The sequence below is a fragment of the Melitaea cinxia genome, chromosome 26 (genome assembly GCF_905220565.1).
Source record: "Melitaea cinxia chromosome 26, ilMelCinx1.1, whole genome shotgun sequence".
Taxonomy (NCBI): domain Eukaryota; kingdom Metazoa; phylum Arthropoda; class Insecta; order Lepidoptera; family Nymphalidae; genus Melitaea; species Melitaea cinxia.
In genome coordinates, this window is record NC_059419.1 from 1,538,911 (window position 1) to 1,596,672 (window position 57,762).

General features: G+C 35.5%; 5 protein-coding genes across 41 annotated transcripts; 1 reads left to right on the forward strand and 4 right to left on the reverse strand.

Annotated features, from left to right (window-relative positions):
* Positions 1-1,898: 1,898 nt before the first annotated feature.
* LOC123666394 (facilitated trehalose transporter Tret1-like) lies at positions 1,899-26,273 on the forward strand. The gene is made up of 4 exons (XM_045600488.1): positions 1,899-1,920; positions 2,412-2,584; positions 7,328-8,508; positions 26,190-26,273. The coding sequence occupies exons 1-3, from the start codon at positions 1,899-1,901 to the stop codon at positions 8,438-8,440; spliced, it is 1,308 nt and encodes a 435-aa protein (XP_045456444.1). The 3' UTR covers positions 8,441-8,508; positions 26,190-26,273.
* LOC123666395 (facilitated trehalose transporter Tret1-2 homolog) lies at positions 8,615-25,922 on the reverse strand. The gene is made up of 3 exons (XM_045600489.1): positions 25,827-25,922; positions 10,984-11,148; positions 8,615-10,124 (listed from the first exon to the last, which is right to left on the reverse strand). The coding sequence occupies exons 1-3, from the start codon at positions 25,920-25,922 to the stop codon at positions 8,778-8,780; spliced, it is 1,608 nt and encodes a 535-aa protein (XP_045456445.1). The 3' UTR covers positions 8,615-8,777.
* An 846-nt stretch (positions 26,274-27,119) lies between the features above and the next one.
* On the reverse strand, positions 27,120-33,147 carry LOC123666396 (sugar transporter ERD6-like 14). The gene is made up of 3 exons (XM_045600490.1): positions 32,941-33,147; positions 29,268-29,403; positions 27,120-28,547 (listed from the first exon to the last, which is right to left on the reverse strand). The coding sequence occupies exons 1-3, from the start codon at positions 33,145-33,147 to the stop codon at positions 27,208-27,210; spliced, it is 1,683 nt and encodes a 560-aa protein (XP_045456446.1). The 3' UTR covers positions 27,120-27,207.
* A 6,502-nt stretch (positions 33,148-39,649) lies between these two features.
* LOC123666535 (major heat shock 70 kDa protein Ab-like) lies at positions 39,650-41,954 on the reverse strand. Of its 4 annotated transcripts, none has more exons than XM_045600646.1 (2): positions 39,938-41,767; positions 39,650-39,877 (listed from the first exon to the last, which is right to left on the reverse strand). In XM_045600646.1, exons 1-2 carry the CDS (start codon positions 41,765-41,767, stop codon positions 39,845-39,847), a joined length of 1,863 nt encoding a protein of 620 aa, XP_045456602.1. In that variant the 3' UTR covers positions 39,650-39,844. The 4 variants fall into 4 exon arrangements, with proteins under 4 accessions (XP_045456602.1, XP_045456601.1, XP_045456600.1 ...); XM_045600645.1 differs by having other exon boundaries at positions 39,650-39,882; positions 39,934-41,767; XM_045600644.1 differs by having other exon boundaries at positions 39,650-39,872; positions 39,903-41,767.
* Positions 41,955-51,439: 9,485 nt separating this feature from the next.
* On the reverse strand, positions 51,440-53,753 carry LOC123666530 (major heat shock 70 kDa protein Ba-like). Of its 34 annotated transcripts, none has more exons than XM_045600639.1 (3): positions 51,920-53,753; positions 51,699-51,787; positions 51,440-51,620 (listed from the first exon to the last, which is right to left on the reverse strand). In XM_045600639.1, exons 1-3 carry the CDS (start codon positions 53,739-53,741, stop codon positions 51,588-51,590), a joined length of 1,944 nt encoding a protein of 647 aa, XP_045456595.1. In that variant the 5' UTR covers positions 53,742-53,753; the 3' UTR covers positions 51,440-51,587. The 34 variants fall into 34 exon arrangements, with proteins under 34 accessions (XP_045456595.1, XP_045456596.1, XP_045456591.1 ...); XM_045600640.1 differs by having other exon boundaries at positions 51,440-51,615; positions 51,718-51,808; XM_045600635.1 differs by having other exon boundaries at positions 51,708-51,808.
* Positions 53,754-57,762: the final 4,009 nt, after the last annotated feature.

Consider the following 57,762-nt stretch of genomic DNA (forward strand, 5'->3'; position numbering starts at 1 on the left):
TGACTTCGAATTATATATTAATATCTTCGAATTATTATTGCACAATTACGGATAGACTGAGTTCTAGAATATACGATTATAATGATTATTATGAAGATATTATGTATACTTATACGTAAAAATTGGCATTTCTTTGTTAGCCGTAGTGATCAACATGCCTTAAATTACGTTATACTCAGGAATGGCCACATATTACGGTTCATAAATGCTGGCTGAGAAAAAAAAGTTGTTCCTTTATTGGAATGTCTATTTTATATATACTAAGATTCGGGCTCAGGGTCTACCTTTACAGAAGTTTAAATAATTGCGTTTGCTCGCAAACGGAAAACAACCGACTTCAATTACATCGACCAGTAATAAACCAACGTACACGAAAAGATAGTCAAGTAAACACGAGTTATTAAGGATTACCCAAAAAAGTCATCAGATCTCAATTAAATTTAAGTAAGACTGTGGTAAAATACATTAAAAAAATACAATCAAATTGAGAACCTCCTCCTTTTTTGAAAGTCGGTTAAAAGACCACGAAGCGAACTTTGTGTATAAAAGCTTATTACGATATCATTGAATACCTTAACGATGAAAAGGCGTGAGATTGAATTAGGCTTGACCAGGTTATGTCTATATCCCGCCCTGTCATTAGATATACATATGTTGTTCCAAATATTGTGAGCAAGTGGTATGCGGTGATTTCGGCACACACGATTGGCTCAGTGCCGGATTTATATTTTTTATGAGTGTAGGTCACTTTATTTGTGCCGCCCCATGTACATACCTTTCTAAAATAATAATTTTCCATTTGTAAGAAAGGGGCCTCCTTTACTACAAGTGGAAAATTATTATTTAAATAAACGAATGAATTAGTCATTAAGAAAGAGAGCGTAAAAAAGAAACAAGATATACATCAAGATCTGCCGCCCCTAGGCCGCGGCCTATACGGCCTATTTATAAATCCAGGACTGGATTGGCTGTCTCTGTTTGTCCTGGTCATTTCATGGTCGTACTGTAAATTTTACTTTTTTGTGTAACGACCTTAAAGGAAACAAGTACTAATAGTTTTTTCCTCTGGCTTTTTTACTCTCGGCCTACACTAAGTCCATTAGGTTAAGAAATTTCTTGTAATATTTAACTAAAGCCGGTGACATAATAGACAGATAAAAAAAAAAAACATCTAACCTAACCTACCCAATGTTAATATTGCAGCAATTTTGAAAATGTTAATTGATTTACTACCATTACCTACTATTTTTTTTAACCGACTTCCAAAAAAGGAGGAGGTTCTCAATTCGACTGTATATATTTTTTTTTATGTATGTTACATCAGAACTTTTGACTGGGTAGAGCGATTTCGACAAATTTTCTTTTAATCGAAAGGTGGTGTGTGCCAATTGGTCCCATTTAAATTTATTTGAGATCTAACAACTACTTTTCAAGCTATATCTAATAATGCGTTTTTACTTGACGCTTTTTTCGTCGACCTACGTTGTATTATACCGCATAACTTTCTACTGGATGTACCGATTTTGATAATTCTTTTTTTGTTGGAAAGAAGATATCCCTAGTTTAGTACCATGGTAAGGAAACCAGGATCTGATGATAGGATCCCAGAGAAATCGAGCGAAACTCTTGAAAATCTGCAATAACTTTTTACTGGGTGTATCGATTTTGATAATTTTTAATTTAATCGAAAGCTGGTGTTTATAATGTGGTCACATATAAATTTTATCGAGATCTGATAACTACTTTTTGAGTAATCTTTGATAAAGCGTAGTTACTTGACTATTTTTTCGTCGATCTCCGTTGTATTAGTCGTCGATGTAATTGAAGTCGGTTTTGTTTTCGTTTGCGAGCAATCACAATTATTTAAATATAGAAGTTTTTTGACATTCATTAAGTACATGTGCTTAGTCGCCTTATGGCGTAATAAATATTGTAATTTCATTCCATTCATTCATTCATTTAGATTTTAGACATATTTAACGACCAAAAATCTTTTTGTCCTGCTACCGTACACGAGTGCATCCAATAGCGTATTAGGTCCGGGAATACACAAAACACCGTCTAACACTGTGGCATGTATGGTCAATAAAAATGTTCGTTACTGCACCAACGTGATGTCAGAATAATAAAAAATATTTGCGAACTGGAAAGCAGATATTTGAAGGACGCTTAATAATTGAAATCGTAATATATTATGATAGATGGCAATATATGTCTAGCGACGTAACTCTAACAACTATTGCAATAAAAGTCTGCATTAATTAATTATATTATATTTATATTTTAATATCTCAATACTAAGCATAGGTCTTTTTCTCCATGTAGGAAAAGGATGAGAGCTTAATCCACCACGCTGCTCCGCGACTATACTACATATATACGTTTACTATCAAACTACTTGTCAATTCCAGCATCAATCCTCGGCCTTGCCCTCATCACGGGCATCGTTATAGCGCCAGTCTGTCTTCAGAAGCTTGGGCGACGTCTGACCAACCAGCTTAGCACGCTCCCAGCTTTAACCGGCTGGGCCTTGCTTATATTCGCCAAGGATCCTACAACACTACTTGTTAGTAGATTTTTGCAGGTAAGCAGAGAAAATGTTACAGTATATATATTATAGTTGTTACTCTCTTATTTCGATGATAGCCAAAGAACAAGCGAAGTTAGGTGTCACAAATAATATTTACATAAAAAATACACACATATATAACACTTCCTGTTCTAAGAACCTGTAGTGCTGCCTGTATGTATATTTAACTGAGGTAGAGCATAGCAGGAATTTCCTGCTCAAAATATGGAGCAGCCCGACTGGGGTAGTACCTCGACCTTACAGAAGATCACAGCAAAATAATACTGTTTTCAAGCAATATTGTGTTCCTGTTGGTGAGTAAGGTGACCAGAGCTCCTAGGGGGATTGGGGATTGGGTCGGCAACGCGCTTGCGATGCTTCTGGTGTTGCAGGTGTCTATAAGCTACGGTAATCGCTTACCATCAGGTGAGCCATACGCTTGTTTGCCGACCTCGTTAAAATGTAAGCTCTATAGATGGTGAAAAGGCAAATAATGTATCTTTAGAAATCAACTCCTATTTGGGGTTAAAACGGGCGATCGTAGGTTGACTCACTGATCACGAAATCACCGAAACTATACCACAGTAGATTCCTTATAAGACGTAAACTACCGTTAAAAATTGATTTTAAGAAAATCGACCCCTAAGGGGGTAAAACGAGGGTTGGAAGTTTGTATGAAAGCCCTATGTTTTAGAAGTAAGAGACTTGAAATTTAAAATGTATGCTTTATAGATGGTGAGAAGTTGTCCAAATAATGTATCTTTAGAAATCAACTCCCTTTTAGGGTTAAAACGGGGGATGGTAGGTTGACTCACTCATCACGAAATCTCCGAAACTATAACAGCTTCAAACTTGAAATTTGACAGGTACGTTCCTTAAAGGGCGTAAACATTTGCTAAGAACGGACTTCATGAAACTCGACCACTAAGGGGATAAAACGGGGGTTGGAAGTTTGTATGAAAGTCCTATGTTTTTGAAGCAAGAGACTTGAAATTTAAAATGTATGCTCTATAGATGGTGAGGAAGTGTCCAAATAATACATCGTAATCTATATATATATATATATATATATATATATATATATATATATATATATATATATATATATATATATATATATATATATATATATATAAAAGAGAAAGATCACTGACTCATTCATCACGAGAACTCAAAAACCGCTGAACGGTCCATCCACCTAAGATGGACAAAGGTGAAATTTGGCAGGGAGGTAGATTATAGTTAGTAGACGTCCGCTAAGAACGGATTTTGCGATATTCCACCGCTAAGGGGGTTTAATTGAGGTTGATGATAGTTTGTATGAAACATATACAGCAGCTATAAGTTCGCCTGATAGGTTATTTATCCTGCAGCCTGAAAATAAAACTAAAAATGTGGTGTATAGAGAGGTTTTATAAAAATAACTATAAAATTATACTAATTGTGCCTTTGAAAAGGTTACTCAGAGTGATAAACATTTCAAGTGACTGAAATAAAAAAATAATTTGCGTTAAGCATCTTAATAGTAATGCATATCTTCATAACCATGCGGACGTAGTCGCGGGCAACAGTTAGTGTATTATAAAACAAAGTCCCCAAAAGCATATGTGATCGATTCCCTCAAAATCTACTAAACGGATTTTCATGCGGTTTCACCAATGGAGAGAGGGAGGAAGAGGAAGGTTTACGGAACGGCTAAGCCGATTTTGATGAGAGTTTCACCGGAAGTTTGCCGGGAAAACTTTGTGAAAACTCAACGCGGGCGAAGCCGCGGGCACAGCTAGTCTAATGTGTAAAATTCTCGTGTCGGTGTGTTTGTAGTTAAACTCCTCCGAAACAGCTTGACCGATTCGCATGAAATTTTGTGTGCATATTAGGTAGGTCTGAGAATCGAACAACATCGATTTTTCATTCCTTTCAGTTATAAGGGGAGGGGGGGGGTTGAGGGGATTAATAAAATATGAAATTTTGTGTCCATATCGGGTAGGTCTGAGAATCGGCCAACGTTTATTTTTTCATATCCCTAAGTTATAAGGGGGAGGGCGGGTCAAGGGGTTAATAACATATATGGCAAAACAACGTTTGCGGGTCAGCTAGTCTTGAAATATAAAATAAAAAAAAAACCAAAAAATTTTTGATATGATATTCAAAAATGTTTAGAATTCCTAATGTGTGGGGTAACACAAAAATAAAATCGTAGATATTAAAAAAAAAAAAACAAGAAATAGCACTTATTCACGCAGTACTCGCCGATATTACATATCATCGTCATCATCATCAGTTCAGCCCATTGCTGCCCACTGCTAGACATAGGCCTCCCTTTATATTACATATTGTAGCATATATTTTTAATAGCACAGTTATGCATTAGCGTTGCTATTTACTTTTTCTAGGCGACTGATTTAATTTTTGGAATACCCTCGTATCGTATTACGTTGCGGTTCACCTTAGGGGGTAGTTGTGTCGCGACGCGCTGGGTTTGCTGTATATAAGCCTCAGGGCGAGGTTTTGCGGCCTCTTTTTTCTTTTTTTGGGTTGGATTCTCTCGCCGTCTTGGGATCTGAGTGCAATTTATTGTGGGTGAGTCATTGTAGTTCTTTTGGTAGAAGCTTTGCTTTAGTGTAGGTTGATTTTGAGAGTTTTGAAAAAAGATTAAGTTTCTGTAGGATTTTTTTTACTCTCTCTCTTGTGTCTCGTGTTGGGAATTGTGGGTGACTCTCTAACCCAACGATCAATTTTACTTTTTACTTAATACACTGTGCCCGGCGGTTTCACCCGCGTTAATCTGGAAATATAAATCAAAATAATTTTTCAATGCGAACCAGTATTTTCCTATACTACCTTCTACTTCTTTCGTTTACCTTTCTTACGTAGCTTCCTTTTTAAACCTAACCTATTATAATCCAGCGTGGTGGATTAAGCTCTGATCCTTCTCTTACGCGGGGAAAGAGACCTATGCCTGGTAGTGGGACATTACGGGCTGAAGTGTTTTGTGTGTATTATAATCCAATTGTTCTAATTGTGCATAAGACAGGTTTAATGCTAAAATAATTATTCGACAAGAATCTAACCTTAGGATATACTAGAGGGGACATGTTCTAAAAGATTTTAATAATTCAAAAAGTGCCTACTCGTCATATCCCGGCAACGTTTGAATAGTAACATACGACCAACTTTCGATTAAAAAACGATATCAGTCGAATTGAAAACATCCTCTTTTGATCATTAATACGTAACAATCACTAAATTATACATACGATATTAATAAACTAAAAATTTATCTGTTTGGTATTTTTATTAATTTTACCGCACCAAGTACGAGTACATTTCATTGATTTATTTGAGCCGAACGCCTGACATTTTCAATTGACATTACGACTTCTTTAAATTAGTTTGCGTGCTTAAATCCTCAATAACAAATGGGTTCCTTCAATTAACAAGTAGTCGGGAATGGTTTTATGAGCCAGGTGGTGGTTTAGACGCAATACAGTCAACGGGCAACAGACAACACAGTCATGTACAGACTTCCAGAATATGCCAATTATCTTTCAGGTACAGATCCTGTTATGATCATACATTTAATTACATAATTTACAATCTATGACTATCCGCCAACCGCATTAGAGCAGCGTGGATCCAATCCTCCAATCCTCGTACATGGAGAAAAAGACCTATGTTTTTTTGTACGTACACACACACACACACACACACTATAAAGATTATATGTATTGTGTCTTTTATACATTACACGTTTGATTGCGCGTAAACAGTTATTCAAGAATACAATAAACAATACTACAATTGATCATAATATCAATAATACGATGTCGCCGTGAAAATCCTTGAAGTACAATATACTAGGTCATAAGATAAGTTTCGTAACTCAGTCATATTTATTATCGATACTATCCATAATTATGCAATTTTAATAAATGTTATACCACTTATTACCTAAAATAATATTTAACTAACTATTTAAACGAGCAAGTCTTTTCACTTGCAATTTTCTATTACTGCTTACAAATAATTAAAATACATTAGGTATTATGAACTAGCAATCAGTTTTATTACGAAAAAAATGAATTTACTTGACCTCGTTCGACAGTTTTGTCTGAAGAATTTGAATAATAATCAGTCGCCCAAAGGTCGAAAATCGACCATAATTAAAAATTTAAATTAAATAAAACCAAAAATTATGAAAATAATGAACCTTTTTTCAAACTTTTCAATTTGATTACAGACTTTGACAATCAACAAAAGAGCATAATACGCGTGTGTGTGTCAAGTACATGGGAGTGTGTGTAATGTTTTTTTTTTCTTTATTGATTTAATATATTTTACGCATAATTTTAAAAAAATATTAGCATTCTGCACTCCTTCTCTATATAAACCAAAAGTGTGCTAAATTTCACTCCTCCGACCGCGCTATTTTCGTAAAAATTGGTTGGTACAAAGTTTTTGCTTCACGTATTAATATATAGATACCTAAAATATGGCATTAAATATTTCATATAATAAAAATAACGAAACGTTTTTACTATCGATTAAAAAACGTAGATATTTTTATGACTAATGTTTAATCTGAAACTGATTTTTTATCTCAATATTTATTATATATTCTATACAGTATAATAAACTTTTAAATACAAGTATATTAAAGGTTAAGCAAATGACACATCAGATAAAAAATAAAATTATTATTAAGTTACAAAATATTGTTATCTGATAATCATATTTAATAATTTTATATCTTTTCAGGGTTTCGGTATGGGCATACAGGCGGCCTCCGCACCCATTTCCATCGCAGAGTACTCCGCCCCAAAATACAGAGGAGCATTCCTCGCAACCATCGCATTTTCATTCTCAACTGGCATGCTGGTCGCACATGTTTTTGGTACCCTGCTTTACTGGAGATCAGCTGCTATGGCATGTGGCTCTTGTTACGTCATATCCTTGATCCTAATTTCACTATCCCCGGAAACACCACCATACTTATCGACTAAGGGAAAGTTTAAAGAATGCCGCAAGTCTTTTCGATGGTTGAGAGGATGGGGTAGTCAATCAGAAAAGGAATTGGAGATTCTACTTAATTGTCAGAAACAAAACAATTTTCAAATTCGACAAGTTTCGAAATGGAAGGTGTATTTAGAAACGGTTAAGAAGCCGGAGTTTTACAAGCCGACCGTTATTATGATGTTCATGTTCGTGCTGTTCCAGATGTCTGGAATGACGGTGGTACCGTCGTATACTCTTCCAATGATGGCAGAAGTTACTGATGGTACCATCGAACCATACACAAGTATGCTGATGGTAGATGTAGTAAGATTCGCAACAGCAGTGCTAGCTTGTATCGTCGTCAACAAGTTAAATCGAAGAACTGTCCTATTTATTGGAATCTCTATAAGTGTCATTTCATTGTTTGTCACGTCTCTGCTTTTATATTTGAAAGATTTTGGATACATTTCTGATGAATATAAATGGACTCCATTGATACCGACACTAATATACATATTCGGAAAAACTTTAGGAATTCTCCCTATACCTTGGGCTATCGCTGGTGAAATATTTCCTTTAGCCTACAGATCGCTTGGCAGCGGAATTTCTGGAATGTTCCTCTCCCTAATGTTCTTTGTTGTAGTGAAGACAGCACCGACGTCATTCAGACAAATCGGTGTTAAAGGAACATTTTGCATTTATGGATTAAGCATAGCTATTTGTGGTGCGTTCTTATTCTATTTGCTTCCCGAGACTAAGGGTAAGACACTGTATGAAATCGAGTGCCACTTTAAAGGTATTAAAGAAGACAAGAAAAGTATCGAAATGGACGAGAAAGGTCGTATTTTGGAACTGGGAACGGTTGAAGAGGGATGAAAGGGGGAAAGGAATATTAAGGAAACGCTTTCCAGCTTCAGACAGCTGGCCCCGTTGATAGGAGAAACATCATGTGGAGATTTAAATTTAGATTTAGATTAAGATCTTCAACAAGGCTCTGGATAAACTGTTCTAAAACTTCTTTTTGTGATATAACATGCAATAAAAATACAATAAATTCAATAGATTTTTATTTTTAATTTAATTTAAATAACATACTGTTATGTTGAGATTAATTTTACTTACAATCAATAAACAGACGATGATAGAGAGAATTCTGTATTGTATAGTAAAGCCTCTAACATTCGACAATACCACACTGCAAGTCTTTATTTGATCAATATAATATATGCGAACTGCATCGACGTAATTCACTGTTTTCATGTCCGTTTAGAGGTTCTGCACTTTTGAGATCTGTTGGCAAATTGCCGCGGAAACTATCCTCGATTTCTTGCAGAGTCCTGTCTTTTGTCTCCGGCATAATGAAGTATAAACAAGTTAGACAAGATACCACTACACCAGCGTATACCAAATACGTTATAGGAAGTCCTATATTATTAGTTAACACTGGGAAGCATTTGACCGCCAAGAACAAGTTGAAAGATAAAGCTAAAACGCTAATACCACCACCTAGTCCTCGATATTCCAATGGGAATATTTCTCCCGATACGGCAAACGGTATAGATGATATACCAATAGTTAGTGAGCACATGTACAAAGCGATCAACGCTATGGGTAGCCATTGACTTTCAAATGGTAACGCGTTATGTTCTTTCGCAAAGACGTAGCAAGACTTTCCTATATATGAAAAAACACAAATAGCACCACTAGAAAACAAAAGAGTTCTTCTCTTTAAGGTCTTCATAAAATAAACTGCTCCTAAATTACATATTAATCTTTCAATATCCAGCATAACCATTAAGAATTTCGCATTAGCATCAGGTCCAACAACTTTGTGTATGATATCTATTGTATAGGAACTTAGAATATTAATTCCGGAAAACTGGAACATGGTGTATAACAGAAACATAATGATTATAGGCTTATAGAATTCTGGTTTTCTCGATGTTGATCTCAGATATGCAAAAAACCGTTTTACTTTTACATGCAAAGGTAAATTTTGGCCAATAACACTTGATTTTCGCTGCATTTTTTGCGCGGCTACCATTTTTTCAAACTCAGTTTCTTGGTCTGGTCCTCTTCCTCTTAACCAGTAGAAAATTTCCTCACCCTCCTTGAATCTTCCTTTAGATACTAGCCAGGACGGGGACTCTGGGTTGTATATGATTAGTAGAAGAGCAGTAAAACTAATGAAAGAACATGCTAAAGCGTTTTGTTGCCAACTCAATAATGCTCCCAACCCGTGTGTAGACAGCACGCCAATTGTCAACGAAAGGGACACACTAGTCAAAAACGCTCCGCGACTCTTAGGGTCAGTCGTTTCTCCTATGATTACAGATCCCAAAGGTCCTAGCATACCCATTGATATGCCTTGGAGGAATCTTACTGCTATCAAGCCTCCCACACTGTTTACCATGAGTAGCAGGAACCAGCCGGTCAAAATAGGAAGGACTGAGAGGATGTGTGACCTTTTCCTCCCCAAGGTGTCCATGAGTGGCGTTATAGTAAAGTTCCCCATAATTAACGCGAAGCCAATAACAGATGCTGAAATAAAATAAAAAATCTTACATATTTTTATTCCTATCAATAATTAATAAAAAAAGTAATATGGGAGATTTTTATTATCTACCAATTTTCACTTTCATAGTAAATATTAAGTATATATTATTATCGACGTGTAATTATAAAGAGAGTCCATTTGTTACCTAGTTAGATAGATGTTTACAAAAAAAATGTATATTACTAATTCAACCGCTTGTATATAAATAAACGTACAGAAAAATTATTAGTTCTTAATTATTGTTTTTGACGACGCGTTGGCGCAACGTTCACAGCACTAATTTGTGGTGTTGTAATTGTTTGTCGTAGTCTGGTTGTTTGTGCAGTTCTTTTGGGTCTCCCCACCGTGCCTCGGAGAGCACGTTAAGCCGTCGGTCCCGATTGTTATCATGTACATCTGATAGCGATCATTACCCATAGTATGAAATATATCCGCCAACCCGCATTGGAACAGCATGATGGATTAAGCTCTGATCCTTCTCCTACATGGGGAAAGAGGCCTATGCCCAGCAGTGGGATATTACAGGCTGAAGCGAATGATTGTTATGTCGTATGTAACAATGAAATTAATTCAGTCATTGAAAATGAGTTTGTTTTATGCAACTAGTTCGGCAAGCAAGCGTACGATGATCACCTGATGGTAAGCGATTACCGTAGCCTATAGGCGCCTGAAACACTAGAAACATTGCAAGCGCGTTGCCGACCCTGTCCCTAATCCCTTTATGAGCTCTAGTCACCTTACTCACCACAGGAACAAAATACGGATTTGCAGCAGTAATATTTAATCAACATCATTATAGCAGTTTGCATCATTATAGCAACCTCAGTGTTGCATCGACCGAAAGTCGTTAGCTTTTTTCGACGAGTTGTTGAATGGGTTGTAAATCCTCACCTATCCATGACTCTTGACTGGGCGTGGCGTGGATGTGAGATTCAGGGCGGCGCAGGCTCGGGATGAGGATCGCGGAGAAGCCTATCACGCAACCGTGTGCCGTTATGTTGACGGCCACGCTCAACGTTACAAAACACTGAAAATATGATAAAAATAGGAACATGAAATTGGATTTTTAGATATTTTACAATATTATACATATTTACAATGAACAACTAGGGAACTAAGTTACAGATAGTAGTAGAAACCTAATATTAGCAATTTTATGAGAGGTTTTCTATTAACAATAGAAAATACCTAAAATTCGGTTGATGTAATATTTCTTGGAGCTGTCAAATACAAATAACTTTCAATTTTAAGTATTATAAAAGTAATAACAATATCAATTAAAATACGGAGACGACCGAGTTCTGCTACGGTGAGAATATTGTAAACGAAATTACAAAAAATTGAATTAACCAACGAGCGATTAAAGTTGACAGGGATTAAAGTTGCTGTTTAGTATTGGCGTCAATAGATGGCGCTCAATAAGACACCTCTGGCTGCAAAATTACGAAAATAAAACTTTGTGTTAAAATACAAGAGGCATCCATTAATTACGTGAGCTATTATTTGATCAGTTTAGACCCCCTCCCCCCTAGGTGAGATTTAATGTGATTTGCCTGGACCCTCCCCCTCCCTTTACACGATATTGACGCTAAAAATATTTTAAACTAAATTTATTTTTATTATTCGGGAAAATAATAAACCGTTCAGGTATGGTATGGTAGGTATGTATCAGGTATACGAAGCGTTGGCGCAATGGTCACAGGACAGGAGTGTTTTGTGGCTGTTGCACTGGCGGTTGCGGGTTCGATCCCACACATGGCAAACACGTGGTCTGGGCGTTTATGCTTGTGTACTGAGAGTGTTTCCGGACCCCCGACACAGGAGATAATCCTACTGGGGGCCGTTGAGTGTGAGGCGTTTATTTATTTATTTATTTCTTTAATTTATTTAAATTAAATAAAATTCAATGAAAAAAGTAAATTAGAGATGAGATTTATTTTAGCGGGGAAAATGAACACTCGAAAAATATTTTTTTTTAATATCAGTGCAATATTTTTTTAAGTTGAGGTGAGATTTTCGATTATACCCATCTCGGTTTAAATGAGATATAAAAAAATAATTTTTACAGTTTCAATAATTAATAGCATGAAATTTGATGAAAAAATAATTTTGACAAAAATAGTATAAAAATCGTGGTTAAAAACAACCGAAGCCATTAAACTTCGCGCGTTTGACAATTCGCAAGCCATGAACATCGTCAAAATATTTTAGTAAGCCTACAACGTGCACATAAGTTAATAAAAAAATTATATAACTATTTGAATGAGACAATGACGATAATTTCGTTTTAACGTAATGAATTGATATCATATATTTATGATCCAAGGATATTTTTTATCTATTATATCTTAGTAACCATACGTAAAGATTTATTATCTGTATACGGTAGAAATCATTTGTGCTATCTTTATTTTATTTAGATAATCTGAAACGTAAAAGCTGAAACTTAAAAAACTTAATAAAAAATGCATTATAATACCACACATACCACACACACCACAGCATACCACAATCATTACCATTACCGTTTTATCACATCACTTCCTTGTTAGATCACTTTACCGTTATTACCACAAACCAAGAAACAAGAAGTAGGTAGTTCTGAAAAATCTCTTTTATGTTCAAGATACAAGATGCAGTTAGTTCTGAAAAGAATTGTTACGTTAGCAAGAAGCAGAATGCCAGCCTTTGCATAAAATGTGTGACACATAAAAAATGGTAAAAACTAAAAGTAGGTTCCTTCAAAGAGGTTCCACTACTAATCGTATGTAAAAAAAAGCATACCAGTTTGTAAAGTTTTGTGTACCTATACTACAAAACTTTTGCTATGACGAAATTAAATTATTAGTGAGACAGCTGGGCTTTGATTCCATTTTTACTCTTTACGCACGCTTGACGTGGGAAGTAAGCTGGTAAATGCGTGACGAGAGCTTTACGAAAATTGTGATCGGGCGAGGCGAACGGAAATCGAGAGGAAGATGTTAGTTAGTAAAGAAGGAAAGAGAGAGGGTTACGTTTCGTATATTACTGTAGGAACTAAAGAAGTTTTAATTGAGTCGTGTGATTTAAGGCACACTCGTTTTTTTTTACTGATTGTAGCTCATTGGCTAATTTAGTTGTGGCTCTGCTTTCTGCTCCGCGGATTTCGGGTTCGATTTTCGCCTCAGTCTAGGTGTAATATCTGTATTAATTAATATATGTTTTATACACCGACATCCAAAAAAGTAGAAGGTTACCAATTCGACTGTGTTTTTTTATGTATGTTACATCAGAACTTTTGACTGGGTGGACCGATTTCGACGAATTTTACTTTGATTGAGAGGTGTTGCAGGTCATGTGGTCCCATTTAAATTCGATTGAGATCTGACAAGTACTTTTAGAATTATATCTAATAATGCGTATTAAGCCGCATAACGTTTCAATAGGTTTATCGATTTTGATGATTCTGACTTTAATCGAAAGCTAATGCTTGTCATGTTATTTAAATTTGATCAAGATCTGATGACTACTTTTTGAGTAATCTTTGATGGTGCATATTTACTTAACTATTTTTTCATCTACTTACGTTGTATTACTTGTCGATGTTATTGTAGTCAGTTTTTTTCGTTTGTAAGCAAACACAATTATTTCTGTTACCTATATCACAAGCATTAATTTGCTTACCGTATGAACAGAGGACCGTGAGTGTGTGTAATAAGATATTATTATAGATTTTCGCACATGTAAGTTCTTCTAAATTTTATCTATGTGCAAGGAAGCAGGAACCATTAGGACTATGTCAATAAAATAATGGACTTCTATCGCAAAAAGTAAAACTACTTTAATTTACATAGACAGGTAACATAATGTGGGTAGTCGAAAAAAATTATTAACTAAATACACATTATTAAGGATAAGTCAAAAAGTCTTCGTCTTCTTCTGCAGTTCTGTCAAAAAACTCGTCAGATCTGGTTCTAAATGGGACCAGATGTCAAGCACGAGTTTTCGATTAGAAAGCATCAAAGTCAGTACCCACACACACACACACTTCAGCCTATCGCAGTCCACTGCTGGACATAGGCCTCCCCAAGTTCGGCGCCACACATCCCGATCTTCCGCAATCCTCATCCAGCCTACACCGGCAATCTTACGTAGGTGGTCGGTCCAACGGGCCGGAGGACGTCCCACACTACGTTTGCCAAGACGCGGTCTCCACTCTAGGACTCGTCTACTCCAACGGCCATCGGTCCTGCGACACAGATGAGCAGCCCACTGCCACTTCAACTTGCTAATTCTGTGGGCTATGTCGCTTACTTTCGTTCTCTCGCGGATAGTCTCATTTCTAATCCTATCTTTGAGAGAGACCCCAGACATAGCCCGTTCCATTGGACGTTGAGCGACTTTAAACTTACACCCAGTAAAAAGTTATAAGATAACATGCATAAAAAAAAATCAGTCGAATTGAAAACATCCTCCTTTTTGAAGTCGGTTTAATTGGTACATACGAGTATAGACAAAGAGCTTCCTTCTTTTTGGACGTCCTCAAAAAGCACGGAATCACATCGAATATGGACAAAAATATTAACATTACTTTTTTATATATTTTCGTTCAGCAATCGATAATATTTCAAGGATGAAGTCAAGATTGAGATATTTTATCTTATCTAAATCAATGTCAGTGAAATTTCGCGCTTATCGAAGTAGGAAATTTCTAATACCTATATCTATCTATACTAATATTATAAAGCTGAAGAGTTTGTTTGTTTGAACGCCCTAATCTCGGGACTACTGTTCCAATTTGAAAAATTCTTTCAGTGTTAGATAGCCAATATCAAGAAAGACTACAGGCTATATATCATCACGCTAAAATCAATAGGAGCGGAGCACTAATAAAGAATGTTTCGAAATCGGGTTTTTTTTCAAACAACTATTCAACGCGGACGAAATCGCGGGCAGTGGCTAGTTTATAATATACTCCAGCAGTGGACTGCGATAGGCTGAAGTGAGTGAGTGAGAGTGATAATATAATAGCTGTGTACATATTACGTAAAAAAGCTGTATACCGTGACCATACAGAAGGTCACAGATAATAAAGTAAGCTTCTAAGTAGTATTTTGTTCCTGCAATGAAGTAATGTGACTAGAGCTCATGAAGGAACCGACATCAACTACATCGACACAGTACTATGTCGTCAGGTAGTCAGTAAAACAGTCGATTAAATACGCATTATTCACGATCAAATTTAAATGGGATATTAACCCATCTTTCGATTACAAAAAAAGGATCATCAAAATCGGTACACCCAGTAAAAAGATATGAGCCATACACAGAAAAATATAATCAAATTGACAACTTTCCCCTTTTCGAAATCTGTTAAAATGGCCTCTCCGTCCTAGCCGTATCTATATCGTTCGTTATTAATTTAAATTGGTATTAAGTAAATTTAGTATAATTATGGATTTTTAGGATTTCTAAGTTCAGACCACACTAATGCGACACGCGTTCTTAGCTTCTTGCATTATTCATTTATTAAACAAAAATTCAATTACATAATTATATTTAGACTTATTTAAATGTACATTTTTTTTTAATTTATAATCTGTCTCTAAAACATAAATCGAACTTAAAAATAAAAGCAAAAAATATTTCCAAAATAAACTTACAGTCACCAAAAAAAGTAACAAAAAGTTCTTACTTGCCGCAGTATATAAATATAACTCCTTTTGTCCTGCTTACTCATTATTAAAATAACTATCAAATATACATTTCTACCAAACAAAACGTGTGCACGGTGTCCTTATAGCGACTGGATGATTGTCAATGTTGTCGATAGCCCGATTAGATAAACAACAATCAGAACCTGATAACGACACTCATAATCTGTTTGTTGAGTGAACAAAGGGCGTTAAAACCTTATCAACGGTATTACTGGGTTTTGAATTGCATTTGTACAAACAAATGCTACTGGATATTCTAGAATGAGAAGTCAGAACGCAAGTATGTTGGGCGTGTGAAGATTTATCTCGTTGGGGTAATTTGCAGTGCCCTATAGATAAAAATATCATAAAAATTATAAAAACATAGACAAATAAAGACCAAATTCACATAGATCTCATAAGTTCTCAAAATTCGGTATGAGAATTTGGCCAGCATTTCTGATCCAGGATTGATTGCGATTCTCCTTTTCTGTGAGTAAAATTATGTGTATGTATTTATCAGAAAAAAATATGTGTTTCAATCGGTGTTTGTCCAAAACACTAGCATTGACTTGCCTGCCTTAGAAACTGACGAGCATGTCTGTATGTTAAAAGTGTAAAAACAAAATTTGAAATGGCAAAAATTCTTAAGTTGTGATTTGTTTAATGTCTAGACATGCAAGGAGTGTTCATTATTGGAATGTGGTTAGAACTACACTATTTTACCGGTTTCAAAATTTAATACTCATCGTGTTTTAGTGTATTTTTTATAGAAGGATGATACTTGCCACAATATAACTTGCAAGGCGCAAATAACCCAAGGACCATGTAACTGGATCGAAATATTGACTTCAGAAAAGGTACATATTTAAAAAAAAAAAAAAAAAATATATATATATATATATATATATATATATATATATATATATATATATAATATATTATTTAATACATAATATATTTATAAATCTATTTTATGAATCTTTTAAACCTATACAGCAATGGCAGCGCCATCTTGCATTGCTAAACAACAAGTTTTATTTCTTTCGGTGCAGAAAAGATCAAATTTTGTAAATTATAAACTTTAATAGGAGGATACAAACAAGATTAAATTGAGCCACATAGTTAGATATACTACAAGAGTACTCAGTGTGTAGTAATAATCAAATTCAAGCATAGTTTAGACACAAGGTACCAAGATTTATCGACTTCATTCTTGACTTACATAAAATTGGTGAGGAAATTTATTTAAAATAAATTATTTGATCTTACTCCTGTAGTTTCCTCTGGTCACTACCATACATATGTATGGAATGATGTTCATTGAGAATCGAGTTTACAGTTTCCTAAAAGGTAAAATACCTTTGTAACAGTTCTGATATTACGAAAAAATATCACAAATTTCAAATTTTCAATACTAAGAGATTACTTTAACAGAATAGCAATATTGTTAAAAATAAGACTTAAAATGTCAATGATCCCTCTTTGTAAGACGAATTGTTGATATAATCTTCCAGTGGCGTAGCGTTTTTTTTTTGTCGCCCTTACCGATTCATTTAATTTTTAACCGACTTCCAAAAAAGGAGGAGGTTCTCAATTCGACTGTATTTTTTTTTTTTTTTTTTTTTTTTATGTATGTTACATCAGAACTTTTGACCGGGTAGACTGATTTCGACAAATTTTGTTTTAATCGAAAGGTGGTGTGTGCCAATTGGTCCCATTTAAATTTATTTGAGATCTAAAAACTACTTTTCGAGTTATATCTAATAATGCGTTTTTACTTGACGCTTTTTTCGTCGACCTACGTTGTATTATACTGCATAACTTTCTACTGAATGTACCGATTTGGATAATTCTTTTTTTGTTGGAAAGGAGATATCCCTAGTTTAGTACCATGATAAGGAAACCAGGATCTGATGAAGGGATCCCAGAGGAATCGAGGGAAACTCTTGAAAATCCACAATAACTTTTTACTGGGTGTACCGATTTTGATAATTCTTTTTTTGTTGGAAAGAAGATATCCCTAGTTTAGTACCATGATAAGAAAACCAGGATCTGATGATGGAATCCCAGAGAAATCGAGGGAATCTCTCGAAAATCCGTAATAACTTTTTACTGGGTGTACCGATTTTGATCATTTTTAATTTAATCGAAAGATGATGTTTATCATGTGGTCACATATAAATTTTGTCGAGATCTGATAACTACTTTTTGAGTAATCTTTGATAACGCGTAGTTGCTTGACTATTTTTTCGTCGATCTACGTTATATTACTTGTCGATGTAATTGAAGTCGGTTTTTTTTTTCGTTTGCAAGCAAACACAATTATTTTCAGCAAATTAATTGAACGCACTCATTGCACGCACAATTTCCATTGTGTTAATTAACCGACTTCAATAAAGAAGGGGGTTCTTAATTCTACTGTATTTTCTATTTTGTGTCCGCAATGCGGACGCGATTTGTAATTATTTTTTTGTCAATCGAAAAATACCCTAGTGGTTCTGCCGCCCCTCATTTCTTTTGCTATCTGGAGGACATAGACACCCCCCACGCTACGCCACTGGAAGCTGATTTTAATTATAAACGCATTTCTAACTTTATCAATATTGATAGCAATACGCACTCACGGTTAGTGGCACTTGACTGTGGGTTAATAACTGCACTCTTCAATTAAATGTAGGTTAAACTTACGTTAAAAGGGTTCGTAATAAAGTAACATAATGTAAGTAATAAAAATATAAATAAATATAAAGGTTAAACAGTTGCTGAGAGGCGTTCAAAGTTTCTGCGGCGGTAGATCTGTTTTGCTTTTAGCTATTTATCTAAATCGACAGTCGACTAAGTCGACATTGTGAAGGAATTCTCCTCCATTTCAAGACGCCTTACTAATTCTAAAGTATTTTGCGTGAAACCTTTACAAACAGACAGAGAGACATACATGCTAGAAATCATTTTTTGGTAATTTTCCAAAATCTCATGTACATACCATTAGAATTTTTTATAAAAAAAATATTCATTCCGAGTAATCCACGTTAAACTCAACTTAGCAACTTGACACGACTTGTAATGATGTACCTACCTGGACACTTACGCTTCAACCTGTAATATTCTACTATTGGGCATACGGATCTTATCCCAAGTAGGAGGTACTATGAGTAACGATCGCTATCAGGTGTACATGATAACAACCGAGACCGACGGCTAAACGTGCTTCCCGTGGCACGGTGGAGAAACCCACAAGGACTGCACAAACACCCAGACCACGGCAAACATCTGTATGGCCAATACGAATGTTTGTCATATGATCGAACCCGCAACCGCCAGCGCAACAGGTACAAACTAGTGCTGTGATCTTTGCGCCAACGCGTGTCACTTAAAAAGTGTCAATGCAAATGTTTTTAAAGTCCACTTGAAAGAAGTACTGTAGTAGTGATTGAGGTATTTCTGATGTATAAACCTCATTTATATAGGTAAATGACAACACAATATTTCTTCGTGTTTTTCTTATATAATATTACATTGCATAGTGGAAAATCAACCTTGTGCTTTACAACTTTTTGGAAACTTGAGGAATAGGCTGTCGAGTAATTATTGTACCGTTCATCAACTCGACGGGTTTCGTAATAAAACTTTAAAATATTTTAAATTTGACAAGCGATCAAAATCACTCTTACCCTCGCATTAGCTTGCAATCTCACCACTGCAGCTGAACCATCAGCGCTTTAAGCACTTTAAAGCTTTTGCGCTAACTGAATGCACTGCTTAATTATTTAAACTATTAATAATATTAATATCATAACTTTAATGTTAGCTTTCATTATACTTTAACAAGTACAATACTAAGGTATGAGAACGAACGCAAAAAAAGAAGTTATTGACGCAAAAGCACAAGAAAATATTACTTTAAAGAATATTTGTGAAATTATAAGGGCTGAAATCTCTGTGTCCATAAGGAGAACGATAAAGGAACTTGCAACAGAGGAACGCAAGTCGATTAACGAAAATCTCGTGTCCTTTCATGACTCGCTACATTTCTTTAACCAACAGTACAAAGTCTTAAGAGGAAAGGGTACCGGCTCTTTCTCCATACAAACGTAGTCGACTGTTTTCTCCCTGGATAATGACACTAGATCAAATATTTTTGTGTCATAGAACTCTTTGCTGCCATGACCATGCCCCTATGTTTTGATTTTTTTCATATTCTTATTATCATAGGAATTAGGAGACTTCAAAAACTCGAAATCTTGCATAATTTTTTGTACATTTTCAGACACTCATTAAAAAAAATATATGCATATTTTCAAAAAAATGAGAACATAGGGGCATAGCCGAAGTCTTCTTTTATTTTCTAAAAAAAAAATTAAAAAAAAATTGTCATGTTTTGAGGAGAAAACAGTCGACTACGAAACACTGTTTTGGTCAAAAATTATCTACCTAAAACGGTCTGAGCTGCAGTTGTCCCTTTCTTGCTTTTTGGGGGATAGGTCTGGGGGAGGGAAGGGTCAAAGCAATACGTATATACACCAGCGAAGTGATGCCTCATAGTCGATAATTATATCGATACACTAGTGATGTAATTTTTAGTCGATATTTTCTAAAATTCGTATTAACAAAATTAAATAATTTCTCTTTTCATAACTACAATAAAACCGTATTTGTATATGCGGTTTTTATTGAAACACTGTGTAAACCTGGGCTAACGAAGGGTTTCGCTAACAAATAACAATGATAATTATGGTAAATAACTGTGTTGTTTGTTTTTGGTATCAAATTAGAGGGCTCAATACAAGGATTTCAAAAAAGTATATTATGATTATTATTACCGTAATACTAATAAAAAATAGAATAAGAAAGTTTAAAAAATTAGGACTCTGCTCTTTCCCATGCCTATGCCAAGCAAGCTGCGAGCCGCGCTTCTTCCTCGCCTGCTAGGCGAAAAACAACTTCGGGGTTTACTCTTTCCAATATATTTTTTTATCAATTTCGGAATACTCTGTAAAAAGTTCATTCATTAATTACAGCCTATACAGTCCACTGTTGGACATAGGTTCAAGTTCACGCCAAAAACAACGTGAACCCATGTGTTTTGCCCATAGTCACCACGCTGGGCAGGCGGGTTGGTGACCGCAGGACTGGCTTTGTCGCACCGAAGACGCTGCTGCCCGTCTTCAGCCTGTGTATTTCAAAGCCAGCAGTTGGATGGTTATCCCGCCACCGGTCGGCTTTTTAAGTTCCAAGGTGGTAGTGGAACTGTGTTATCCCTTAGTCGCCTCTTACGACACCCACGGGAAGAGAGGGGGTGGCTGAATTCTTTAGTACCGTAGCCACACAGTACACTGTAAAAAGTTATGCATGGTCAAACATAAATAAATATAGGTACGTAGCGACTTTAGAACCTTCTCTGTTTTTTTCATCGGTAAAAAATTGCTTAGTTGTTTTCTTGACATTACTGAGGAGCAGATTATTAAATTAGGTCGAATCTACCTATGCGGTACCTATGCGATTCGTATTTGGACTTCGCAAATAGAATCATATTTCTGAATTGCGTAAAAAACTCAAGTGGCACCACTGGCGTAGCATTCCTTGGAACCCCGGGAACCTTGGGGCCCTGTATCAAAATTAGTGGGGGGGGGGCAGGCAAATGATGGGTAAAGATTACTCACAAAAAAATGCTTGCATTGAATTAAAATAAATATTTATTGATTATAAGTTATTACTTCCTCCTAGAATAGACAATAGTGAGTGTAGTCTGCTGTAGCTGTTCCTGTTCCATCGAAATCCTTAGTTAATTTTTTATCAGTTTTAGTTTTGAAAAACATCAAGTTAATACCTCCGGAAAACTGGATGCAAGGTTATTGAATTTTATCAGTAATAATTCCATGAGTTCTTTAATGGAATGAATGTTTTGAATTTCGGATTTTAAGCTAATTTAAAGAGCTTGTAGTTCCAAGCTGGAGAGTTATTAGCCTTGACCTGCAGCAATAGATGCGGGGGATCGTTCGCTTCAGCCTGTGAGGCCAATACTATTAGTGAATTCCTATGAATCTTCCGCATCTATAAGGGGGATTCACAGGCGCATAACCTGAAGAAGAGATTCAACGCTGCCTCCAGGTCTTACAGGTAGTAAATCGCTAGGGCAAAGTTCAAACACAGCAGAATTGGCGAGAGACTATTGGGCTTTCCAAATGGAACTCGTGCCTTTTGTTTCTTACTGCTTAAACTTAAAAGCTGTCGAAGGTAACGTTTTTTAGTCTACACTTCCATCATTGCGCGAACCTGAAGGCTCTCTGGCACATTATGCGAAAAAGTAAGCGAAAATTCTTTGCACTCTTTTTGCGTCGAATTCAACTCTTGACGATGAGGGAAAAGCACCATCGAGCATTCCACGGTGCGAGCACGCGATGCGTAATGTGCACTATGAGCAGTGTCGTTTGTCGTGTTCTGCATTCTTTCGATGCCAAGAAGTCTAGTGGTGCTAATAGTATCCACCAGTGGTTTGCAACCAATGTGTGAGCTTCGTGCGCATTCTTTCCGCGTACATTCAAAGTGTGGAATGACCTTACTAAAATTTGGGGGTTTTCAAGCGTCTAGTGTCTACATCTTTTCTCTAAAGGCCATGGGCGACGGTAGCCGTTATAAATCAGATGGCTTCGTCTGCTTGTGTGCCCCATTCTTATATAAAAAAAGATTAATTCATTGTTCATAATGATTAACTGAATCCCGAAATAAACGATACAGAATGTTATCCACAATTGGGCGCACGCTTGACTTGGATAAAAGGGGATTGCTTTTCAGACTTCAGTCATTTCTGAAGTGAAAACTCTATAGGTATGTATGCCATTTTTTTATTCTTTTTTCCAGGAAGCACAAGATTAAGTGACATTGTGGATAATATTTTACTAATTTTTGCTTACACATCTTACCTGTAATACCCTGTAAATAGGGGGCCCCGTATCATTGATACGGCTGATACGGCAGTAGTTACGCCCTGAGTGGCACCCAATTCCCTACTGCGGGAATACGTATATTCTCAACTTACTTTACTCTATTCTTTTTAACCCTGTTGTACCTGCTTATCTAAAACGACGATTTAAATTTCTTAGTGATTCCAATGAACGCAGTCTTCGTTCTGAGGAAAGCTTACTTCTTGAATTTCCCTCTCACTCCTCTTTCTTTTATACTAAATCTTTCACTGTTCAAGCTTGTCGACTTAGGAATTCTATAGACGTGTAAAATCGGTTTCTATTTTTAACCGACTTCCAAAAAAGGAGAAAGCTCTCAATTTAACTGTATTTTTTATGTATGTTACTTCAGAACTTTTGACTGAGTGGACCGATTTCAACAATTTTTTTTTAATCGAAAGGTGGTGTGTGTCATTTGGTCTCACTTAAGTTTATTTGAGATCTAACAACAACTTTTCGAGTTATATAAATAATACGTTTTTACTTGACTATTTTCGTCGACCTACGTTGTATTATACCGCGTAACTTTTTACTGGGTGTAACGATTTTGATGATTTTTAATTTAATCGAAAGCTGATGTTTATCGTGTCATATTTAAATTTTACCGAGATCTGATAAGAACTTTTTGAGTAATCTTTAATAACGCGTATTTACTTAACTATATTTTCGTCTACCTTTGTTGTATTACATGTCGATGTAATTGAAGTCGGCTTTTTTCCTTTGCGTACAAGTCGAACTCGGTCCACCCAGTCAAAAGTTCTGAAGTAAAATATATACAAAAAAAAAAAAGAAAAATACAGTCGAATTAAGAACCTCCTCCTTTTTTGGAAGTCGGTTAAAAATCAATTTGATACATATCATTATTTTCTGTTGGTGTACAATAAAGTGTATTGTTATGTTATGTCATGTTAATCAACCACTCTTTAAAAAAATTGAATAGATTACGTAATTTGCCTAACTAAAAAAACAAATAAAACAATAATTGAAAAAGCCGCCTTCATGATTTTTGTGAGTGTACAGTACATAATGTGTGAAATTGTTGTGATTTATTTAGCTATCTTTGTGTAATTATTGAATTTTTATCTTGTTCAGGCCTTTTTAGTTGACTTTCTAATAGTTGTTCTTCACGCAGGCGGCTTTTCTTGTTTGTTTTTTTTCTTAAATTATAATATTATTTTTAACCATTGTTATATCGCCGCAATTATATGTTAATTAATACATATAACCTATACCTATGTACTAATAACTGCGACAAACATGAGACATTACAAATTATATAGGTACTGAGACAAACGTTTTATACTATGTATGTACTACATTACATAATATATATATTATTCTTACACTTATACTATATACTACATGTATACACTATAATTATGTATGTATCTCAATACCCATTCTTACACACACCTCAACCATGTAATTACATACCTAATTCATAAATAAAGTACCTAAGTATTTCGATAATTACCCACAAAAATATAGTAATGTATCAAGTCACAAAGAGTATCCAAGTCAAAATAATAAAACAATAATAAGTAGTTTACGAAATCCAATAATAGTAAAGCCGAATCACAGCAATACGATGCAGAACAAATTCAATAAAACAAGCCAAATTCAGAAAAATAGCACTATGCGCTATATGTACTCGTAGTCAATAAGAAACGAAAGATGCGAATACTCAAATATCGTCAACAATTAATAGCTGAATAGCCGGCGCACGCACACTAAGAACGCGACAGTCACACGTAGAAAAAACGGAGCGAAGATGGTGCGGGGCGCGGTAGCGGCATGCAGCGCGACAGAAACATTTTATTCAAATACCTATTTTTGAAAAGTCTCTTCGGTACCCTTTCCTCTTAAAGACTAGATTTGATGAAAGGGAAACTGATATTAATGTAAAGTGTAAACTTATTGGATTAAATCTTTTGTATATAAAAATATATATCGTTTCTCGATTAAAAATACAAATATTTTTATAACTACTGTTTAAGATGTTAATTGATTTTTTATCTCAATATTTATTATAAGTTCTATGTATACCAAACTTATAAATACTAGTATGATATATCACATATATACAAATAAATAAAATTGTAGTATCTGTTTGTAATATTAAAAAACCGCTTTTTACTAAATTCATATGTAGATATGTATACACGGTACATATACCAAAATAACACTTCTTATAATTTTTGTCTGTCTGTCTGTCAGCCTCTGAAACGGCTGGACCGATTTTTAACGGGACTTTCACTGGCTGGCAATGTAATAAGGAATAACTTAGAATACTTTTATTTAAGATTTTTTTTATTTCATAACTTTGATTTTAAAACTCTGCGAACTAAACAATAATTATTTTGTTAAATTTCACGCGTACGAAGTCGCGAGCACAACTAATAAGAAATAAAGTAAAATATCGTATACAATATTAACTGATAATAATATTGAATTTTATATTATTATTATTTATTGAAGTAAGTAAAACTTTTTTTCGCACGCTTGACTTCGGGAGGCAAATGCGTGACGAGAGCGTGACGAAAAGTGTGATCGGGCGAAGTGAACGGAAGTTGAGAGGGAAATATAAGTTAGTGAACATAGAAAGAGAGAGAGTTACGTTTCGTAATTTTTACTTCAGCCGTGTGGTCTACAGCACACTCGTTTTTTATCATTATATCATTATATATTACTTTTTGTTAATTTTTGTGATAAAAAATGAATTAAGTGTACTATAATTATAATAAGAATTAGCAATTAAAAATTATATGTATATTTTAGCCATACAAGCGGTCGCTGCACTAATTTCAATCGCAAGTACTCCGCCCCAAACCATAGAGGAGCCTCCCTCGCAACCATCAATTTGAAGTTAGAAACTAATGTTTGTACCTACGACACACTGTAAAACAATTTGGTTTTCTATAAAGCTGCACCCACCCGTGGCCACGAGATGTGAGTCCCACCGGTCAACAAACACGTACAGCATTCCGCTGGAGAAGCCGCGGGCTAACATAGAGGCGCACCGTTTTCTCATAACGGCATAAAAGTCATCCGTATGCGCCCCCGCTAACTTGCCTGAGGCACTGCACTACCGCGGCAGCCCCACCAGAATCCTGAACGCGTTGTTGTACTGGACTTGTACACCTTGCAAATCTCCGAGCTAACATGCTGCTTCGATCAGACAGCGTTACCGACCTAAGTTCCCTCTCAATATATAAGAGGTACGCTGTATGAAATCGAGTGTCACTTTAGAGGTATAAAAGAAGACGAGAAAAGTATCGAAATAGATGATAAAGGTAAAATTTTGGAACTGGGAGCGATTAAAGAGGGATGAGAGGGTGAAAAGAATATTAAGGAAACACTTTGCAGCTTCAGACAGCTGACTCTTTTGTTAAGGGTAACATCTTGTAAAAATCTACTTTAACTTAGTATACCTACGATAAGATCTTGAGAATGGTTCCGGTAAAATGGTCATAAACTTCTTTTCTGTGATATGGTATACAATAAAAATGGAATAATGCAACAGAATTTTATTTCCAACTTAATTTAAATAACACAATAATCGTGAGGAAATAAATGTGCTATAATACAGAGAAATCTTTATTGCATAGTAAAGTTTTTAATCACCGCCAGAGGAGGCTCGTCCTTAAGAGCGCTGATGCAGTACACTCCCACGAAAATTAAATATGGAATATTAAATCTATATTTATTTATATTACATACTATCATTACATAACATTCATTGTATTCTGCTATGCGTATACAATAGTCTATTATAAGACGTACATTTGGCATTAAGTTGTAACGAGTGGAGCGTCAGTGATTGCGTTCCTATGAAACGAAGTTTAGTACGATTCCTAGCACTGTATTCAATGAGTACGAAAGAGACAAGCCGGCGCGTGATAATAGACTTCATTTGAGAAATTAGTCTAATCGAAGAAATCAAGAAATTCCGCAGGTTCGACCGTGCGGCGTGCGGCGTGCGGCGTGCGGGGCGTGCCACGCGCCACGGGGATAACTTGCCTAGATGCGCTGTTGCCGTTCTTATTACACAAACAAACGTGTCCGCTTCATCAGTTATTTTGCAATTTTTCTCAAATGACTCTCGAAATGCGCCTCGAACTGAAACTCGAACTGAACTGAAATCGTACTTACTACATATTTACTCAAAAATGTAGTACGACAACTAAATCTTTTACGCGTGTTTTTAAATCTGAACAATATTTCAAAATCCTTTGGTTGGGTGGATGTGAAGAAAGCAATAATTAATTTTGTTTCCCGTGTCTAGTGTTTGGAGCTAGCGCCTGCAGTGGTTGTAAATCTGCATGAATGAAATGGATTTTCTATACAAATAAAATAAATGGTAAGCTTCAGTTTTTCGATTATTTTTTTTTGTGAATCCCCATCAAAAAATGTCACGAGCCGCCTCTGATTACCGCAATAAGTACAAGTCTATTTGATCATTAAAGCATAATTATGTGAACTGCATCTACGCAATTCGCCCTTATCGTGTTCGTTTAGAGGCTCTGTACTCTTGAGATCTCTTGGCGAGACCCCACGGAAACTATCTTCGATATCTTGTAGAGTCCTGTCCTTTGTCTCTGGCATGATAAAGTATAAACAAGTTAGACAAGATACCACTACACCAGCGTATACCAAATACGTTATAGGAAGTCCTACATAATTAGTTAACACTGGGAAGCATTTAACCGCCGAGAACAAGTTGAAAGATAAAGCTAAAACGCTAATACCACCACCTAGTCCTCGATATTCTAATGGAAATATTTCTCCCGATATTGTAAACGGTATAGATGATAAACCAATAGTTAGTGAGCACATGTACAAAGCGATCAACGCTATGGGTAGCCATTGACTTTCAAATGGTAACGCGTTACTTTCTTTCGCAAAGACGTAGCAAGACTTTCCTATATATGAAAGAACACAAATAGCACCACTAGAAAACAAAAGAGTTCTTCTCTTTAAGATCTTCATTAAGTAAACTGCTCCTATATTACATATTAATCTTTCAATATCTAGCATAACCATTAAGAATTTCGCATTAGCATCAGGTCCAACGACTTTGTTTATGATATCCGTTGTATACGAGCTTATAACATTGATTCCGGCGAATTGGAACATGGTGTATATCAGAAACATAATGATTATAGGTTTGTAGAATTCTCGTTTTTTCGATGTTAATCTCAGATATGCAAAAAACCGTTTTGCTTTTACATGCAAAGCTAAATCTTGGTCAATAACATTTGAATTTCGGTACATTTTTTGGGCAGCGACCATTTTTTCAAACTCAGATTCCTGGTCTGGTCCCCTTCCTCTTAGCCAATAGAAAATTTCCTCACCCTCCTTGAATCTTCCTTTAGATATTAACCAGGATGGGGACTCTGGGTTGTATATGATTAGTAGAAGAGCAGTAAAACTAATGAAAGAACATGCTAAAGCGTTTTGTTGCCAACTAAATAATGCACCCAACCCGTGTGTAGATAGCACGCCAATTGTCAACGACAAAGACATACTAGTCAAAAACGCTCCTCGACTCTTAGGGTCAGTCATTTCTCCTATGATTACAGATCCCAGAGGTCCCAGCATACCCATTGATATGCCTTGGAGGAATCGTGCTGTTATCAAACCTCCCACACTGTTCACCATGAGTAGCAGGAACCAGCCAGTCAAAATAGGTAATGCTGAAAGTATATGGGACCATTTTCTTCCCAAGGTATCCATGAGTGGTGTGATGATGATGTTTCCCGTAATTAACGTGAATCCGATAACGGATGCTGAAACAAAATGAAAATTCATATAAATCACATTAAACTATCGTCCGTAAACCAACTTTACAGACAACTAATTTTATTATTATTCCCTGCTTCTTGTATAAATAAAATATCATAAAACTATGAAAGTTAAACTGTATAAAAATATTTTTAATGATCTTTATTTCTTACATCATCATCATCATCATCACTTCAGCCTATCGCAGTCCACTGCTGGACATAGGCCTCCCCAAGTTCGCGCCACACATCCCGGTCTTCCGCAATCCTCATCCAGCCTACACCGGCAATCTTACGTAGATCGTCGGTCCAACGGGCCGGAGGACGTCCCACACTGCGTTTGCCAAGACGCGGTCTCCACTCTAGGACCCGTCTACTCCAACGGCCATCGGTCCTGCGACACAGATGACCAGCCCACTGCCACTTCAACTTGCTAATTTTGTGGGCTATGTCGGTTACTTTCGTTCTCTCGCGGATAGTCTCATTTCTAATCCTGTCTTTGAGAGAGACCCCAAGCATAGCCCGTTCCATTGCACGTTGTGCGACTTTAAATAACTTTAAATAACTTTTTATTTCTTACGTGACAATTAATTCAGTTACTGAAAATGAGTCTACATGTTTGCATCGTTATAGCAAGCTCAGTGCTGCATCGAATTAAGTTTTTTTAACTAGTCAGCAGGAAGCAACAATATTATTTGTAATTTTGTATTGGTTATAACTTCTCACCTATCCATGACTCTTGACTGGGCGTTGCATGGATGTGAGAATCAGGGCGGCGCAGGCTCGGAATGAGGATCGCAGAGAAGCCTATAACGCAACCGTGCGCTGATATGTTGACGGCCACGCTCGACGTTAGGAGACACTGAAATTATGATAACAATAGGACCATAAAACTTAATTTTTAGAAACTTTACAAAATTACATATATTTTCAATCTACGACCCGGGAAGAATAGAGACACAATCATTGTAACTTATAGTAGTAGTTGGAACACAATATTGAGGGTCAGTTTTACGGCTTGTGCATAAAGTTCGTCTTTGCAAATAGAAATATCTCATAAACATAGTGGAATTTGATGGTAAATAATTGTGTTTGCTCGCAAACGAAAAAAAAACCGACTTCAATTACATCGACGAGTAATACAACGTAGATCGACGAAAAAATAGTCAAGTAACTACGCGTTATCAAATATTAATCAAAAAGTAGTTATCAGATCTCGATAAAATTTATATGTGACCATATGATAAACATCAGCTTTCGATTAAATCAAAAATTATCAAAATCGGTATACCCAGTAAAAAGTTATTGCGGATTTTCGAGAGTTTCCCTCGATTTCTCTGGGATCCCATCATCAGATCCTGGTTTCCTTATTATGGTACCAAACTAGGGATATCTTCTTTCCAACAAAAAAAGAATTATCAAAATCGGTACATCTAGTAGAAAGTTATGCGGTATAATACAACGTAGGTCGACGAAAAAAGCGTCAAGTAAAAACGCATTATTAGATATAACTCGAAAAGTAGTTGTTAGATCTCAAATAAATTAAAATGGGACCAATTGGCACACACCACCTTTCGATTAAAACAAAATTTGTCGAAATCGGTCCACCCGGTCAAAAGTTCTGATGTAACATACATAAAAAAAAATAAAAAAAAATACAGTCGAATTGAGAACCTCCTCCTTTTTTGGAAGTCGGTTAAAAAGCAATAATACCTATATCAAAAACAACAACCTGTACAACAGGCCCTAAGATTTCTTTCTTTATTACTTCCATTACTAACAGAAAATACCTAAAATTCAGTTAATGTAATATATCTCGGAGGGGTCGAATAGACATAACTCACAATTTTAAACATTTTTAAAACTGATTGTAAATAACGACCTTGTAAATTCAAGTGGCTAAGTTACCCATATCTGCAACCGTAAAATTGTTAAGTGATTATCTATCTAATACTCGTACTATTAAACGAGCAATTCTTGTATGTATATATATATATATATATATTTATATATATATATATATATATATATATATATATATATATATAATCTTCATTTCAGAAACGGCTCCAACGATTTTCATGAAATTCAGTATGCAGGGGATTTCGGAGGCGATATATCGATATAGCTAATATTCATTTTTAAAAAATATCGTTTTATCCCTATTTTTAGACAGTGAAAAAAAGGCTATAATATCGTTAGAATACCAAGGTAAATTTCGCACTTGTCAATAACTCAGATGGGAAATCGGCCGGTCGATATTGACCGGGAAGATCACGGTTCAAATCCCCATGTCTCCAGATCGACTTTTTTTCCTTTTTTAAATTGCACTCATGATTTTTTATTTAAATCATTACACCCTATCACAATCCACTGCTGGACATAGGCCCCCACAAGTTTACGCCAACAATGGTGTGAACTCATGTGTTTTGCCCATAGTCACCACGCTGGGCAGGCGGGTTGGTGACCGCAGTACTGGCTTTGTCGCACCGAAGACGCTGCTGCCCGTCTTCGGCCTGTGTATTTCAAAGCCAGCAGTTGGATGGTTATACCGCCATCGGTCGGCTTCTTAAGTTCCAAGGTGGTTGTGGAACCTTGTTATCCCTTAGTCGCCTCTTACGACACCCACGGAAAGAGAGGGGGTGGCTAAATTCTTTAGTGCCGTAGCCACACAGCAGTTTTTGTTATAAACCTACCTTGAATTCGCGATAAAGAACTGTTCACGTCAACATAATTAATTTTCTACCTAGGATACCGGTGGCTGTGAAATTACGAAGTGTAAGTGTGTTTGGTGTTAAAATAAAAAAATTATCAACTTTTTTCAAAGAGTTACTGTATCGATTTCGTGTCCCCGTTAATAGTAAGTTTCAATAACATGATGACACAAATATAAGTATCAATTAAATACAGATATTAGCAAGTTGAAGTGGCAGTAAGCTAGTCATCAGTGTCGCAGGACCGATGGCCGTTGTAGAAGACGTGTCCTGGAGTGGAGACCGCGTCTTGACAAACGCAGTGTGGGACGTAGTCCGGCCCGTTGGACCGACGATCTACGTAAGATTGCCGGTGGTCGCTGGATGAGGATTGCGGAAAACCGGAATTTCTGGCATAAACTTGGGGAGGCCTATGTCCGTAATTTCAATTAATTTATTAATTCGGCCAATTGTTGTAACTTCAAAATGATAGGTACTGTTGTACTAACAGTTGTTTCTATTACGTGTAAACGCAATGTTATTGACATTTTCTTACGTAAATAGTTATACGGATTTCCCTAAAATATTTGCTTAACCTATACAAATCATCTCGAAGTAATAAGCAGTCTTCAATTGTCTTGTAATATTTGACGTCATCAGCATATAAAATGAATTAAGAGTTCTGGATGCTATTGCCTTAATCATATATAGACTTACTATTACCAACGACAACTGCTTAAGATCGATTGGTAATATACGATTTGAACCAAGGATTCAAGTCTGAACAAATACACAAAGAAAATAGCTAAAATAGTATTTACTTATAATTTAAAAAAAGCACAGTTGGAGCGCTGCTGAATGTCGCGGAGGATATTCGTGGTGCAATGGATAACACCAAGCTCACTGCAATGGTCCTTCTTGACTTTAGCAGTGCTTTCAACTCTGTTGACCCAGATATACTAATTGGAACTCTCCGAGCGGTCAACATTTCTCCTACTGTTTTAGACTGGTTTCATTCTTACCTTTTCGGACGCCAGCAGTGCGTGAAAACCAACGATACATCATCGGATTGGATAGATCTCACTGCTGGTGTACCCCAAGGCGGCGTACTTTCCCCTCTACTTTTCTCAATCTTCATTAATAATATATCCAAAGTAATTTCTTCTCCCTACCATCTGTATGCGGATGATTTACAGTTATATCGACACTTTGAGCTGACTGAGTTGCATGAAGCTATTAGTGCTCTAAATTCGGACCTGGTTGAAATTCAGTCGTGGGCTAATACTTTCGGCCTTATCATCAATCCTCTCAAATCTCAATGTATAATTTTTGGCAGGAGCAGACTGACATGGAAAATTGACTGGAATTCAATACCTAAGGTTCAGCTATCTAGTGTTACAATCCCTTATTCTAATAAAGTGAAAAATTTGGGTCTAATAATGGATTGTAACATGACCTGGGTGGCTCATATCAATGAAGTCAGCAAACGTATGCATCACGCTTTCCACTCTCTCAAACGCCTTCAATTCTTTCTCCCTTTTTCAACCAAAGTTATGCTTGCGCAATCGCTTCTTCTCCCTATACTTGACTACGCTGATGTGTGCTACTTAGATGCGACTGCGGAGCAACTGAACAAACTAGAGCGTCTTCAAAATCTTGCTATTCGCTTTATTTTTGGCTTACGTAAGTATGACCACATATCTAACTTTCGTGCTCAACTTAAATGGCTCCCAATCCGCCTTCGCCGTGATATGCACATCTTGACGTTCCTCTACAGAATACTCCACGATCCTAATTCTCCTGCATACCTGCGTTCTCGTTTCCAAATTCTTCCTTCTCCCACACGTTCTAGGCGGTCTTGCATCACTACAATGCTCGACATACCGAAAAGCAACACAAAATTCCGCTTGCATTCTTTTTCGGTATATGGTGCATCGCTCTGGAACAAACTTCCTAAATATATCCAGCTTAGTCCTTCTATCTATACCTTCAAAAAGAAGCTAAAACAATACTTCCTCGCTCAAATGAATCCATAAATATCTTTTCATTAATGTTTACTTTTATTGTGTATTGTATAATATGTATATTATATGTGTATTTTATGTAGATATATATGTAATATTTATGTGTATGATCTTTATAAGTAGTAGTGTGTATATGTATATAGTATGTAAATGTAACGTATATATAAATAATATATATGCATATATTGTATGCTGTTAGAATATTATTTAATTAGCTTTTTATTTTTATTTTTAAGAATCTGTATATATCTACATTACTGCACTTTCTTGGCCTGCTATATAACATTAGTTCTCACTATCACAGGTTGGCTGGAAGAGATCTCTTTTAGAGATAAGTCCACCGTTGCTAACCAAATTTGTATATTAATATCTGTACAAAAATTTTAAGTGCAATAAAGAATATATAAAATAGTTTGGAATTACGGTAAAGACGGTAGTTGTCGCAGTGGTCGTAGCAATTTGGTAATACGACAGCGGTAACGAATATGATCTCCACACATGACCAATATTTGTATAGGCCGTAAGGACGTTTGCTGTCTTTTCTGGACCTCCGACACAGGAGTAAATGGCGTTTATTTATTTGATATTTATCTATTGACTATTTACCAAAAGTTCGAATAAAAATAAATATTTCAACGTGTGGTGAAGTTTAAGAAATTTAAGAAAATTATAATAAATATTATTATTGATATATTTTAAGGAAATGTGCATTAAAGATTTTTATTTCGCATAGATTAGCAGTTATATGTTGTTTGTTGGCCTCTTTATTAGGCACATAAATGTAAACTATGCGGTATAAACTGAATCTAGCTGTTTTTTGAAATGACAAATATTAAATAAATAGCGAAATATTTGACATGATAATTGTGTTTGCTTGCAAACGGAAAAAACTGACATCAGTTACATCGACAAGTAATACGACGTAGGTAGTCGTAAAACAGTCGATTAAATACACATTATCAATTTATTTGGGATGACTCAAGAAGAAATAATTATAGTATCATAAAATCCCACAAACAATTTTCCAAATATCTCTACATAAATTTTAAGTGTTTATTAAAAAGAAATTAATAGATAAAGCGTATTTTTCGGTGCAGGATTACATAGGTGATAAAGATGAGTGACGCTGTATTTCATGCTGTCATGCAAGATATTACTAATTTTATACTAAAACACAGTTTATGTACATATTATTTTCAAAAGAGTAACTGCGGAGTTTTTTGCGGTTTCTTCTATCCAGAATCTACATTCCGAGTTGGTGGTAGGTTACTTTAAAAAATAATCACTTATAAATTTGAGTTTGTAAAATAACGATTCGAAGGTGTTTTTGAAGCCTATTTGAATAAAGTTATTTTTGATTTTGATTTTTTTAGTACCCGTCAAATCACGATCAAATTTAAATGGGACCAGAGGAGCATCTTTCCTGTTCCCTAATCCTGTTGAAAAAAAAATCAAGAGTGAAAACAATAACTTTTTAATGTTGTTTGTCGTAATTACGTATTATCTGACTTTATTGTAGACGAACGGTACAATGATTATTTTTTTTTTATCACATATTTATATTCTAAGTACCGTCATCTCAACAGTCACTTCTACCCACACTAATTTAAGTATACAACATTAACACACATTCAAAGAAATTAAGTTATTTCAAGATTGGCATAAAATTAAAAGAAATCTTTTTCTTACGTTTTTGTCGTATTTCCAAGAAATATTTTAAAACTAAAATGCAACAACTAAAAAATTACTTATATATACAATATACATATTTCACTGAAATTAGACATTATAAAAGTCTAATAAAATCGATATAAAAAAGGGTACGCAACAACTCAAAAAACCACCATTTACACAGAAGGCAGTCGCGTCTTGAAACTGGGTTAAAAGACATTATTGCAAAAATAAAGATGAGGTGTGGGTATGTAAGTTAAATATATCAGTGAAATTAGAAATTATAAGTCCTTAATAAAATCGATATAAAAAAGGGTAAACAACAACTCAAGAAACTTAATTTATTCGTTAAACAAAAATGCAATTAATATAATAATATTTGTAATTGTACATAATTTTTTTTTAATTTATAATCTGCCTTTAAAACATAAATCGAACTTTAAAAAAAAGCAAAAAATATTTAAAAAAAAAATTACAGTCATCAAAAAAAAGTAACAAAAAGTTCTTCCTTGCCGCAGTATATAAATATAACTCTTTTTGTCCTGCTTACTCATTATTAAAATGACGATGAAATATACATTTAGTACGAAACAAGACGTGTGCACGGTGTCCTTACAGAGACTGGATGCTTGTCATTTTCTCGATAGCAGGATTATATAAACCACAATTAGAATCTGATAACAACAACTTTCTATTTGTTGAGATCTATCTGTTGAGAGAACAAAGACGTGCAACAACTTCAACGGAATTGGTGGTTTTTGAATTTTATTTGTATAGCAATAGCATGGCATTTGGCGCGAATTATATCAATATTATAGAATCTGAAGTCAAAATTAAATTAGATTGGATTGGCAAGAACGTAACTGGCCATTAGCGCAAATTAAATTGGCCGTTGAGTGTGAGGCATATTTATTATTATTTACAAGTTTAAATTAACGATCGCGAATAGAAATATATCATAAATATAGTGGATTTCATGGCTGAAAAAAATATCATTATGAAAAAATGTGAATCTGTTGAATAAGTCATAAGTCAAATAACGTCCGATAAAGAGGTACTCAGCAAATTAGCAACTAATTTCAACAAATTTTAGATGAAGATGTTGATTTTCAATTTTTTATCTAGCTTATCGTTAAGTTTAACAGATTTTTTTGCCAAATCGATATGAGCAACAAAAATAATTCATTAGCGACTATTTTTTTATTATTATTATTATTTTTTTATTTTACGTCGTATTACTTGTCGATGTAATTGATGTCAGTTTTTTCCGTTTGCAAGCAAACACAATTATCATGTCAAATATTTCGCTATTTATTTAATATTTGTCATTTCAACAAACAGGTAGATTCAATTTATACCGCATAGTTTACATTTATGTGCCTAATAAAGAGGCCAACAAACAACATGTAACTGCTAATCTATGCGAAATAAAACTCTTTAATGCACATTACCTTAAAGTATCATAATAATATTTGTTATAATTTTATTAAATATTTTAAATTTCACCACACGTTGAAATATTTATTTTCAATCGAACTTATTGTAATTAGTAAATAATTTAATATTTAATAAATAAACGCCTTTTACTTTTGTATCGGAGGTCCAGATACATACAATATATGTACGAGCACAAAACCACATTTAAAAATACCGACTTCAAAAACAAAATTATTAAATTTATTTTGGTTAATTTTTTTTAGTATGTATGTACTATAGCATTAGGTAATAAACCTGTAATGGTAGTATATTTATGACACTAAATAAATAATTAAAGTAATAAATAAGCAAAAAAATAACCTAGTAAAGTTTTTTTTAAATATTACTTGTATGTACTACCTGGGTTTGAAGTCGGTGCCAAGCCTTATAAAATATAAATAAAACTTAATATTTTAAACAGTGGCGTAGCGAGGGGAGGGCAAGGGGGCATCATGCCCCGGGAGCTATTCACAAATGGGCGCTAAATGGTCCGCTAAAACGAAAAAATTCTTGGACATATTATATGGTTTTCGATTGGGGGAGGGGGGTCTAGAAAGATATTGTGCACCGGGCGCGAGTTAAGTTCGCTACATCACTGATTTTAAACAACTTAAATAAATACTGCTGGTAAATTTCTATAATGAAATTCCTACTATGCTTGAGTTACTTTGCTCTAGACGAAGTCACGGCAATGTCATTCGGCTTGGCGCCGACTTCAAGCCTATCAAGAGATAGCATATACAAATAATATTTTATGGTATTTTATTAAACCTTTACTGTTATTTTTGCTTTTTAGTTTTTGAAGTTAATTTTTTTCTTGTAGTTTTTTTTAACTCTTTAGCCTCTAATAAGTTTTGTTACTACAGTAGGACTTTTCTAGATTAGATCAGGTAGACTATAGTAGGTTTCGTTGTTTTCTTGCATCAGCTATCTTCCAATGAAAGTCCCGTCAAAATGGGTCCAGCCAGGTTTTAGAGATTAGACGGAACAAACAGACAAACAGACTGACAAAAATTATAAAAAATGTTATTTTGATATACGTATGTTCCGTATATACATACATACGACTTTAGCGGTTATTTTAATATTACAAACAGACAATCCAATTTTATTTATTTGTTTAGATGTATAGATGAGGAGATTGTATTCGCTACCATCACTGTCCACTGATAAATGCGCCAACGACCATCCTCTTTCCAAATTATTTCAAATTATACTCGTAATATGTGAATACAGTGAGATGTTTGTCAAATGTCAATGTCAATACGCCTTTCCGATTATTAACCACCCATTTAAAATTAGACAGCTGAAAATTAGTTTCGAGGAAACAATTATTATTTAAATTATAAGAAGTCAACAACATGAAAGTGTAATCATATCTATTTAAAATTAACAAAATTCAAATTTATTATCCTGAAATAAAATTAAATCATCCATATCGCATCGCCGGCATCGCAGGCATCGCAGGCATCGCCCATATTATATTATCTACGTTTTCAAAATTCTATCTGAAATGAAATTATTTAATTCGCCATAAGCTGATTAGTGATTTACAGACACAACGATGTTCAAAAAAAATACATTAAAAAAAGAGTCATAGCAAATCAACTAAAAACTTCAAAATTGCTACAATATTAACATTAGGTACGTTACAAACTAATGTAGAAATTTAGTTACTACTAGTATCCCGACTTCCCACGGGTATTTAATAAAAAATTCAAAATATTTTTTTGCTCTAATTGTTTTTAAAATATCATAAAGCCTATGTCACCCGCGAATAGTGTAACTTCCCAACAGTGAATTTTCAAATCGGTTCAGTAGTTTCAAAGCCTATTCAAAACAAACAATCAAAACTTTCCACTTTATAATATTAGTATCTATAGGTAACCAATTAAGGGGCTACACTACCTCAGCTCGAATTCAGATTTCACTCGTACTCATGAGAATTGAGAGCGCTTGGTTGTTCATCGCGCGAATTATATCTATTTTCTCTCCATAAACATTACCAATAGTTATTTTTTTAAAAACGCAACATATAAAATGTTCTTCATACTTATTTCAATTACCATGCTTAATCTCAAGTCCATAACTTCTATATTAAGGTTTTAATACAACAATAGAGGTAACTTTACGATTTTTTTGTATCGAGAAAATTTTATGGAATCGTGTTTTCGAAACATATGAAAGATAGTTTATGTCCTGAACTTTATCATACATAAATTTCAAACTTAAACATTCAGTAGTTTGGAAGATATGGACATCCTGCCGAGTGGAAAATAATTTGAGGTAGCATACACTCTTAACTATATATCGCAAATTCGCAATGCTAGGCAAACTCATCGTGATTACATATCCTTATAGTTATTGATTATATTAGAAAGGAACATAACATAAACTAAATAAAAATATGAAATGTTATTCAATTTAAATATATCTCAATAAGATGGGTAGTATGACTAAACTTTAGCCGGGATTTTGTCGCGCAGAATTGTTGATGTACCCACCTATTATTTTATCTTTTGATGTGAATGTGTCCCTTATTTTTTATCACATTATTTTTAAATTTCCTGCGTTTTCTACAAAAATAGCAAATACCCTTTAAAGTATTCTAATCTACCCGACTACTCGTCAAAATTTAAAATAAACACGGTTACGGGCTAATCTATCTGATTTGGTAGAAAGGTATTTTCTTGAAAAGACGGGCCAAATAACAAAAGACTTAATTATAATATTCGGGAGCCAGTTATGTTATATTATATACAAATATCAAAATGCGAAACTAATTCAAAAATATCTTCTCATTATTAGGTACTTGAACATAATAAGCACATTTCAACTTCTTAATACCTACATTAAGATACTTATTAAAAAAGAAAAATACTTTTCAAATTTTTTCAGGCTCTCAGCCTTTCTAGAGCGCAAAGTTTACATTAGTGCCATTTTAATAGCAAATTAAATTTCGCCAATCATTTAAAATACCTCGTAGTGTATTGTTTTAGGTTTAAACAAAGCGAGCGCCATCTGTTGTCGGATTGTTCTGATCAGAACAGCAATTGAACTCAATATACAAAATATTATTAAAATAATTAACACAATGAATCTTATTTTAGTAACTAAGGAAATTACCTACAATTTTAACGTTGCATATTTGTCATACTAAACAAGATATTTATCGAAATAATATCATATTATAAAGCATGTTATGTTGTTATTCAGATGTAGGGTAATATAAAAATAAAACAAATTTAAATTTTAAAACAGTTTATTTACTAAATGCTAAAATATGATCATATTTAGCCTTAACTTATATACATCAACAACATTAAATAACATTCTAGAGGAATCTTATTTATGGCTCAATAAATTACTAATCAGTCTTTAACATAATATCATTAATACTGTTCTTTGGAATCTTGTAAATATAGGGTTCGAGTACTGTTTAGTCAACTTCCTCGATGGTGGGTCCACTGCCCTGTGCTCGAGGCATTCCTCCGGGCATACCACCCGGCATTCCTCCCGGCATGCCACCCGCGCCAGCGCCGTGCATTTTGCTCATGATGGGAGAGCAAGTACGTTGCAGATCACTCAACTTGTGCTCGTACTCCTCTTTCTCGGCCAGAGTGTTGTTATCGAGCCACTGCAGTGCTTCATCACAAACGTTGCGAGCAGTGTTCTTGTCTTCCTCGCTTAGTTTCGAGCCCGCATCGTCTAGTGCCTGCCGTACGCTAAAGACGTAAGACTCCAGCTGATTGCGTGCGGTGACTCGCTTCTGCTGCCTCTCGTCCTCCTCCTTGTACCGCTCTGCCTCAGACAACATGCGGTCGATCTCAGCTTGTGACAGCCGACCCTTATCGTTCTTGATGACAATGTTCTTGCTGCGGCCCGTGCTGTTCTCCTTCGCGGACACGTTGAGGATACCGTTGGCGTCCAGATCAAAGGTGACGTCTATCTTGGGCACGCCGCGAGGCGCTGGTGGGATGCCGGTGAGGTCGAACGTGCCGAGCAGGTTGTTGTCCTTAGTCATCGCCCGTTCACCCTCGTACACTTGGATCGTGACGGCTGGTTGGTTGTCGGCGTACGTCGTGAATGTTTGAGACTGCTTGCAGGGAATCTTACAGTTGCGCTCGATGATCTTCGTCATAACGCCTCCCGCCGTCTCAATACCCAGGGACAGAGGAGCCACATCAACTAACAAAACATCCTGAATCTTGGAGTGGCTCTCACCGCTCAGTATAGCCGCCTGGACCGCTGCGCCGTAAGCGACCGCCTCGTCGGGGTTGATGGATAGATTTAGTTTCTTCCCACAGAAGAAGTTCTGAAGCATGCTCTGAACTTTCGGTATGCGAGTAGATCCGCCCACGAGCACCACGTCATGGATTTGGCTCTTGTCCATTTTGGCATCTTTCAAAGCTTTCTCTACTGGTTCTAGAGTACCGCGGAAAAGATCAGAGTTTAGTTCCTCGAATCGAGCGCGAGACACACGGGTGTAGAAGTCGATTCCCTCATAGAGAGCGTCTATTTCGATCGTGGCTTCCGTACTTGATGACAAGGTACGTTTTGCGCGCTCCGCGGCAGTACGGAGGCGTCTCAAGGCGCGTGGGTTCGAGCGCAAATCTTTTTTGTATTTGCGTTTAAACTCGTCCGCTAGATGGTTCACTAGTCTGTTGTCGAAGTCCTCGCCTCCCAGATGAGTGTCACCGGCTGTCGCCTTGACTTCGAATAATGACCCTTCATCGATAGTCAAGATCGAGACGTCGAAGGTACCACCACCGAGATCGAAGATCAAAACATTTCGCTCGCCTTTCAAGTTCTTGTCCAGACCGTACGCTAGTGCAGCTGCAGTTGGTTCGTTGATGATTCGAAGGACGTTCAAACCAGCGATAGCTCCAGCATCCTTCGTGGCCTGTCTCTGTGAGTCGTTGAAGTAAGCGGGCACTGTGATAACGGCGTCCCGCACTGACGTACCGAGATAGGCCTCCGCTGTCTCCTTCATCTTCGTCAATACCATACTGCTTATTTCTTCTGGCGCGAACCTCTTCATTTCACCTTTGAACTCGACCTGGATCTTTGGTTTTCCGCAGTCGCTGACGACTTTGAAAGGCCAATGCTTCATGTCCTGTTGAATTTTCGGGTCATCGAATTTGCGTCCGATCAGCCTTTTCGCATCGAAAACTGTGTTGTTGGGGTTCAACGCGACCTGGTTCTTCGCAGCATCGCCGATAAGACGCTCTGTGTCCGTGAAAGCAACGTATGATGGTGTCGTCCTGTTGCCTTGGTCGTTTGCGATAATTTCCACGTTTCCATGTTGCCAAACACCGACACAGGAGTATGTTGTTCCAAGATCAATTCCAATAGCAGGCATTTTCTTCGATTAATTTCTAAACACTCGTAAAAACACTGGTAATAATAACGTTTCTCGAACTTCGCTTCGGTTTGCACCGAACTCTTCGCCTTTACTGTTTCGTTTTTCGAATTATACTGAATTTACGCGCCGAGCTCGCTGCTTATATATCAAACGAATAAGGAGCCGCGAATAATCTACCCGTCACTAGAACGAGCAAATCAGATCACGGCTCCCCTCGAATATTCGCGAACATCATTTCATCCACCAATGAAAAGAAAGCTTATCTGAGGGAAAGAAATAGCAATATCGGAGAACAGTTTTGGGGTAGCAAGCACAAAATTTTTGCCCTTTTATAGGCTAGCAAAATATAAATTATTTAATAATATTTTATTTATTTATATATTATTTTATTTTGTACTTTATTGTACACCAGAAATATATTACAAACAAAGCATAAAGATAGTTACAGACAGTGAAGTACAATGGGCGGACTTATGGCTAATTAGCCATTTCTTCCAGACAACCCATTTTATTAATTATAATAGAATAAAATTGAAAGTCAATAAAGTAATTCATTTGGTATACTTTCACTGGTATACTTTTAAGTACCATAATTAATACTTGTTAAAAGTATTTTTTGAATGTGTCATTTACTTATTTTGTAATATGTATAGATAGGTCTTTAATAGAAATTTACAAATCAATAATATTTCAAAAAAATTTTATCTCTTTATTACAAATATTTAATGTAAAATAATATCTTTTTAATCTGACATTAACTTTATAAAATTATTATTCGTGTGACATAATGAAATTGAGTACATTTTAATCACATTAGGTACATAATATTTATATTTTATAGATATTGTATTTAGCTTAATAGGTAGCGATTTAGCATATTTAGTTTACTGTTTTTTTTTTTTTTTTTTGTATTTACATTCTAGCGTATCGATTTCTTAATTTTATGTATTTATTGAAGACTTTATTACAGATTCAGAATAACATTAAAAATAATTTTCAGTTTAATAGATACCGATAGTAAAACAAAAAAATAAAAATATATATATAAATGATATTATACTTCATTAAAAATCCTCATTTTTGTGCTATATGTGTGAAATTTTACGACATAATTATAAAAAACGAAAAATAACATAATACATCATTTAAAATTACAAGAAATAGTATGTCCAATATTCATATAAAAATATGGCCACACTGACGAATGGCAATTGTTCTAGACGTATCTGGATCTGTCGGGAAAAGAAAAGGACAGCTATTAAAAATTTACATTTGTTAAAAAGAGAGCGTGTATTCATTCACTCAAAATGTGCGACGATAAAAAGGGTAAGGGTCGCTTTCAAAGTCCTAGAAATTTCTAGAAAAAGATTTATTATTCGTTACGGTAAAACGGTTCGGTTATGAATAAAATGAATATATGAATTTGCATATATTACATTCTTTATTACATTCTTTTTACATCCTTAAGTTTGAATTGTCATTTTTCGTAATATATACCTTTTTAATTTAGAACAGAATTTTAGAACGAGGAAATAACTGTTAAATAATTAGATATTAAACATAAACGAAAATTGTAAAAATATAAATAGCTTTGTAAATTATGAGTTCAATAACTATTTTTTTATCAGGTAGACCAATATATATATCAAACTTTGATAATAAAACTAGCATATACTAGCGACTTCATCTGCGTCGCTTCATATATTATTAATGTGTTTTGTTTAATGTGTGTGTGTGAAGGTGAAAAAATAATTGTGTTTGCTCGCAAACGAAAAAAAACCGACTTCAATTACATCGACGAGTACGTAGATCGACGAAAAAAGTAACTACGCGTTATCAAAGATTACTCAAAAAGTAGTTATCAGATCTCGATAAAATTTATGTGTGACCACATGATAAACACCAGCTTTCGATTAAATCAAAAATTATCAAAATCGGTATACCCAGTAAAAAGTTATTGCGGGTTTTCGAGAGTTTCCCTCGATTTCTCTGGGATCACATCATCAGATCCTGGTTTCCTTATCATGGTACTAAACTAAGGATATCCTCTTTCCAACAAAAAAAGAATTATCAAAATCGGTACATCCAGTAGAAAGTTGTGCGGTATAATACAACGTAGGTCGACGAAAAAAGCGTCAAGTAAAAACGCATTATTAGATATAACTCGAAAAGTAGTTGTTAGATCTCAAATAAATTTTAATGCGACCAATTGGCACACACCACCTTTCGATTAAAACAAAATTTGTCGAAATCGGTCCATCCGGTCAAAAGTTCTGATTTAACATATCGATACCTTTGGGTAGAAAGGTCGTATAAACCAAAACCCGACTTTTCAGGAGAGCAGAAAAACGATTTTTTTTTTACATAAAAATTCATACCTTTTTTTTGTTTTTGAACTTATAAAAAAATGATATATGAGAAAGGTTCTTACAATTCTCGAATGAAAACGGTTAAATCATCAAAACCTATCTATCTTCTATAGTTTCAAAGTTAGCTTGGATTTACGTCTAAGAAAAAATCGATTCTTGGTTAATACACCCCATGAAAATGTATTTAAAAAAAACTATATAGGTCGTATATCCATTTTTGCTAAGCTTATGGTCACATTTACTGTCGTAAAAACCCATAGATGTAGTTTTTTTTTGTATTAAAAACCATTTATAATCATAGATCAATTGAATTCTGACTAATAAACAATCATGTTACTCCCAGAATTAGTAATAACTCAATTATTATTATTCTAATACCCAATAATGGTCGATTCAAATAAAATAAAACTACCTGAAATACGAAATCAACATTTATTAGGTATTATAATACCTTCTAAGCAACATTTACTATTAATTCAATAATGGTACAACATATCTAACAGATTTAACATTTTTAAATTAAAAAAACAATTATAACAACACACTGAAAAGTGAAATAAAAAAATCTACTTAGCCATAAAAAAAACAAAAAATATTCAAACTTCTTTTAAATTAAAGTAATGAGGCATTTTAATCATTTATAAAATTATGACGATAGTTTTTTTTTTTAATTTTTGTACATAATTAACTGTAATTCAATAAATTATTGTATTAAGCCTTTGTTCTAAGGCTTACTTACTAAGTAATTTATTAAATTACAATTAATAAAAATAATTAAAAAACGATCAAGCACTAAACGTGACCAACTTATGTACTAAAAAGTAACTTATTTATTATATAAATTTGTATTCATAATTAGTTTAAAATAACTTATGAATTGTTACTATAAATTATTTTAATTATTATTATAAAATATTTTAAAATAAATTATGAATTGACAAACACATTTTCAAAAAATAAATTTAGGTGACAAAGAATACAATTATTTAACAGTCTTGTTTTTTTTTACTAAATAATAATTATTTTGCTAACGAATGAAATGTGAAATTACGTAAATACGAAAAGTTATTATTCTTTTATAATAATAAATGTATTATTCAATTAGCTCTTCCTCGTCTTCTTCGTCGGTCAGCGTAAGAGAGTCAGCCACATTTCCATGGGGTAAGTTAAAATAATCATGGTGGTACCTTTTTGGTATAATTCCATTATCACATAGACGTTTTAAATCCTTATATTTTACGTCTGATATTTGCAGTTTGTTTTTGTAAAGTGCAGTTGGGGACATAGTCATTACCTTTTCATGTGTATCATTGCTTACACCTCGTTCGGGTAGTATCGCACGGCTTTTCGATCTTCCTTTACCTCTACCTTTAGATTTTTCTTTATTGCCAATTTTTTTTAAATAATATTACTTTATCTGGTGACGTCTCTTCTTTCATTGAGTATTTAACGTACATTTCATTTGGACTCTTTTTCTTCAACGTAATGATTCGGATGTTTCGCATTTTCAGTGTTTTAGAAGTTTTATTTGTAAATGTCGCAGCAGTTATTTCATTCCAATTGAGAAAATCAGAATACTCCATTACATTAACATTATAAGGCCTAGGATTTTTTCTTGCAGCCTCAATGTATGATGGTTACGTTACGTTAGGGCGTATAAGCCATTTACAATTAACGACTATTTTTACGCCCTGAGTTAATATAAATTATGGTCATTACATCATAACAAAACTACAAAAAAAACATTCGGCTTTTACATTGAAAATTTACCTTTTTTTAGAGACTATGATCGAAAATTTCTGGGTCGTATTAACCATTTTTGTGCGAATTTCTGCATTTCGTATATACAGATCGATAGAGAAAAAAATTCTGAGAAAAATGGTATATATAACTCAATTTGGCCAAAATGGTTTATACGACCTTTCTACCCAAAGATATCGATATATAAAAAAAAAATACAGTCGAATTGAGAACCTCCTCCTTTTTTGGAAGTCGGTTAAAAAACATACATAAAGATGAGAAGCAGTAATAAAAGTAAGTAGTTGGTTATAAAATTTATTTACAAATATTCATGGCATATTATTAGCGCTTTTAAAGCATACTCTCAGTCATTTTACACCAGCAGTGTTTGGGCTGGGTCTATTTACACGCGGCGGGCATACAGCGATCTTTTTTTTTATGTCACTAGGTCGGCGAACAAGCGTACGGCTCACCTGATGGTAAGCGATTACCGTAGCTTATTTATAGACGCCTGCAACACCAGAAGCATCGCAAGCGCGTTACCGACCCAATCCCCAATCCCCCCAGGAGCTCTGGTCACCTTACTTCCCAACAGGAACACAATACTGCTTGAAAACAGTATTATTTTGCTGTGATCTTTTGTAAGGTCGAGGTACTACCCCAGTCGGGCTGCTCCATATTTTGAGCAGGAAATTCCTGCTGTGCCCTACCTCAGATGTCAGATCTACGGGTCCATTCAGGTTTCTGATGGGTCTGCTGCGGCAGTGCAGTGTCTCAGGCAAGTTTGTGGAGGCGCATACGGATAACTTTTATGCTGTTATGAGAAAACTGTGCACCTCCATGTTAGCTCGCCTCCGCGGCTCCTACGGCGCTGCTGAATGTGTTTCTTGACCGGTGGGACTCACCATTGATGTATCGGTGGGTGCAGCTGCACAAAAGACCGAATTGTGTAAATGTTTGCCGGTTAAGCTAGTCTTAATATAATATGTATATGAATTACGCGTCACGTTGTTTGTCCACGATGGACTCCTAAACTACTTAACCGATTGTAATCAAATTTGCACACCGTGTGTAGTTTGATCCAACTTGAAAGATATGCTATATTTTACTTTAATATATGTAATTATTATATTTAAGAAAAAAAAAATAAGGAGGTACGAATTTCGCCAGGTCAGCTAGTATTTTATATAAATGTAAGGTGTTCTCAATTCGACTGTATTTTTTATGTTACCTCGTAATTTTTTACGCATTCGCCGATTCTTATTTATTCGAAAGCTGATGCTTGCCATGTTACATTTCAGTTTGATTGAGATGCGACGAGTGCTTTTTGAGTTATCCCTAAAAACGACTATTTTACCGACTACCTACGTCGTATTACTTGTTAACGCAATTTGTCGTTTAATTTCGTTTACAAGCAAAAACAATTCTTTAAAACTGAGAAAAATTATATATGACCTGAGAAAATGACAATTTTCTCTGATTTCCCTTCAATACACATTTAATGACAATTTTTATCTGTTTAAATAAGGCAAATGTAAGAAATAAAACTGTCTAGTATAAATATATTCAATTCAACCTGATTTACTCTTTGGAATATTCAAAAAACTTAATATATATTAGGTATTTAGGCTAGGCTAGGGACACGAGTAAATCAGTATTTTGACAAAAAAGGTTGAATGTTTGAGTTTCTTGTCTGAATTTCATCAATATTCCGAATTGGCGGTAGCTTCATTAGGTAAATATAATTAATAAAACAATAGAAAACATTTTTTTAAGAAAAATTCTAGTAGTAATTCTAAGCTTTTAATGTTTATTCTACTTGGATAAAGATTTGATTTGAAGGTAATCTTACAAAAAACGAATTGTAAATTTCTTATCTTGCAATGACGAGTTGATGGGCTACCAATGACTTAATAATTATGATTTAGCGTGTAAACTATTCCATTTCTTTTTTAATATCTACTTCATTCATTAACAAATATATCATTGACTTATTTTCTGATCAGTGCTGTGATGACGCGTTAGCGCAACGGTCACAGCACTGGTTTGTGGCTGTTGCGCTGGCGGTTGCGGGTTCGATCCCCGCACATGATATACATTTTATATTGTCTATACAGATACAGATATTTGCCGTGGATAGGTGCCGTGTCTGGGTGTTTGTGCTTCCTTGTAGGCCTCTCCACCATGCCTCGGAGAGCACGTTATGCCGTCGGTCCCGGTTGTTATCATGTACACCTGATAGCGATCGGTACTCATAGTAGGTAGTGCATCGGAGCAACGTGGTGGATTAAGCTCTGATTCTTCTCCTACATGGGGAAAGGGGCCTATGCCCAACAGTGGAATATTACAGGCGAAGCATATATATTATTTCTATGTATATTTATATTAATTTATCTGAAAAACTGTTAAATAAATTGGAACGATTACAAAACATATGTATTCGCTTTATATTCGGGTTGTGCAAATTTAACCATATATCTTCTCAACGTCGTCAACAGTTGGGTTGATTACTAATTAGACAGCGACGAAATATGCATGCCCTTTCTTTATTGTTCAATATCCTTTATCACCCTCACACACCCCCTTATCTTAAGGTTTAGTTTTTTAGGACATGTCACTAAATGTAACTTGCGTTCCCGTAATAATAACTTGCTTGTGGTACCTCTTTGTCGCTCTATTGCGTATGGGAATACCTTCACTACCAAAGTGATCAATCAAACTTTGAAATTCCCTGCCCAATAACATCCGTCAAGCAGTCTATCAATATTTTTAAGAATCGTTTGCACAAATACTTCTTATCTCTCATATAGTCTTAAATATATGTATTCTATTGGTACATTGTTTTTATTTGTATGTTTGTATAAATATATTTTGTATGTATTTACATATAAACATATGTATGTATTTGTTTATGTAGGTATATTTCTAATATATAAAATTCTTGTGTCATGGTGTTAAACATTGAACTCCTCCGAAACGGCTCGACCGATTTTAATAAAATTTTGTGGGCATATCGGGTAGGTCTGAGAATCGACCAACATCTATTTTTCATACCCCTTATACCCAGTTATAAGGGGGGGGGGATTAAGCGGGTTAATAACATATATGGCAAAGAAACGTTTGCGGGGTCATCTAGTAATATTATAAATTGATTGATTTAGGTGTAATAAACTTGCGTTTGCGCAGCGGTCACAGGCATGGATTGTGCCTGTTGCGCTGGCGGTTACGGGTTAGATCCCCGCGCATGACAAACATTTGTATTGACCATACAGGTGTTTGCCGTGGTGTAGGTGTTTGTGCAGTCCTAGTTGGTCCCCCGACCGTGCCTCGGAGAGCACGTTAAGCCGTCGGTCCCGGTTGTTATCATGTACACCTGATAGCGATCGTTACTCATAATAGGGAATATATCCGCCAACCCGCATTGGAGCAGCATGGTGGATTAAGCTCTAATCCTTCTCCTACATGGGGAAAAAAGCCTATGCCCAGTAGTGGGATATTATAGGCTGAAGCAAACTTGCGTTGTTGATTGCGCACTATTACCGACATATTTTTCCTATACTACCTTTATTAAGGTGGCCCGGAAGAGATCGCTATAAACGATAAGGCCGCCTTTGCACACACATTTTTTTTTTGTATCATTTGTTCTAAAATTTGTCTTTTTTTTTGTGTGCAATGAAGTTTTAATAAATAAATAAATAAAAATGTACTTATTTAAAAAAAAAAAATTATCCTATATCAAACCGACTTCAATTATATCGACAAGTAATACAACGTAGGTAGACGAAAAAATAGTCAAGTAAATACGCATTATCAAAGATTACTCCAAAAGTTGTAATCAAATCTCGATGAAATTTAAATGTGAACACATGATAAACATCGGCTTTCGATTAAATTAAAAATCAATAAAATCGTTACACCCAGTAAAAAGTTATGTGGATTTTCGAGTTTCCCTCAATTTCTCTGAGATCCCATCATCAGATCCTGGTTTCCTTATCATGGTATAAAACTAGGGATATCTCCTTTCCAACAAAAAAAGAATTATCAAAATCTGTTCATAAACAACGAAGTTAAAGAAGAAGAAGAAAAGCAGAAAAAGCACAGAAAGAAGTTAAAAAGCAGAAGATACTTCTTTTTTAATCGGTGGTGCGTGTCATGAGGTCTGACTTTACTTGACTGTACTTTTTGAGTTATCGCTAAGAATGCGAATTTACCTGACCATTTTTTTTTGTCGATCTAAGTTGTATTATACCTCGTAACTTACTACAGGGTGGACCGATTTCGATAACTCTTTTTCAATCAAAAGGCGATGCTTTTCATGTGATTCCATTATTACTTGAGCAAGATCTAACTACTTTTGATTTGCCTCTAATAATACGTATTTACTTATTTATTTATTTTTTGTCTACCTACGTTGTATTACGTGTTATTATTATAATCGCGAAGTAGTTGTTTTTAATGTACTCCTACAACAAGGGAAATAAAAGCTTGATGAGAGTAATTTTAAAAATAAAGTGATGTTACTCTAAATTCAATATAGACTTCTTAAGATGGCGGACTAAGTACTATATGCTTTCATACATTACAGGTATCAAATGAAGGGATTTGCTGAGAATACCAGACAGAAAAACCTGTCCAACGAGAACTAAAGAGTAAAAAATAAAATAACAGTAAAAAGACTTTAAAAAAAACAAGCTTTTACTTTAAATATTATATATGTATTACTAGCTGACCCCGCAAACGTCGTTTTGCCATATATCTTATAAACCCCCCTAATCCCCTCTTCTTTATAACTTAGGGGTATGAAAAATAGATGTCGGTCGATTCTCAGACCTACCCGATATGCACACAAAATTTTATAAAAATCGGTCCAGCCGTTTCGGAGGAGTGTGGTAACTAACATTGTGACACCAGAATTTCCATCTACGTAAGCGAATCTAATCTTGAGAAATAATCTAGATTCGAATTTTAAAACAAATTGTGGTTTAGGGGCCAATCCATAAATTACGTCACACCTTAAGGATGGTCCACGAAATTTGATATTGTGTGACAAGGGGTGGAGAGGAGTCCAAAATTTTTGTGACATCACATTTCAAAATATATCTAATTGTTAGTAGATTTATGTTGATTTTATTGAAACAAAAATTATTTAAATGGCAATAAAAATTGATGACGAAATTGATGTTTTAATTAAATAAATAATAAATAATTTATAGGTGTAAAAATTGCAGAGTATGTGACATTTTATTAGGTAGGGGGTCTTATGAATGCGCCCAGTTGTGACAATGGAGGGGTCAAAAAATTAAATTCGTTTCACATTAATAATTTCTGCTTCAGCTCTGTGGTTACCAACCCGCTTGCCCGTCGTGGTGACTATGGGCAACACACGCGAACTTGAGGAGGCCTATGTCCAGTATTGGACTGCAATAAGCTGAAATGATGACGTAAATAATTTATAGATTGCCTCATCTGTCGAGGTCTGATATTTTCAATTATTTGAATCAGGAGTTTAAAATTAAATATAGTTCAAAAAATATTAATCGAAGAAATAAGACAAAAAAAATTTTATTTATTTTTTTATTTATTGTCAACAGATGATCATATTATGACTTATATTAAAAAACTTAAATTAATCGACTAGAGAGATCATACGAGTTATATACATTACTATCAGTCTTATACAAGATAATTAAATAACAAGCTTGGACTGTTTAGTCCACTTCTTCAACGGTGGGTCCACTGCGGTACGCTCCAGGCATTCCTCCCATTCCTCCGGGCATTCCTCCCATTCCTCCGGGCATTCCTCCCATTCCTCCGGGCATTCCTCCCATTCCTCCGGGCATTCCTCCCATTCCTCCCATTCCTCCGGGCATTCCTCCGGGCATTCCTCCGGGCATTCCTCCGGGCATTCCTCCGGGCATTCCGCCCATTCCTCCGGGCATTCCGCCCATTCCTCCGGGCATTCCGCCCATTCCTCCGGGCATTCCGCCCATTCCTCCGGGCATTCCGCCCATTCCTCCTGGCGCTGCTCCGGCGCTCGCGCCGTGCATTTTGCTCATTATGGGAGAACAGGTACGTTGCAGATCACTTAACTTGTGCTCGTACTCCTCTTTCTCGGCCAGAGTGTTGTTATCGAGCCACTGCAGTGCTTCATCACAAACATTGCGTGCAGTGTTCTTGTCTTCATCGCTCAGCTTCGAGCCCGCATCGTCCAGCGCCTGTCGCACGCTGAAGACGTACGACTCAAGTTGATTTCGTGCAGCGACTCGCTGGCGCTGCTTCTCATCCTCCTCCTTGTAACGTTCTGCCTCAGACAGCATGCGATCGATTTCCGCCTGTGACAACCGGCCCTTGTCGTTCTTGATGACAATGTTCTTGCTGCGGCCCGTGCTGTTCTCCTTCGCGGACACGTTAAGGATACCGTTGGCGTCCAGATCAAAGGTGACGTCTATCTTGGGCACGCCGCGAGGTGCCGGTGGTATGCCGGTGAGGTCGAACGTGCCGAGCAGGTTGTTGTCCTTGGTCATCGCCCGTTCGCCCTCGTACACTTGGATCGTAACGGCTGGCTGGTTGTCTGAGTACGTAGTGAACGTTTGTGATTGCTTGCAAGGGATCTTGCAGTTGCGCTCAATGATCTTCGTCATGACGCCTCCGGCCGTCTCGATGCCCAGGGACAGAGGAGCCACATCGACTAGTAACACATCCTGGATCTTTGAATCGCTTTCACCGCTCAGTATAGCCGCCTGGACCGCTGCGCCGTAAGCGACCGCCTCGTCGGGGTTGATGGATAGATTAAGTTTCTTCCCACAGAAGAAGTTCTGAAGCATACTCTGAACTTTCGGTATACGAGTGGAGCCGCCCACGAGGACCACATCATGGATTTGGCTTTTGTCCATTTTGGCATCTTTCAAGGCTTTCTCTACTGGTTCTAGAGTACCGCGGAAAAGATCAGAGTTTAGTTCCTCGAAGCGGGCGCGAGACACACGGGTGTAGAAGTCGATTCCCTCATAGAGAGCGTCTATTTCGATCGTGGCTTCCGTGCTTGATGACAAGGTACGTTTTGCGCGCTCCGCAGCCGTGCGTAAGCGTCGCAAGGCGCGTGGATTTGAACGCAAATCTTTTTTGTACTTGCGTTTGAACTCGTCCGCTAAATGGTTCACTAGCCTGTTGTCAAAGTCCTCGCCTCCCAGGTGAGTATCGCCGGCTGTGGCCTTGACTTCAAATAACGACCCTTCATCAATAGTCAGGATCGAGACGTCGAAGGTTCCACCGCCGAGATCGAAGATCAGGACATTTCGCTCGCCTTTCAAGTTCTTGTCCAGACCATACGCTAGCGCGGCTGCAGTCGGTTCGTTGATGATTCGAAGGACGTTCAAACCAGCGATAGCTCCAGCATCCTTTGTGGCCTGTCTCTGAGAGTCGTTGAAGTAAGCGGGCACTGTGATAACGGCGTCCCGCACTGACGTACCGAGATAGGCCTCCGCAGTCTCCTTCATCTTCGTCAATACCATACTACTTATTTCTTCTGGCGCGAACCTCTTCATTTCACCTTTGAACTCGACCTGGATCTTCGGTTTGCCGCAGTCGCTTACGACTTTGAAAGGCCAATGCTTCATGTCCTGTTGAATTTTCGGGTCATCGAATTTGCGTCCGATCAGCCTCTTCGCGTCGAAAACTGTGTTGTTGGGGTTCAACGCGACCTGGTTCTTCGCAGCATCGCCGATGAGACGCTCTGTGTCTGTGAAAGCAACATATGATGGTGTCGTCCTGTTGCCTTGGTCGTTTGCGATGATTTCCACGTTTCCATGTTGCCAAACACCAACGCAGGAGTATGTTGTTCCAAGATCAATTCCAATAGCTGGCATTTTCTTTGATAAATTTATTGACACTTGTAAAAATAATCACTTTAATTTATAAAGCTTGTTATATTTCACTTCGGTTAATACCGAACACTTCTCTTCGTCTTTATTGTATCGCTTTTCGAAATATACTGAGTTTACGCGCCAAGCTCGCAGCTTATATATTAAACGAATAAAAAGCCTCGAACAATCTACTAGTCACTAGACGCACCAATCGGGTCAAAATACGTCGCGAATGTTCCATAATATCATTTCACCGACCAATAGAATCTTTGTATGTCAGAGAGAAAAAGACAGCATTATCGGAGAAGAGTATTTTAGGGCTGCCAGCGTCGAAACTTTCCTTATTTTCTCGATGATTTATTATATAGTATTTTTTTGTCATTATAATTATTTAAAAATGAAGCGAAATAAATTGCCTATGTCCTGAAAGCCTTATATAATAAATAATTGATAATTATTATAATTAATATAAAAAGTCAAAACTGTTATTTCGTGAGTAAGAACGTCTTTTAAACGGATGGTATCGTGTATTTTGACCTTAATACAAGCAAGTATTTAAGAACACTAGTAATAGAAAATAGTTTTCTTGTAAGCTAAATTAATATTGCTTTTGTTAAAACGAAAAAAATAGTACTTAGCTAATAAATATGCTAATAATATGTATTAACAATATCAGCTTGCTGTACATAAAATTTGTATTTTTACATAAAATGTGAACTCCTTTTACAATCAATTTATTATACTTGCATTATTTATCAGACAAAAATACGTGAATTTTTTTCATTAAAACGACTACTAAATTAAGGTAATTTGAATACTAAGTAATGGCCACACTAATGTTCGTTTCTAGACGAATCGAGATCGGTTTTAGAAAGAGAAGGAAATACTTTGCTTACAATTTTTCAAAGGGAGCATGCCCGCGCGAGCTTCGATCAACAGTTCTAGAATATTCTAGAAAAATGTATTTCTTATTGAAATGTTCGTAAGACTGTGATCATGTGATTTATAACGATAATTCTGAAATGGCTAGACAGATTTTGACCGGACTTTCATATCTGATATCATAAAAAGTAGCGTGGGCTATTTATATTTTAGAATTTTATTTATTTTATAACTACGAACTTAACAATAACTTTTTTGTTAAATTCCACGCGGACGAAGTCGCGTGGCACGTCTAGTTTTAAATAAAAAAGGAAGTTTGCGTTTCATAATTTTAACTTTTTTGATTGTGTTATCTACCTACTTTTTCAGTTTTTGATACGCGTAATGTTTCGGTAACAAACAAAATTTATATAAACATAAAATAAAAAATACAATTAGAAAATAATTACTGAGTAGTTTATTTATTTCATTTATCTAGAAAACTCCTTTATTATTACTAGTAGCGAAAATAGAGAGTAGTAGTAGGGTCATTGCGCCTGTTCGCGTCCACCGCCCAATTCGCGTCCATTTTACGGATCTCACTTTGAAAAGTCTCGAAATTAAGTATACTAAGACGCCAATAAGTCGAAAAATAATTACCGGCTAATACCTCAATGTATAAGAGGCACGTACGCATAGACAAAAGTTCTGTGCATCCAAGCAATCCTGGGTAAAAAAAATAGTTAGTGAGGGCTGTTCAACAAGAGAGCGCGAAGGCACGGAATAATGAGAAGAAAATAGTGGGCAGCGGTTCGTTTGAAGGTGAGTCTTTTATTGTTTTATGTCTATTTTGGATACATAGCTGTTTCTAGGCGTTGGTTATGATAAAAGGAATTATAATAATTATGAATTTGCTTATTTTTTTATAGTTAATAGTTAAAATAAGGTGGACGCGAACTGCTACACCGAATTTATAAAACTTCCACTTTGCGTCCGCAGTGGACGCAAACTATACCTAAAGGGATTAATAAGAAAACTAAATCGCGTCCATTTTTTAAATTAATTCTATAAGTTTAATACATAAAACTAAAAGTTTAATACCTATTCTACTTTGAATGAAATAAGTAATTTCTTTCTTATTTTTTTCTATTTAAGATGAGTTCTTTGCAGATAAGAAAGAAGAAGGAAAAAAGAACATACACAAAGGAAGATTTAAGGGAAGATTTCCATGAGATCCAAGAGAAGAAGAAATCGGTAAGACAAGCACCTATGCAAAAAATATGCTATTTCGATATTGGACAAAATCAGTGGGTGCAGACCAAGAGGGTACAAAACTTAGCTACACAAAGAAATAAAATTGGAGTGCCTGTTTGTAATATTAAAGTAACACCTTTTTACTAAATGTATATTAATTTATACACGGTACATATACCAAAATAAGCAATCTCTTTACTGTATGATGCCGTAATAAGAAGTCAGCTTGAGTATAATGCGGTAGTATGGTCTCCACATGAAGTCAAATACAGTCTCATACTGGAACGTGTTCAAAATAAATTCACCAGGTTTCTTTACCATAGTCTTTATGGCGTGTATCCCTTGATGTATCCAACATTGTTTGTATTGGGCATGGTTGGATACAACAAGTTGGAGACTAAGAGAGAGCTGGCTCTGGCAACTTATATTTTAAATTATTCCGCGTTGTTGTCAATAATCCAGGGGTACTGCAGTGGATAGGTTTGAGCGTACCGAGCTTATTTGCAGTCCCCCACGGCAGAACCGAGCTAGTGCGCAACGGCCCCCTTGCTCGTTCAGTCAGAACGCTAAACTTGGTGGCTGAAACACTAGAGACCTTTTTTCTTGTTCGTGGAATGAATTCGCAAAAGTTACTTTGTATATAATATGTTATGAGAAATGAATTTAATATTTTTATATTTATTATTGTTTTGTTTTTAGTATTATGTTCAAATCAGCCAATTCTTTTTTAATTATAGTTTACATTTTTTTCCGTTCGCTTTTTGTCTCCTTTACTATGTGTAATGAATTGGGTTATGCCTGTAATATTAGATGTAAGAAAATAAATAAATAAATAAATAAAAACATTTTTTAGAATTTTTGTCTGTTTGTCTGTTTGCTCCGGCTAATCACTGAAACGACTGGACTGATTTTGACGTTACCATCTAGATAGCTAATGAAATAAGGAGTAAATTAGGCTACTTTTATTTTAGAAATTTATTTATTTTGTAATTCTACGAACAGAACAATATTTTTTTTATTATAATTATAATTATAATTCCACGCGGATGAAGTCGCGAGCACAGCTAGTATCAAATAAAACCAAGTAAAGAAGAAGAAAACAGCGGTATTATTAATATTTAATGCGAATGGAGATATGTGTGCACCTCGTATTTGGTTTCCATAATTATTATTAATCAAGGCTGATCTTTGTGGTGCTGTGTGCTTACGGCATCAAAGAATATAAACACCCCCTCTCTTCCCGTGAGTGTCGTAAGAGGCGATTAAGTTCCTCTACTACCTCGGAACTTAAAAAGCCGACCGATGGCGGGATATCCATCCAACTGCTGGCTTTGAAATACACAGGACGAAGACGGGCAGCAGCGTCTTCGGTACGACAATGCCAGGCCTGTGGTCACTAACCCGTCAGCCCAGCGTGGTGACTATGAGCAAAACACAGGAGTGAACTTGTCAAGGCCTATGTCCATTAGTCGACTGCGAAAGGCTGCTGTGATTGTAATTGCAGGCTGATCTTTGGCTTGCTTACATTCCTTTAAAATTCACAGAACAGATAATTGTTGAATTTTAAAGGTGGAATTACTATTTACTGACTACATAGGTTGTACACAGGTTAATTTGTTTTTTAATTTTAAGTTCTATCAATGTTTAGAAGAATAAATAGGTGTATTATTTTCTTTATAGTGATTTACTAATGTTAATGTGTTGATTTTTAAATAACTATAATTCTTCAATAAATAAATTATTAAAATCCAATGTCTCTTTAGATTATCATAAAAATATCACCTCTTTATTCCTTTTCTAAGCTGGTGGACGCGAAGTGGTCCAGCGGGTGGACGCAAATTGGATTTTATGGACGCAAACTGGGTAAATCGCCTAATTCTGACGTTTGTATTTAAATAAAATAATAAAA

What these genes read in the sequence shown, in the direction of transcription:
- LOC123666394 (XM_045600488.1), top strand. Translation starts at nt 1,899, where the DNA reads ATGTGCTTAGTCGCCTTATGGC. An exon ending in GTGCTTAGTCGCCTTATGGC is followed by an intron (nt 1,921 to 2,411) that starts GTAATAAATATT and finishes TGTCAATTCCAG; the next exon opens with CATCAATCCTCGGCCTTGCC. An exon ending in TTGTTAGTAGATTTTTGCAG is followed by an intron (nt 2,585 to 7,327) that starts GTAAGCAGAGAA and finishes ATATCTTTTCAG; the next exon opens with GGTTTCGGTATGGGCATACA.
- LOC123666395 (XM_045600489.1), bottom strand. Translation starts at nt 25,922, where the DNA reads ATGTTAGCTCGGAGATTTGCAAGGTGTACAAGTCCAGTACAACAACGC. An exon ending in TAGTGCAGTGCCTCAGGCAA is followed by an intron (nt 11,149 to 25,826) that starts GTTAGCGGGGGC and finishes TCATATTTTCAG; the next exon opens with TGTTTTGTAACGTTGAGCGT. An exon ending in TACAACCCATTCAACAACTC is followed by an intron (nt 10,125 to 10,983) that starts GTCGAAAAAAGC and finishes AAAATATGTAAG; the next exon opens with ATTTTTTATTTTATTTCAGC.
- LOC123666396 (XM_045600490.1), bottom strand. Translation starts at nt 33,147, where the DNA reads ATGCAAGCGGAATTTTGTGTTGCTTTTCGGTATGTCGAGCATTGTAGT. An exon ending in CATTTAAGTTGAGCACGAAA is followed by an intron (nt 29,404 to 32,940) that starts GTTAGATATGTG and finishes TCATAATTTCAG; the next exon opens with TGTCTCCTAACGTCGAGCGT. An exon ending in CAGTCAAGAGTCATGGATAG is followed by an intron (nt 28,548 to 29,267) that starts GTGAGAAGTTAT and finishes ATTTTGTTTCAG; the next exon opens with CATCCGTTATCGGATTCACG.
- LOC123666535 (XM_045600643.1), bottom strand. Translation starts at nt 41,767, where the DNA reads ATGCCTGCTATTGGAATTGATCTTGGAACAACATACTCCTGTGTCGGT.
- LOC123666530 (XM_045600631.1), bottom strand. Translation starts at nt 53,741, where the DNA reads ATGCCAGCTATTGGAATTGATCTTGGAACAACATACTCCTGCGTTGGT.